The sequence below is a fragment of the Benincasa hispida genome, chromosome 10 (assembly GCF_009727055.1).
Source record: "Benincasa hispida cultivar B227 chromosome 10, ASM972705v1, whole genome shotgun sequence".
Taxonomy (NCBI): domain Eukaryota; kingdom Viridiplantae; phylum Streptophyta; class Magnoliopsida; order Cucurbitales; family Cucurbitaceae; genus Benincasa; species Benincasa hispida.
In genome coordinates this window covers 40,310,952-40,383,040 of record NC_052358.1, presented here as the reverse complement: position 1 = coordinate 40,383,040, position 72,089 = coordinate 40,310,952, and the positions used below count along the sequence as shown (strand labels likewise).

The 72,089-nt window shown below is 33.2% G+C and overlaps 2 protein-coding genes and 1 long non-coding RNA gene across 4 annotated transcripts in view; all 3 read left to right on the top strand.

Annotated features, from left to right (window-relative positions):
* Positions 1-39,377: 39,377 nt before the first annotated feature.
* LOC120087805 (probable disease resistance protein At4g27220) lies at positions 39,378-46,412 on the top strand. Its single transcript, XM_039044710.1, is given in 6 exon segments — positions 39,378-39,575; positions 39,864-40,078; positions 40,683-43,527; positions 43,827-44,324; positions 44,415-45,173; positions 45,685-46,412. Coding segments are annotated over 4 exon segments (4,152 nt in total). The 5' UTR covers positions 39,378-39,575; positions 39,864-40,078; positions 40,683-40,734; the 3' UTR covers positions 45,787-46,412.
* A 235-nt stretch (positions 46,413-46,647) lies between these two features.
* LOC120087806 lies at positions 46,648-51,453 on the top strand. Its single transcript, XR_005484698.1, has 3 exons — positions 46,648-46,715; positions 47,182-47,230; positions 51,225-51,453. It is a non-coding gene; the product is annotated as an uncharacterized LOC120087806 (long non-coding RNA).
* A 16,636-nt stretch (positions 51,454-68,089) lies between these two features.
* The window catches only part of LOC120087780 (cellulose synthase-like protein D3), a 4,769-nt gene continuing 769 nt past the window's right edge, over positions 68,090-72,089 (top strand). The window contains exons 1-4 of one of the 2 annotated variants that reach the window (XM_039044676.1): positions 68,090-68,323; positions 69,035-69,943; positions 70,051-70,861; positions 70,953-72,089. The exon at positions 70,953-72,089 is cut by the window's right edge and continues 769 nt beyond it. In XM_039044676.1, coding sequence (XP_038900604.1) covers positions 69,075-69,943; positions 70,051-70,861; positions 70,953-72,089 — 2,817 coding nt within the window. In that variant the 5' untranslated portion in view covers positions 68,090-68,323; positions 69,035-69,074. Of the gene's footprint in view, positions 68,546-69,034; positions 69,944-70,050; positions 70,862-70,952 lie in introns of both variants that reach the window. The other variant, XM_039044675.1, reaches the window with a different exon arrangement.

Sequence of the window (72,089 nt, the reverse complement as noted above, 5' to 3'; positions counted from 1 at the left end):
AAAACCATGTGTCGGTCATAAAGCTTCAAGAGGAGACGCAGTTGGACAGTGAAGTCTGGAAATAGCATCAACTTGGGACGAAAATATCTCCCAGCATACTCGTGCGTTTGGAGTGATTCCAAATCCACCTGAAAGCTACGCGAGTCTAGTTTTCAGGGTAGGTCTGCCAGAGAAGAAGTTCCAAGGAATCGGGCTGGAAAGCGAGGAAAAGACAAAAGGGTTAAGCTATCGGGTAAGCTTGGGCCAGTCTTGAGGATTTGATGATTCCGACCAAACCACGAGGAATTTTGAGCTAATATTTTAAGTAAACTTCCTAAGACATTGTAGAGCATGTTTACAAAAGAAAGTATCTCAAGATAAGGCTTAGAACTATGAGTAATCTGAGCTTTAAATTGAATTTGGATCTTAGGGTTCAAAAGGGAGCCCGAGGTAACAAAGGAATTTCTAGAGAGAAAGGTTCCTAAACGACCAAGGTGAGTGACTAGATATTTGACTAAATATTTACAATGTTTTAAAGAAAGATTATTCTCATGCTAGCCAGTTTTACAATGTGATTTCCAAGAAAACCGTGAGTTATGTTTTAAACGCATGCCATGTATGAAAGTTTATTGAAAAACTATTTATGTGTGTTTAAATACACCAAGCATGCATTAGTATCTTTAGATATGTTTTCTATGCATTATGCTTTACATTCTTTAAAGAGAAATTCATTTTATGACTAGTTTTACTGAAACTCGATACCGAAGGGCATTTGAGAAGGTATCTGACCAACTCGATACCAAAGGACATTTGAGAAGGTATTCAAGTAGCTCGATACTGAAGGACAAGTTTGAGAAGGTATCTAAGCAGAAGAACCTAAGGTATGATGGTACTTAGTATGGCCACCTGCACGTAGGTAATTAAAGTCAGAGATTGAGCAAAAGGGTTCTCTCTTGACTAGCAGTTGACGTTGGGATTTAACCATAGCAAGGTTATTTTCAACTAAGGAATAGTTTTAATGTTTTCTGATAAAAATAGCTTTATATGTTTTATGCTTGGAAAATGTTTATACTGCAATACAAGATTACTGTAGAAATTTATATTTCAGTTTAATCTCTTTATTGAGACTTTTGCATGAGAATCAGTTTTCTTTCTTAAGTCACTCACTGGGCTAGCAAGCTCACCCTGTTTTCAAATGTTTTTCTTGCCCCCAGGTAGCGGTCAAATCCTTAGGAGATAGCTCTGCATCTGCTCTGCCACAAAAGGACAATGATATTGTAACCCGTCTGTTAGGTGGTTACTGTAAATATTGTACACATGTTACAATTGTTCATATAAGGACTAAGGTTTTGGGCATCGGGACTTGTGAATCTAGTAATGTAATCACTCTAAATATGTTGTGTTTTTAAACTTAATAAATTTTGCCTAAGAGGCATCCGCTGTATATGAGTTTGCACATTGGTATCAGAGTTATTTCCGCAAGAGTTATTAGGTAGTAAGTGTCAACAAAAGGGTTGATAACTACTGCAGTCATGTCCTTTCCTAGGCTCAGAGAGTAGTCTGGGACGGGGCTTGATATGATCCACTTGTATGTCACTACATACATATTTAAGTTACATATAGATAACCAAAGATATTAAGTTTATTGGTTTGTGGTAAAATAAAAAACATCTAAATGTGCAAAGTCAAGTAGTAAAGTAAATATCATTTATATTATACATCACAAGTGTTCGTACAAAGTTATTTACAAACTACTGGATACGAGACTTTAGGACATAAACCCCAACACAATGGACACGAAAATATATCTATAGTGCGAAGAATGCAACTGTCGGTCTTTAGTGAAGTGACCAACAGTTAACGGATGGTAGGTCCTATAAACAGGCAATAATGACGTAGACAAGAACCAATGGGTCTAAGCCATGGACCTTGAAATAGAGTCTATGTACTCTAGTCCAGTATGGGAGCTTATAGATCCACTTGAAGGGGTTAAACCCATAGAGTGCAAATGGATCTATAAAAGAAAGAGAGATGTAGCTGGAAAGGTGCACACCATCAAAGCTAGACTCGTAGCAAAGAGTTATACCTAGAGGGAAGGGGTTGACTATGAAATATGATTATGGAAGACATCCTGAAACATATAATAATCCATTGACCATACTAATTATAATTGTCTTAACCCATTCCTTAATTATCCAATCAGTTTAGCAAAAATACATGTAATCATAGAACCCTAATTAAACTACTGATTTTAGTTTTTGCAACGATACTTATGAGGTTTAGAGCAACAACCACTAAAGGGTGATCAGCTACTCCACCCCTAAAGTGATACAATCTCAACCAATCACTAATACCAGAATAACTCTTATTCCTATAGTTTTTAGCTACCATTATTTCGATCGAGGATTCATTAACTAGCTTAATTTATCCTATAAGTGTTTGTTCTAAAAACAGATTTAATAACCCACCTCTAAACTGACTTTTGTTTCAAAAAATACAAAGAACGTAGATTGAAGAAATTGGCTCTGATACCAATTGAAGGTGATTGAATTCTGAACAGAGAGTGTGAACGTCGTGCATCCTACAAAGCAATTTTTACATAAACAAATTCAGTGCACTAAAACGGAATATATGTAGAATAAACATGTAAATAGCATGCTGAAGGAAAATGATAGAACCATTCTTACCTTTGTAGATTCCTAAGCTCCTAAAACGATCCTCTCAATGTTCTAACGAATGATTCCTTTAACGATCTTTGAACATAAACATTTCCTCGAACAATCTTGAACACGACCACGAGAGTAACCTTGTTATTCTCAAGGATTCCAATAGAAGGATAGGTGGTATCAAACTATTGGAAGATGGTGAGAGGAAAAAAACTTTTAGGAGAGTAGAGAGGATTTATTTTGTGGCTTAGGGAATGCACAATGAATGCTTGCAATTGCTTTTTCTTTGTTGTCCGAAAAGAGCTATCAGGAAGATTTTATATAGAGAAGAGTCAACTCTTTTCTCCAAGTCTTTTTCCAATTTTTCCTTGTACACAATTAATTAAATAACACTTATTTAATTAATTAGCACATTAATTAAATAACTATTTATAAATTAAATCCAATTTAACATATATATTTAATTATCATAAACATCATATTTCTATGTGTGAAACCTCTCTACTTATTAATTAATTCTTTGTGAATCTAATTCACTTGAATTAATTATTTGAATCTCATTTAAACGTTTATTTCCAACTTACTTTGAATTATAGATCATATTCATAATCAATTACATATTAATCATATTAACATACAATTTCTTCAAATTGATTTGAAAAATTCAAATCATTCCTCTTTAATATCTTTTAGTGAGCTAACAAGGGGGTTTGGTGGACCTGTATATCAGAATCTCCAATGATATGAGATTAATTGGCTAAACTCATTAATAGAGTTAATAAATATTCGTTAAATGTGAGTACAGTCTACTAAAGACCCACGACTGCACTCTTTTCACTACAGATATATTTCTGTGTCCATGGATGTAAACAAATAACCGCAAGTTAGTACTTCACAAGTGTTCGTAACTCCAACTGGGTTAAATTATCGTTTTACCCTTGAGTTACCTCTGACTTTTTAAGTACCAATTCTCCTCTAATGAAAAACCTATTTATGGTCCAACCAATAAATAAAAACCTTTCTCAGGCCAATGAGAGGGTAAGGTCATTTGTTTAAGTCTCGGAGACACCACTTAAAGGAACAATCATTTACTTACAATGAAGATGGGAAGGAGTGAATTCAATCTTGTATTATTATGTTCCCAGCTCCCCACTCAGTCTTGTCCCAAAAATGATAGGCATATTGAGTCGGCGAACTGGCCACCCTCACCCATAGAAATCAAAAGATAATCCCCCGTGAACAGGAGTTCATAATATGCTTAGGATTAAGACTAAGTTACCTAGGTCATCCTATTGAAATAGGAACCCCATCTAGTTAATGGTGTTACATATAGTGGTTACTATTTCGTGGTATGGTCTTATGCAAACTCATTGCATAGGATACCTCCACTCGCATATCATCTACACGAACGTGTTGGATCATTGCATTTGTATCAAATACAAAATGGGTTGTATTCATAGTATTACCAGGACAAGGTACCCAACCTTATCACTATACAGTAGACCATTTAGGTTGTATCTTGAACATTAATCCCTTTATGTCTCCATATACAGTTCAAGACTCAAAAAGCAACCTTGTTTGTTAGTTTATTGGATTTAGGGTTATTTAGACAAAATAGAAAAAACACAATCAATAACATTTATTGAATTAACATCTATAACTCTTTAGTGGTGACGATCAATTAGAAACACTTACTATCTACGAGTTTTAGGTCATAAAACCCAATAGATACATGCTGGAAGTCCATGATGTGGGCATTTTCTTACCACTTCTGGTATCTAATCTACACTCCATCGATAGATTCAGGGGGAGGTTTCCTGAATGCAATGATGTCTCCTCTCTATTTGGCATTCTTTTCAGGCAAGAAATATTTTCCTAGAAACTTATTCACGAGGTTGTCCCATTTAGTAATAAAGTTGGGAGGGAATGAATCGAGACACACTTTTACATCTCCCTGAAAAGAATAGGGAAATAGCCTTAGTCACAATGCATCTTTAGAAACACCGTTAACTTTGAAAGAACGACAGATTCTCATAAAATATTTTAAACGAGTTTAACATCTTGTACATCAAATGCTTCATCTCGAATGTGGGTGCATTTATTGGTGGATCTAAAATGTTAGTGTCTAAGGTTTGGAATGTAGGTGCTACAGAATTCTTGATGGTTCTATCTCTATCTTTTGCAACGAAGATAGGGTTCTAAGGGTCAGGTTATTATGGTGGCTGTTGGTTGCCATTTTTTTGTACCCTATTCATGGAAGGGTTTGGAACATCGTCTCGAAGAGGTGGTCCATTTGAATTTTTTTTCACGAATGTGACTTCAGCGAGACTCTCCTATGCGCTCAAATCCTTCTGCTCTCGACTCTTTTGCCTTTGTTCTTATCTTCGGCGGTGAAAAGTCCTTTCTATTTTAGGATCTCATTGAAAAAGGTAAGGTCTTATTCTCATGCACAGTCTCCTCCTTGCAAGACAAACAACACAAAGGAGTTAGATTTTTCCTGAAACAGAGTCAATACGGTCGCATTGATCATTCATAGTCAACAATAAACTAAAAATTTTGCTAGTCCTCAGCAATGTTGCCATAAACTTGATCGACCAAATGTATAAGCAATTATATGATATGGATAAGTAAGGTCTAAGTGCAAGCATGCACTGTCGAAGAAGTAATAAACTAGGAATATTCCAAGTGTTGAATCTCATAGGACTAGATTGATTTTTAAGTTAATTATAACTATGAATCAATCTGGCTGAGGTAACGAAGTAAAAGATGAGATTGAAATTGATGGAAAATTCTTAAAAATGATAAACAAAAATATTCTAACATGGGCAAACAATGTTTCAAGTTTATGGGATTTATGTGAAAAGTGATGCGGCCACATCGGACCAAGACAATAAAGTATGTATGGATAAAAATCTACACCTATTCGGTTCAATGTCTAATTCTTTTAGAAGTTCTAAGTAGCTAGTACCTAATGTTCCCATGGGTAGCTGAATCATAGATTAGTTAAGGTTCGGTTTCTTACCCCTATAGTGTCACTTATTCCTAAGGTGACATGACCTTCCTATTCCTAGGCTCTTAGTCCCATATCCCTCTGTGAGATTCGTTTACACTCTAGCCTTCTCAGCACTAAATCTCCACTAGATTGTTAAATTAAGTGGTCAAGTAAATTTACCAATACTAACTTTAACTTAAAAAAAGAGAACGCATAAATCAAGTTGGTATGAAAGCAACATTGCTTAAGGCTTAAAAGCCCTAGCGCATCCACATTGTTGAACCTCTAGAAGAATTTAGCTCATGAATAAATGAAATGGGAATGCTTGAAAAATACAACTCAATAGGGTATTTGGACAAACCCTTAACTATTTAGTCTTTTCCTAGTGTGATTCCCTTTTTTCTAATGGAACCGTGCCTCACCACACGTTTTCACAGGATGAGTAACCTAGAGCCACTATGCCTCAGAGGAACTTCCGTTCCTAAGGCTATTAACTTGAGAAGTTGAGAATATGTCCAAGAGGATTGCTGGAATTGACAGAAATGTTGGAAAAAAAGTGATGAATTTGTAGGTGGAGAGTTGTGTTTTTGAAATGAAGGTCACCTCCACTTTATATTGGCTCCAAAACAATTGGGAAGTGCCCAATTCCATGCTCAGAGGGTTTACCAGACAAAATCGGGATTGCCCAACTATTTAGAATGTGAAAATCGCAACTCACTTGACTGGGTCAAATTCTGGGAAATTAAGGCTTACTAATGCAGCTAGAGTGCTTTTGGTGATATGATCGCATGAAACCAAAAATCAGTAAACTGGCTTAAATTTCCTACAAAAATCCCCAAAAAAACTTTATTTCAGCAAATACATCATTTAAGCTCATTCAAACCCTCATAAGATCATTTTAACCAAATAAAACTAAATTTAGAGAAAAAAAAACATGCAAAAGTCAACTTTAACACATAGGAGTGCACAAATAAAAGCCAAAAAACATGCATTTTATGGCATGTATCAGCTGCCCACCTAATACCATTATGTTACAGCTTTATGAATCGATGGGTTCACGACTTTATTACAGCTCCATGAATTGATAAGTTAATGATGACGGAAAATTAGACATTAATTACTTGACAACTAAAATTCCATGGACGCTATATGCGATGCATATTCTTAAAGTATGCATTAATTATCATACGTCGGTGGTCATGCATTGGAGTGAACTATGTGTTAACTAATGTATGTGATGACCATGCATTCCTACCAAAAGTTTTCTTGCACTCACGCTAAGTATAACGCAAACGCAAGTCTCTCGGGTGATCTGAGGTCGAACTCAGGGACTTGTAGCTAGACGTATGCGGTAATGTGCATGCGGCGATTGAATAAAAGAATGACGGATGGGTTGTTAAGCTAACACTACTCCTACTCCTAACTAACAGACAACTCAATGAAAATATAAATGAAAGGTAGAGACACAACAACTATTGACTAGAAGTAAATGGATGGAAATAATAGATAAAATGTGGAGATGTTTTAATTGCAATACTGAGCTTGACTGCAAGGGCAACCTCAGCCAACACAAGCTATGTGATCATGCTACATACACTTGAGCCTAACTTAGGATGTACGCGATGTATACGCGATAGTGTCGAGAAGCCTATGCCTGCCTAAACCTCCATAACCTGCTCATGTGCTCTCGTCGCATGAGCGTGATAGCTACATATCACCACCATATCCTACTTCCTGGACGCATGCAATATCCTATCCGTAGGGTGCATACGCTATGTGATGGCAAACGAAGCTTATTCCTAAGTTTCCATTCTACTCCCGGGCAGTTAGTTGAACAATAGCTTATATTGCTTAATGCGACCAACCACTTACCCTCCCGGGCAGTTAGTTGTTGCTGACTTTACTCATAGACAAGCGTTGCGTTAGCTTCACACTAAGCAAATAAGGTTTTCTCACACACTCACGCAACGCACACCTTCTGGTGGGTTGCTACATGCTTCATATCTCTAATCCACACGACTAAGTATGTGATACTCTACAAATCTCACTAAGTGATGCAATGAATTATGGATGCTAAGTAAAGAAGATGGAGATGAAATCAGAGGAAACACAAAATGCATTGAACACATAATGTATTAATTCCTTAATCACAAAATGTAATACAATACAATATAAGAAAAGTGAAGAAAATGAAATGACCAACTGGGAACAATGACTTGCTTCCAGTGGATGTGCGTCAAGGCTGCCGGTGGTGCCATGGATGAGCGGTAGAGCTGACTCTTCCGAGATCTAGCTCCAATCGAAGGCTCCGGTCATCACTCGAAATGGATGAGGGAGATGAAGAACTCTCAAGCTTTCTTCTCACGCATTAGTCTGGATCGTAGGGATAACCTTGGATAAGTAGAAATTTTTCTAATCGGCTTCTTTATATAGAGCTTGGATCGTCGACAGCATTAATGGACTGCTCTGATTCTGACATTCGCAGCACGTCAGTCCTTTTTTGAATCTCTGCTGCTAGCGGCAAACATCATCTTTTGATTTTTCCGAGATATGCGTTGATGCGTTCATTCCACCAACCTTGCGTTGATCCGTGTAATATGCGTTATCGTGTAGCCGTAATCGTGCAGTGACCGCATTCGCTTAATACTACAACTTCTACACGATGACCGCAATCGTTTGACGAGTGACACTTCTATGCGATGGATCTATGCGGCTGATCACCGCAACACCCATGCGTTGATCGTATTCGTTCGCCTTTGCGATGGAGAGTTTCTCCACATGAAGTCGTCTATGCGATAGCCCGGCTTCCGCGTTTGTGTCCACTTCCTGCGTTAGCTATAAAAATAGACAATTCAACGCATAATAACACATAATAATGTGTTAGCCGAGATTCTCAATGTTGAACAACGAAAACTCATTTTCTCATGAATTCCTAATATAATTGCCGTATATTCTACTTAACAGCCCTCAAAATTCTAAATAAAAGGCCTAAGATGACATGCATTTCTGTATGTCATCATTTAACAACCATATTACAGCTCCATGAATCGATGAGTTCACAACCTTTATATTACACTCCTTGGACCGACGAATTCATAACCATATTACAACTGCGTTAACCGATGAGTTCACCATTATATTAAATCTCTGTGGACCGGCCAGTTCACATCCATTTTTATTCAACTCCATGTTAAGACAAGCTAAATCGTTCACTAGCCAACCACCTACGAGTGGTCAAGAAATTATGTGTACGAGTTCCACCTACATATTTGCATTTATAGGACACAAATATATAGCTTGACCGTGGTAGTGGAGTTACTTACTGAGTTTTATACTCACTCTTTCTTATGTTATGTTTTCAAGTAAGGGTATAGATGAGCTGGCGAACGACAAAAGGAATCTGTGAACCATGCCACTAAGACATACTTTCAATACTTCCACTCAATTCATATGTTTTTCTTTTATTTAAACTTACGAGCTTGATTTTGATGTTAAACAAATTATTTGATTTTTTTAATTTTTTATATATTTTTCATGAATATTTTTGGGGAACACAGATAGATTTTGGTTTGATTTAATTTCTCAATTTACAAGTAGCTTCAGAGCTGACATATTTGTTTTAAACGAATTTATGCACTATTTTCGAATTGCATGATCTTAAATTTGCATTCATGTGGTAAGAACCTAGTAGTCCTTGAAAATTCGGGTCATTACACATACTACAAGGAGATAAATCCTCCTTTCAACAAGTATTTCATAGCTCCATGTCTATGGCGTATATGCCTCGTTTTTTCATCATACACGCTCTTCTTGGCAATTCCTACTACAGCTTATGAAAAATATTGCAAAGAGACTGGTACTAATATCCCCCACTAAAAAGAAATAAAGTTTGAAATCAAACTCCTCAAATTTGTTAAACATTTTAGCTTAACTCTCACAAAATTTTTTGAATGAATCCCTCGAGACACGTTAAGCCCAACAGATCATGTGTAGAGTCACCAACATTCCCTACCAGCTCTAACTATCTTTATCCAAGGCTATCAATGCTCTTCGTCGACTGCATTGAATTCATTGGAGGCCACCACAGTCTCTGTCAATTCTAGTTAATATATCCAAGACCAATAACTTCTCTGTCGGCCCCAACTTATATTATCCAAGACTATCTATGTTAATCCACAACATGCTTTATGCTTAAAACCTCATAACCAATGTTATATTCTCAACATTAATCATAAATATGTTCAAACGTCTACACAATATACTTATATCAACAGTCATATAATAGAATTTCAGCGAATTATGCATGTTTAAATCTACATAATGAGCATCCAGGCATGCCTAACCATATTAAAACACATCATAAATTCAAAATAATATAAGTCATAGTTACACATAATATTAATTAAATCACGAATTATGCTAGCATATAAGTAAAGAAACCCAATATATAGGTACAAATGCCCCCCTCCTCCTCCTCAAAGTGGTACATCCTCCAGTAGACTTCTAAGCCACTCAACCTCTTACTCTACTAGCTTAAGAGCTAACTTAGACTTTATACTGGATCTTACTATATAACTCTGATTTATAACTGATTTACATGAAATAACTCGTCTACTAATAAGAACACATATCTACTAGTGGAGCTTACTTTAATGTTCTATTTTACCAATTCACATCACAATGCCTATCTAATACGACAGTAGAATTTTTAGAATGCAAACAATGATCTATTGTACCCTTAAGATACCTTAATAAACGACAAAGGTCAATCCAATGATCCTTATCATGATTAAGTGTATATCTACTCAATTATTATTTAGGAGCTTGTTTAAAAAGCCTTCTAGTTGTGTCCTATATATTTCTTCCTCTATGACACCGTTGATAAATGTTATCTTTGCATCCATTTGATGTGTTAGGAGACTATGAATTAGTGCAAAGGATATGAATTCTCTATGGTAGTTATGTTAGTCATACTAGAGTATGTATCAAAATAGTTTATGCTTTGTTTTGCATATACTTCACAACCACTAATCACTACAAAAAATCACACATTTTCAGACGCGTAAAATCATTGAAAAATGGTAGAAAACACATGAAAATCCACTCTTGATGACGTATCGGTCGTCAGGAATTGGGTCGAGAGTAGAATTTTCGATGGGCAAAACCTACCATCGGAAGTTGGACAGAACTCCCGACGCCTCATATTTGTCGTTGGGAGTTTGAATAAACTCCTGACACGTTCTATACAACGTCGGGAGTTTGTGCACTCCCAATGCATATATTGTAATTTTCGGGAGTTCAATTTCAGTATTTAAACTCCCGACGGCTAGTATTTTTTTAAAACATTAATTTGTAGTTTGTAATTTTTTTAAAAAATTTAATCTGAATAACCTATAAAACATTATTAAGCAACTTAATCATATTCACATAAGAAATGAAACAAAAAAACAAAGTCCATACTATTCTTTATTACCTAAAATAGAGAAAAGTTACAAGATAGTTTAAAAAGAAATATGTCTTCACAAATACATAAAAGAAAAAATAATAAAACAACGTCTGAAACACAACATCTCCAACAACATTCCAACCTCATCTCCGAACAACATCCTACAACAGAACAAAACATTCAAATGTCATAAACTTCTAGAAACAAACAAAAAACTCCAAGTTCAATTCCAAAACGAGTATAACCAATCTCAATCCACCCCCAACAACATTGAAACTTCATAAACATCCACAAACACACAAAACACTCCAACTTTCCCCCCAAAACAATTATAACCAAACGCAACCCACCCTCCACAGCATTCAAACTTCATAAACATCCACAAACACAAAAACCTTTAACTTTCCCTACGAAACAATTATAACAAAACTCAATCTCCACCCCCCCCCTCCCCACACACACACACAACATTCAAACTTCATAAACATCCACAAACACACAAAAACACCAAGTTCAACTCCAAAACGAGTGTAATCAAACTCTACCCACCTCCATAACATTCAAATTTTATAAACATCCACAAACACACAAAAACTTCAAGTTCAACTCCAAAACGAGTATAACCAAATTCTACCCACCCCCACAATATTCTCGGCGCTCAAAAAAATCCAAAAACACATAACTCCAAAACGAGTATAACCAAACTCTATTCATCCCCCACAACATTCCCGATGCTCATAAACATCCAAAAAACTCCAAGTTCAACTCCAAAACGAGTATAACCAAATTGTAACGTCCGTGATCTTCTTTCAATAGGATACATCTAACTATTACTAACCGGACCCACCACTTTTGGTTTCATATGGTAGATGATAGCAAGGTGTACCATTACATCGAAGAAGGCAGACAGGAATATTTTCTCCAACTTATAAAGTATGACTATGATGTCTGCTTGTAGTCTGTTCAAATCACTTACACGTATTGTTTTTGCACATAAGTCGTGAAAGAATGCACACAATTGAACAATAGCAGTGGACACGTTCTTCAGTAGGTATGCTCAAATATCAATAGGGTCTATGAAGTAATACATAACAGTCGTGTGTTTTCAGGCCCGATATTTTTCCATCTTTGTCATTCACACATCATGATATATTAGACACGAATCCATCAAGAAATTTCACTAATTTCGAATCCTTCCAAAATAAAATTTGTTCATTATTGGTTAATGTGTACACTACACGTGGTTTTACAAATCTGTTATCAACCTGTATCAAGTGTAGGTCCTTTCTTATCTTCAAATCTTTTAGGTCTAACCAAGCATTTGTTGTATCCTTTGTTTTTCCATCAATATTTAACAATGTGCCTACCAAGTTGTCGCATATGTTTTTTTCAATATGCATTCAATCCAATTTATGTCGTAATAATAGTCTAGACCAATATTTTTCTTAGTCCAATTTAGAATTGGTTTTCTTTTTTTATCTTGCTTCGATGGATGTTTGTTATCATAAGAAAGTTCAACATATTTATTTGTTATAAAATCTCTTCTCCATTCATTACGACTAGAAGAGGTCTATGTTCAACTTTTCTATCGTGTTGCCTACTTCGGCGCCAACTATGATTCTCTAGAAGGTAACGTCGATGTCCCATAAATGATATTTTCCCTCTTATCCCGAAGGACGAATTATCTTCTTTGCATATAGGACATGCTTGATAACCTTTTGTACTCCACCCAGAAAAGTCACCGTACGTAGGGAAGTCCTTAATAGTCTACAATAAGGTCGCATATAGTTGAAAAAACTCACTAGTAATAGAATCATACGTTCTCCCACCAATAGTCCATAATTCTTTTAAATCTTTAATCAACGGTTGCAAGTAAACATCGATTTCCTTTCCAGGAGATTTTGGACCAAGTATTAGCAAAGACATGAAGAAAATTGTTTCCTTCATGCATTTCCAAGGGAGCAAATTATAAGGGATTATCACCACATGTTACATACTATATGAAGTACTCATATTTTCAAACAGATTAAACCCATCTAAAGCTAATCCCAAATAAACATTTCAGGGATCTCAAGAGAAATGAGGAAATTCACAATCAAAATATTTACACCCCTCTGCATCAGTTGGATGTCGCAACACGTCATCCATTTCAACTCGCTTATCTTTATGCCATCTCATATCAGAAGCACCTTCTTTTTATTCAAACAATTGCTTTAATCTCGGTATCAATGAAAAATGACGCAATATCTTATGTGGAATTTTTTTACCATTGCCTTCATTAACTTTGTACCGAGACTCACCACAAACAGGGCATTGTTTCAAATCTACAAATTAATAATCTTTGCTCGCATGAATAGACTCATAACCTAGGCTTTAATCACGCAATTTTCGCTTAACTTCATAAAAGGAAGTAGGTATAGCTGTGCCGTCTGGAAGCAATACTTTTAACAATTTTAGCAACATGTCAAATGATTTATTACTCCAGCGTTGAAAACTTTGATATACATTAACTTCTCTAAAGATTTCAAAGACGAAAATTGAGAACAACCAAGGTATAGTTTATTATGTGTTTCAGTCATTGAATCTTCGAATAAGCTCATGGTATCTTTTTCTTGACCATTAGAGGACATTTCATTTTCAATCCTTTCTTCATTTGCATTTTCGTTTTCAATTAGAATTTGTAAATCGTTTATAAGATTCAACATCTCATTTTCTTCAACAACATCATCCTCTATACTATTTATTTCAACATTGTGTATTGAATGAGTTGCATGACTTTCAAAACCCCTAAATAAGTTGATTGGCTCTCCACGATATACCCGTTCATAGTATGAGGGAGATATTCCATATGTTAACAGATGTTGTCCACAACATCTAATTTTTCCTACATTTAATTCATACAATTCTTGCATGGACATCTTATTCGTCCAGAATCATTTTCATGAAACTTCGCCACATCTAAAAATCGGGATACTCCTCTATACTTCACTAATAACTTATTTCTAAGTTTGATCCATTCTTTATTCGTCCTTTAAAATAAACCTTTTCTGACCAACTTCTAATCCAAAGCAAAAACCTGTATTATTTAGATAATGAACAGTACAAAGATCAAATTGGGCTAGGGTTAATAGATGGTTGTTCATGAATAAAGAGAATGGGGAATAAAACCTCATCACATCATCTTTCCATTGAAGGTGAAATGTAGCCAAGCTTACTTTCTTTGAACAAACCTATGTCTTATAAAAAAAAATAATAAATAAATAAAAAGTTACATATATACCAATCTAAATCGAAAATGTCATTTTCATTAATAGCTAATAAATTTCAACAAGCAAACTAAACAAAACTCATTAATTAACATCGAAACAAATCTTAAAAGATGAAATAAAGGTGTTGTCCTTAGTTCTCAATAACCTAACACATAGATGTAGCTCCAATTTAAAATAATAAACTCCAAAGATTAGGAAAAAAAAAAAAACTTCAGCCCAATCAAACATCAATCCAATCTAAAACAATAAACTCCAAATTACACAAAAATATTGTCCAAAAATATTACTCAAAAACTAGATAGATCCAAAACAACAATAATAATAATAATAACACCCTAGATTTATAAATCTGTTCATCCATACATTTGAAGAAAAAAAAATAGAGCTATGGGTATTAGCCACAATATTGTATATTGAAAAAAAATAAAATAGCAAGAAAACATTACCTACAGTCGACGGTGCGAGAGCAAACCACGTGGATGAACATGCAGATGATGACCAAACAGACAATTGAAAGATGAAGGGCTATTGGACGATTTTCACGCTATTGTGCTAGGGTTTAGAAGGGAGAAAAAGAAGAAGCCGAAAGCAGATTTGGGGAAGAAGAAGAAGGGTTGGGTTTAAATGGGAACTCCCGACAGGCTTCTATAGCCCATCGAAAGTTGTGTAAGAACTCCTGACAAATTATTTAATTTGTTTGGTCCATTGGACCGTGTACACTGCCCTCCGTCCCCAACGCCCGATGAGCATGGTGAGGTGTCGGGAGTTATGTTGAACTCTCGATACCTACTTTTGAGGCGTCAGGAGTTTGGCTCCGTTGGAAGTTATTCCGCACTCCAGACGGCATTTTTACTTCGTCGGAGATGGTCTCTCTCCCGACGACCTATATTTCGACAGTTGTTTTAGGCATCGGGAGAGTCCCTTTTTCTTATAGTGAATCTAGTTTTTAATTTTTCAGTTGAACCATTTGGCGTAATTTTCTTCTTAAAGATCTATTTACACCTAATTTTCTTCTTGAAGATCAATATTTTTCCTTTTCAAGATCATAAATATGCTCAATAAAATAAAGGCGAATAACCTTATATTTTCAATCAAATGGAAGTATATGCATATGTACACCTATGTACTATCCATCAAGATCTTGAAAAAACCTTACACAATCCACACATTTGTAGATATACAATATCTTAAACTACTATTCAATTCTACAAGCTTCCTCATAAAAGTGTTGGAATTTGCATATTTCCTAATATCGTCATTGGGCCAAACAAAATAATTTTAAACATGACAATTTATAGCATGAATCATGCATTGTTCATTATAATTACTCATTAGCTCAACCTTCACTTGCTTCACAATTTGAAATTATATCACAACTAAAGACATGTTATAACTTTCATATATGGGCTTTGTCAAATATAACACGTGAAAGATTATTTTCATCCATACTAAGATGATAATTAAACTTGCTCAAATTGATGATAATAGTAACCCATGTGAAAGTTGAAAAACAATGCACAACAATATTATTATTTCCTTACTACCACACATGCCATGTAAAATTGTTAAGACTTGTTTGGTAACCATTTGATTTTTTATTTTTATTTTTTAAAATTAAACCTATTTTCTCTCTATTTCTTATAATGATTTGCATATTTGTTAAGTACAATGGTTTAATTTGTAGCCAAATTTCAAAAAAAAAAAAAAAAATTTAAAAACACAACTTTTTTAGCTTTTAAAATTTAGCTTGGTTTTTTAAACTCTTGGTAAAAAATAGATAACAAAAGAAAAATTTTGGAGATAATATTTGTGTGTATAAATTTAATTTTCAAAAACCAAATCATTACCAGATGGGACCTAAATTTTCATACCAGATTTAAAAATTGGTTGGCAATGCTGCAAAGGCCACATATTCAAAAAAAATCTCTATCACAAGCAAATATAGCAATCAACATAAATCAAACCACTAATTTACTCATCACAAAGTAAAAGCATCATAATATGCTGAGTTGTCTTTCTAAATCTATCAAATCATGTCTTTAGTTGAATGGTTTAGTCAAATAATCATTTCGAAAATAAGTCAAGAATATATTATGCCATTATTTCCTTAGGTAATTATGCTCAATATGTACTTTCAATATTTTCTTAATTTTCCTTCTCAATTTGCAATGAGAATCTTTCCTAATTTCAAACTATCCTTAGCATTCTCAAAACCAAATAATAAAAATATATTCTCTCTCAAAAAAACCACTCATTCATGTTTATCATATAGTCTCCCACAACATGACATTTTTGTTCGTACTTGCCATGACTTAACATTTAACATTTATACATATTGCAACATATAATTTGTAATAGCTGATTTTCCACAACTTGAATGTTGGTTGACAACATTAATCTTTGCACAAAATCACATATTAAATACTCACCTAAACATAACATATTATCAATTTCATGGCCACATACTATCATCCTTGTAACCACCACATATTCAATATCTATGAAGCACAGATACTTCATGTGAGGCAAAGAACCAGTATCAGACACGTATCAGATACTAATACTTCCAGACAATTTACAGATACGTATCTAACATGCGATTTGACGTATCTATTTCTACATGTACTTTTTTTTAAAGAAAAAAGACAAGCAACTCATCTAATCTTTCCTAATCTAAAACTAGGCAACCTATTTAAAAAGCTCACTACTCGAGTCCAATAAAAGGAAAAAAATCAATAACAGACCAAATTTTAGATTAGAATCATCTAATCTTCATCTTCACATTTGAGTCCCCACAAAGTCCACCAAAATATAAACCATTTGGATATCTTCAACAATTCAATGAAGAAGTTCTTCATTTATCTTCATATTTCTCCCTCTAATTTTCTTCTTCTTCTTCTTTACCATATGAGTCACTTTTCTATTGCATTTTATTAACTATTGTACTTCAACATCTTAGATGTTGCTTTTTTTTAGTATTGTAGTTCAATATTTGTATTGTATTTTGTGATATTTTTATTAACTTGTATGCTAAATTTATCTATATCTTAGATTTTTTTAAGAAAAAGAAATGTATCTTCAACATATCAGTGTCCTCGTTTTTTTAGAAATATATATATTAAAAATATATAAAAAAAAATGGTGCATCCTTAGACGTGTCTGTATTTTAGTTTTTTAGAAATTGACGAATCGTCGTATCCGATTGTATCTGTATCATGTAACCGTATCTGTGTCTTTGTTTCATAGGATTTAGTTGTACCGTCACTAGCTTATATGATCCCTTGCTTCTTCACTTTCCATTCTCTTCTCTACCTTCACATTATTTAGATCCTTGCATAATCTTTTGGCCTTCTCCTTCCATCTCCCTTACTTGGCAAATCATTTTTGGAACAATTTTTTCGAATTTGATTGACATTTAATAGAATTTTTCTTTCAAATTATTATCCGTCGTCAAGTTCGGATCTCGATCATTGTATTGGGCAAACCGAAAACAAAATTGATACAGAACGGGCTGGAGTCAATGGAAAACTACCCAGAAAACAGTGAAAAAACAAAGAAGAGACCTAAGAAGAATAGAGAATCCATTTTAGAGTTAATCTTACACTAATTAATTCTTCATTTAAAAATCAAAGAGAGAGGTGTTAAAGATTAGTTCCTTACCAAAATAATAGTGGCACACACATGTAGGGAAAGTTTCTACCTCTAGCACAAGCATAAGCACAAGCACAATTTGGAAATTCCCTTTTATGCCTTGATACTTGAACCTCTTTTCCAATTCAAAATCTTTCGATGTGGACAATGTTAATACTTTTCTCCCTCCCGTTTGCTATAAGCCAAAACCCAAAAACATTCTAAATGGTCCTTATATTAGAATTGACCGTTAGTCAACTAATGGAAAAGTGACGGGACATTGTTGAGTTGACAAAATCAAGTGACTAAAAAGTATTTATTGATTTTTATATTATATTGGGTAGCATTTTTTTTCCTTTTTTCTTTCCCTTTCCCCTCTCTTCTGAGTCAGAATTCCAAATACAAATATTCTAATCATGGAGAAACAAAAGAAATTAACCAACCAAACAAAACTTAGAAGCTGAAAAACTAGGATGCAATTTAGAGTACCAACGTAAGTAGTTTTATTAAGATATTGGTATCTATTCTTCTTTTTTTTTCAAAACTTTGGGTTAACTACCCTGTTTTTCTATGTGACAAGATTGACGATTTTAAACGTTGGTTTAAGGGGAGTGTTTTGGACCTTTTAATTAGGGTTAGAATTTGTTTGCTCGCTTTTTTGTAAAACCCTTTTCTTAGTTGAGATACCATTTCGATTGAGAGACCACCAAATTGCATGGGAAATTAAGTAGAACAACCCATCTTTCAAATTCTTCGACAAAAGATGGTTATGACGTTATCTATTAGTTGTGTGGCCTCCAAGAAGCCACGCCTCAATATTTCTCTTATAAGTTCTTTTCTTAAAAAAGGTAAAGATTCCATAAAATGTCATTTGTTGTAAATTAAATAGTAAAACGAGGCACAACCAAAACACAAATATAAATATAATATAATATAATTATTTAAATATATAAAGTAAATAACTAAAACTAGAAAATTAAAATAGGAAATTAAAAGAAGAATTGACATTAAATTATTTGGAATTTTCACCTATATGCACTCCATTACAAAACCTACCAAATGTCACTATTTATAGGCAATTTGACGAGTAGGGGTGGATTACATAGATACTAATAGTGTATAACCTTGAGACACATAGACAATACATGGAGTAATGGGCAAATGTCACTTGGTCCTTTAACAATAATAATGAGTATCTACTTTACAAATATATTATGGTATTTATTATATTCTCATTTAGATACTCATTATATATAAAATATATCTCATTGAAATCTTACTAGGAAAAAATCCAATAGAAAAAAAATCTTAGTGAAGGAAAAAGGTATGTATTTCATATAATTATATTTCCAAAAGAATACAATATATTTGCTCCTCCTCACACAAACATCACTTGGGATCTTTGAGTCGCTGTATTCTAATGTTCTACACAAATTTTTCAAATGTTGCGGTTGATAATGATTTTGTAAATACGTCTGTCAGGTTATCCTTCGAATAAATTTTTTGTATAGTGATGTCACAATTTTCTTCAAGATCATGAGTGTAGAAAAACTTGGCAAAATATGTTTTTGTTCCATCTCCTTTAATATATCCTCATTCGATTTTGGCTATACATGTTATATTGTCTTCATATAATACCATTATTACTAGAAGACAAGTCATATGTTCCATGAATGTGTTGAGTCATTGATCTTGACCATACACATTCTCAATTAATCTCGTGAATTGCAAGATTTTTAGCATGATTTGAGGCAGTGGCCATTAGGGTTTGTTTCATTGACCGCCATGATATAGCAGTTCCTCCATATGTGAATAGATAACCTATTTGAGATCTAGTTTTGTGTGGAACAGATAAATATTAAGAACTACATAACCAACTAGTTCAAAATTTGATTTATTTGAATAAAACAATCTCATATCGATCATTCCTTGAAGATAATAAAGTATATGCTTAATTTCATTCCAATGTATTTTTGTTGTAGAATAACTATATCTAGCTAATAAATTTATTGAAAATGTAATATCTGGTCTTGTATTATTAGCAAGATACATAAGTGCACCAATTGCACTAAGATACGGTACTTCAGGACTAAGTATTTCTTCATAATCATCTTGAGGTTGAAATACATCTTTCTTTACATTTAGTGAACGAACTTCCATTGAAATGTGTAATGAATGTGCTTTGTCCATATAAAACATTTTCAAAATCTTTTTGTATAAGTTGATTGATGAATAAATATCTTATCTATTAAATGCTCAATTTGCAAACCAAGGAAAAATTTTATTTTTTTTCAATATCTTTCATTCAAATTCTTTCAAAAGATATTTTATTGTCTTTGAAACCTCATCAGGAGTTCCAATTATATTTAAATCATCAACATATACAGTTATAATAGTAAATATTCTTACTGTGACTTCTTTATAAAAACACACTCACATATTAGATTATTTTGATATCTTTCTTTCAACAAATATCCACTCAGGTGATTGCACCACATTCGTCCTAATTGTTTCAATCCATATAGTGATCTCTGTAACTTTATTGAATACAATTCCCGAAAATTTGATTTATATGTTTTAGGTACCTTAAATCCTTATGAGATTCTCATATAAATATCATTATCAATAGATCCATATAAATATGTTGTGACTACATCCATAAGATGTATATCCAGACATTTATACACAGTTAGGCCAATTAAATATCTTAGTGTAATTGCATCTACCATTGGAAAATATGCTACATCATAATCAATGCCAGGTTTTTGTGAAAAAATTTGTGCAACTAGTCTTGCTTTATATCTTATGGCCTCATTGTTTTCATTTATTTTTCTCAAAAATATTCATTTATATCCCATAGGTTTGACATCTTCTGGTATTCAGACTACTGGTCCAAAAAGCTGACGTTTTGAAAGTGAGATTTATTTTGTCTCGATTGCTTCTTTCCATTGAAGCCAATCTTTTTTATGTCGACATTCTTCAACAGATTTTGGTTTAGAATCCTCACTTTCAGATATAATATCAAGAGTAGTATTATATGGAAAAATGTTGTTAATAACTATATTAGTTTGGTTCCATTTTTTCCTTGTCATGACATAGTTTATTGAAATCTCATTATTGTCCTTATATATTTCACCTTCTTGACTAATTCGACTATCAGTCATATTCAGGGTTTTTCATGGATATTTACATCCTCAACCAAGTCTTTTTTACTATTGACTATTTTTTTTCTTGATGATTTTTATCTTTAAAGCCCAGTGGTTTACAACGCTTCAAACGTGTTCCAGACTCATTGGTGATAATTTGTTGTGTTGGGATGTTAATTTTCGATGGAACATTTGCAGCTGGTATATGTGACTTAGATACTTTCTTTGTATCTATAACTGCATCTGATATTGATTTACTATATTTTTTAAAGGAATTATCGTCTAAACTTCAAGTTTACATTGATCTGTATGGGGATCCAAATGAGACAATAACGATGCATTCCATGTAATTTTTTTTTCCAACTTCTTAATTCCTCCTCCTAATGTTGAAAAATATGTCTCATTAAAATGACAGTATCAGCAAATCGTGCAGTAAATCAATCACCCGTCAAGGGTTCAAGATATTTAATAATTGATGGAAAATCATATCCAAGATATATTCCTAACCTCCTTTGAGGACCCATCTTAGTATGTTATGATGGAGAAATTGAAACATATACTACACATCCAAAAATTTCCCGATGAGAATGACTCATGGCCATAAGCTAATTGTAACGGTGAGTACTTATGGTAAGCTACTGACCTAATACGTACAAGTGACGCAACATGCAAAATAACATGACCCCATATAGAGGTAGGATGCTTAACTCTCATAAGTAATAATCTAGCAATTTATTGCAAAAATTTTATAAATGATTTTGCTAAACCATTTTTTGTATGAACATGAGCTACAAGATGTTCAACACTTATCCCAATTGACATATAATAATTATCAAAGGCTTAGAATGTAAATTCACTAGCATTATCAAGAAGAATGGTCTTAATTGTATAATTAGGAAATTGTGCTCTTAAATAGAATTATTTGAGCAAGTAATCTTGCAAATGTAAGACTTCGACTTGATAATAAACACATGTGTGACCATCTACTGGATGTGTCTATTAATACCATAAAATATTTAAATTAGGGGTTTATATGGGTTGGGTTTGGTTGGGGTAAGCGTATTTTTTGGACCAACCCAAAAATTCGAGTTGGTTTGATTGACAACCCATATGACCCAAATAAAAATAGAAAAATTCAATAGACCTAACGCAAGAACAAAACTGACCCAACCCAACCCTTACATTTTGGGTTGGGTAGTCCGGATTGTCTGGGTTGTTGGTTTATTTGAACACCCCTAATTTAACTGGTCCACTTGGTGGGTTAATAGGTTCATATATATCATCATGAATTCATTCTAAAAATGTGGTGATTTAGTCCCCACTTTAGTTGGTGTTCATCTAATTATTAATTTCCTTAAGAGCAAGCATCACGTGATAATTTATTAGATTGAAGAATCTTTTAACTCTTTAATACATGTCAATGTGAATTCTCAATGATTTTTCTAATCATTTTAGATCATGAATGACCCAATCAGTCATGCCAAATTGTAAATATGTCTGGATTGATATGTTAGGTTGATATCCTAAATCCCGTAGGGTCCTGTGGTTTGTAAACACATGTATGAACAAACGCTTGTGATGTAATAATATGAGATATTTTCTTCACTGTTGTCTATGAATATGTGATATTTTAGTTGCATTAACCAAAAACCAATAAACTAAGATCCCTGGTTATCATTGTAACTTAAGCATGTATGTGGAGACATACAAGCAGATCATGCCTTAAGTGATTACCTAAATGGTCTGTAGAATATGGATAATAAAAGGAAACCTTATCCTGGTGACGCTACGGATACGGTCCACTTTGTAGATGTTACAAGTGTTGTAAAGTGCTACAGATGGTCTGATCCTGATCAGTCATGTAGAGACATGCGAGAGACGGTGTCCTATACAAAGAGTTTGTATAAGACCAAACCACGAAATGTTTAGTCTCGTTATATAACGTCGTTCATGACAAATACTTTCATTTCACTAAAATGGCCATAGGTAACATGACCTTAATCTTAAGTGAGTTGGGAATTCCTGCCTATGAGGGCGGTTCTTTGATTTGCATGAGTGTGAGTGGCCAGATTGTCGACTCAAGCCTTACCACTTTGGGGATTTATCTGATTAGGAAGCTAGGAACTCAGCTACATAAGACGGAATTCACTCCTTCCCCGATGAAGGGGTAAGTAGACAAATTGCTCCCTTAAGGGCTGATTCTGGGACTTGAACAATGTGGCACCAAATCTTCTCTTGGCTCGAGAAGGGTTGACTCATAGTAGGACTATGATGTATTGTTCATTAGAGGAATCAATGGTACTTAAGGAGTTAGATGATTATAGGGGAAAAACTATAAATTGGCCCAGCTGTACTTACGAGCGATCTGTGAAGGGTTATCGTCCTGTTGATTAGTTATATCCAATGGACACAGAAATATATCTGTAGTGAGAAAAGTGCAATAGTTGGTCTTTAGTAGAGTGCCTGGTAGTTAATGAATGGTGGATTTCGTGATTAAAGAGTTTAGTCAGTTATTCACGTACTGTTAGAGCTTCAAGCTACAGGTTCATAAGGTCCCCTTGGTAGCTCAATGGATTCAAGATGAGAATCAGTTTTTGGGTTAGTTTAAAGTGTTCAAATTAAAAAGAGGGAATTTGATTATATATGATATAATTAAATTGGTTCAATTATATGTGATATAATTGATTTAATGTATGAGATACATTAATTGGAGGAATATGATATAAATATGATTTATATTAAATAAAGGAGAAAAAGAACTATGGTTTAAATATTTCATATGATGTGATATTAAAACTATAGGTTATAAATATAATATGATAAGTTAGTTATTATATTTATTTATAATTAAAATTATATTTATTTATAATTAAACAATTATATGATAATTGTGGGTGGTTTCTCCTTTAACCATGCATGAAAGTGGGAGGTTATGATCAGTTTTCAAAACTTAAGGATAAAATGAAAAATGTTTTCATTTTGTAAGAGATCGATTCATTTAGTAAAATTACTAATCGTTTTTCTTCAAGCGAGAGACTATACGATAGCCCTTAGCGAGAGACTAAACGACAACGAGATATTTACTAAACGATCGTGTTGCTAATGAGATTTGCTAAATGATCGTGTATAGCGAGAGACTAAACGACAACGAGATATTTACTAAACGATCGTGTTGCTAATGAGATTTACTAAACGATCGTGTTGCTAGCGAGATTTACTAAGCGAGATTTTCTAAGCGATTGGCTATACGATTCTTACGAGAGTGAGATTTGCTAAGCGATCGACTATACTATTCTCACGAGGACGAGATTTACCACGAGAGCGAGATTTGCTAAGCGATAAAGCATTCTCAGTCTATGCAATAGACAGAACTCTTTTCCCACTTGCTTGATCGTGTTGTTTGATCATTGTCTTCCTCCTTCCCTCTACTAAATTCACACAGAGCCTATACCTCATGGATTCTCACTCCGAGAATACTAAGGTTATCGAGTGTAGTGTCAAAGGATGCTTGTTCAAGGTTCAGGTTGTTTGTGTTGCCCAGACATTTGTAGCGACAGCGAGAGATCACTGTTTCATTGCTCACAAGAGCAAGAGGTTTGGCTGGACAGCAAGAGCGAGAGAATTCCAAAAGAAAAGTTCTTCAAATGTATGTTTCTCTCCTTTTGTATTTGATCTCTTAAGCATGTTGTAATTTTGTATAAGTTGATAACTGTTTCTGTATGTTTGTGAATGCCTTGAATTCTTTCACAATGGGCTTGGAAAGATCTTGCTTCCGCTCATAGGTTCTCTTACTTCAGATTCATTGTTGCATATGTTTCAATTACTCGCATATGAGTATAATATAATTTAGACAATAAAGCAGGCAACCTTTCCAATATATGTTTTTCGTGAGACGGTAGATATAATTAAATATATTTGTTGCAATAACATGTGGCTATCATGTGCTATAAGCATAATAAAAATATTCTAATATATTTACACAATTTTTACTTCTAATCGACCCAATTATAAACCAACTAGAAGGGTAGTCTCGGTGAGGACCTAGGTCGAACACGGGAATGGTATATAAAAGATAAACTAACTTAATTAGTGATTTTCTAGTTATGAACACATGGAGGAATGTCAAAAAATGGTGCAAGTGTTGTGAAATGTGTAAAATAAAGAAAGAAAATAAAATAGTGATAATGATGATGGACATGTGAAAGTGGACACAAGGCACAAAAGTATGTTGAGGAAGAAAGGAGTGAGAAAATGGAGTTGGGATGAGAAATCCTCAACCTCTGAACCCAATGACAAGCTAGTGCTCATGTTCATAACCTCTAGGTCTCAACCTTTCGATGAGTTAGCCACATAGTTAATGTCTCCATGATGTATGCCTAGGTTACTTTGGAACATAAGAATGCATTTCCATGCTTTCTTGAGTGGAGATACATCTCTTACATGATTTAACAAGAAACACAATCACTTAATCTCTCGAGTAGTTGATTGTTTCTACTTACAACGATTGGCCAAATAGATGCAAGCACTTGAATATGTGCACACTAAATCAAATGAACTCTCACTTGTCATTGAGCTCAGTAGAATAAGGATTAGCTCATCCCAACTCACTAGTGAGTTAGTGATTCATGGAAAAATACTTAAAAGCAGTAGAACAAGAGGATGAAAATGAAATCATGATATAAGTATTAAGATAGGAAAGAGTCTTTACAACGTAGATGGACAAAATATAAATAAATCAAATGCAAAATGATAAAAAGATAGAGGATGAGGGTGAATGGATGATATGATAAATGTCGGGGACACTCTCGTGCTCTCTGATAGCACAAAAAATGTGTTATTTTCCTCTCTTAATTTTAAGCCGCTACTATGTTTATTGTGTTTATTTGATGATTTTGTAGGTATTGAGCATCTTGGAGGTAGAATCAATCCTTACGAGCTATTCGGGATTAATTTGGAGCAATTAGGAGCTAATTTGAGCAATCAGACTTCAAAAATACATGAAAGGGCAAAAATGCCCCTGGACAGAGCGTTGCAATGCTCAAACGAGCATTACGCAATGCTAAGCAGCAAAAGCTACCTATTTTGTGAAAAGTAGGGCAACGTTGCAATGATACATGTAGCGCTGCAACGCTACAAACATGATGACAAACACGTGCACGAGGTAGGGCAGTGTTGCAACGCTGCAGTATAAATATTTGTCTTCATTTTAGGGCAGAGACAGACGCTCACCCTCGACCTCCAGTCGATTTTTCCCTCTCTTCTCTCTTCCACTTGTTCTTTGGGTGTTTCTTTAGTAGTTAATTGAGTAATGTCAAATTGTAGCTTCCCATTCTCCATGGTAAGTTAAGATTTTGGTTTCTTAGCCTAGGGATTTGGAGGAGCTCAATGTTATCTTGTGAGATTTCGATTTTATGATGTATACAGACTTTTTATGGTATTCAGTACGAATTTAGTGATTATGAATTGCATGATTTTAATTGTTGATTGACACCCAATGATTTTGTTTTGTTATTCTAATGCTTGGAGATAACTTTTAATATGTGACATTTAATTATAGGTTAATCCCAATGGAAGCAATTGGTTAGTTAGGCTTGCGATTCATTAGGCCTGAGATTTGTCGCCTAAAAAGAATAGTATTGCTCCTATCAACCGAGAGAAAAACCACCTAAAAGTTTAATTAGACTTTGGAAGTTAAACACGCATCTTAGTATAATACCTAGAACTTAATGTGATTTATCAATTTGTATAGAGCGGATTCCTATTCTGTACATGTTGATTAATTAGATAATTAGGACCATTGGTTGGGATTCCAATCAATTGGGCTAAGCATAAACAAGAAATTTAACTCATAATTTGGTTCAATGATCTAAATTACGTTGGGTGAACCATTCCTCTAAGTTAAGAAATCTCGATTAATTTCATTTCTATCTTTACTTTTCTTGCACTTTATTTTATGCACTTTCAATTATAAATCCGCTCCAAACCCCCCCCCCCCTCCCCATTTACCAATTTAACTGAAAATGAGTTTCTATGATATAATCTTTCGCACTTCCTTGAGGTTCAACCACAGATTTGTCACTTGTATTACCAGTTAGTATAAGTAATTCGTTCGGTGATCTATAAATATTATTTGTGTAACAAGGGCTTACGAGCGACGGTAAACTCGATCCTACCAAATTGGTGCCATTGTCGAGGAAGCCAATTAATTCTTCTTAGTTAGTTTTTAGTTAAATTTTCTGTTGTTTTGATTTGTTTTCTTTTTGTGTCAATTAAGCATGGCAGGATTTCCGAATCAACCTACAAAAGAAAAACAAGAAGGGTGGTCCATGTCAATAGCACACAAACATATGCAAAAATTCATCACGTGAATCAATACCATAGCACCTATGGACCTATGGTCACCAATGGTGGGTATTGATTCATGTGATGAATGTTTGTGTGCTAAAGTGGATATGTAACATACGATGCACAAGGGCTATTGGTCCATAGGTGACATGACCTGAATCTTGAGTGAGTTGTGAAATCCTGCCTATGAAGATGATCCTTTGATTTATATGGCTGAGAGTGGCCAAATCGTTAACTCAATAAGCCTACCATTTTAGGGATTCATCTAATTGGGGAGCTTGGAACATAGCTAAACGAGATGGAATTCACTTATTCCTTAATGTCGCGGTAAATAGATAAATTGCTCCCTTAAGGGCTGATTCTAGAGCTTGAACAATGTGGCACCACATCCTCTCTTTGCCTGAGAGGGGTTTGGTCATGGTTGGACTATGACTTATTGCTCATTAAGAGATCAATGGTACTTAAGGAGTTAGGTGTAACTATAGAGGCAAAACGTTGATTTTGGCCCAGCTGTACTTATGAGCAATTTATGATGGGTCATTGCACTATTGACTGATTATATCCAATGAACACAGAAATATATCTGTAGTGCGGAGAGGGAAGCTATCGGTCTTTAGTGGAGTGACCGAAAACTAATGGATGTTGAATAATTTAATTAAAAGAGTTTAAATAATTATTCAAGTACTATTGAAGTTTCAATCTACAAGTTCATAAGGTCCCCTCTATAGCTCACAGGGATTTATGAGAATCAAATTTGGATTAATTTGAATTGTTAAAATTAAATGAGGGAATTAATTATATGTGATGTAATCAATTTAACTTAATTATATATGATATAATTATAATGTATTTGATAAATTATAATATAACGTTTCTTTGAGAGGAAATAAATATATTAATATGATTCAAATATTAGTTATGTGAATTAAATGCATATAATTAAATTTAATATAAATGGGATTTATATTAAATACCATGCATTAATGAAAGAAATATTACAATAGGTTATATTGTATATTATACAATATAAAACTATAGGTTATGTGTTATAATATGATATAACATATAATTATATATAAATAATAAGTTTATATATATATATATATATATATATATATATATTAGTTAAAATTAATTAAATTAAATTGTAATTTTAAATTTAAAGGGAGTGAAATAACTTCTTTCCCCTTAATTTTCTCTTGTTGGATCGTAAAGAGTGGGACCATTTTGGAGATCTTGTTCATCTTCTTCACAGAAGTATCGTTACAATCTCTTTTAGTGGTGTAATACGATCTCTCTGGTAATTTCCCAAAAAAATTTCTTCTCTTCTCAATCTCTTTCCCTCTTCCAAAATCACAGAGCCCACACTCCTATGATTCTCAGCCGCTACAGGGAATACAGAAAGCTCCACTTGGTGGTGTCATCTTTGGGTATTCGTTGTATTGATTGTTCGTGATTTGGGTTATTATTGATCATTTTGGAAAGGGGTTTTCGTGAAGAGGGAATTGTTCTTCAAGTGTAAGTAATTTCTCTAATTCTCTTTTCCCTTTTCAAGCATGCTGTAAATTAGTTTGTTGATGCATTATTATTTTTGTTATGTAATTTCATTTTATGCAAAAATTAAATTGGGACGATTCCCACTTCTGTTGTGAAACTTACTGCTCCTTCATAAGTAGCAACTATTCATTGATCCCTGAGGACGATACTCGACCTTTTACACTGTTTTAATTTACTATGACTTGACCGCATTCACTTGCACGTGCCACCAGTATGAATTTGGAGTTCTTAATTTATGAACTTGCTAATGTTCTCTTCAGTTTTAGCAAGACACTCAAGCTTAGCTACAAAGCATGACCGACCATATTGCCCTGCTAACTGATGTCATATAAAGGTTGGACGGCGCACTAGAGCAGCCCATCGTCTATACCTTGGAGGCAGAGTTTCTTGCGGAGTGCTACTTCTCCAGTGATGATGAAGACATCATGCCACGTTTACCAGTTTGTGAGGCTAAGGAGGATCCCGAGCCTAAACCCAATGACATCCAGGTGATAGAGGTAGAGGTTAAAAGAACTCACCCTGTTCTAACTCTTGGTATTTCGTATATATTCGAGTTTTATTCCTATAGTTCTCACGAGTCTATTGTGTCTTTTCTTTCCTTAGACTCTTTAGAGTCACTTGAGTCTTTTCATTCTTTCTTTTTCCCTTGTTTGCCTTATTCCAAAAAACCAAAATGTGACATGTCTGGTTCACTTCAAAAGATGAAGAACCTCATAGTCTGACCGGGATATATCGACTCATCTAAGAAAGGACTAGAGAATTACAAGAATTTCTTTTTACCTTAATAGGGGACATGTCACGTCGAGTAACCAATGTTAAAAATTTGTCCTTCCTAGAGGGAGTCAAGTGAAAATTTTACTATTTTCCTTTACTGCTTTCTACTTTAACTTCTTGTTTTTCTTTTGTAGGTTTCTTTCCTTGGCCCTAAAAGAAGAAAAGATCAATTCAAGCATGAGTCCTTTTACTTCATCCGTGCACGTAAACGTCATCAGGGGAGGTTTTCTTTTCCCTTGACTCTTCTATTTTTGGGTTTAGATTAGAGATACATTAGGGACAATGTACCATTTTAAGTTAGGGTGGGGTATGTTATAATAGCTTGGGGCCTTGAGCACTATGCTCAGACAATGTTGTGTGCTTGAATTGCTTACTTGCTCTTTTGCTTGGGTTGTTATGAAGAAAAGTTTATGACTCACCCTCTTTGTGACTAGACTTGCATAAGATGATATATCAAGATCATAATCATGATTTTTAGCCTGTTTTTAAAAAAAAATCTTATCTCTCATGCATCTTTAGGTTCTTTGTCTAATGAAATAAGGTCTTGCATACTTAAACTGGTATTATTTGGCTTCTATATTTTTTTTTATCTTGAAAGGCCTAGGTGATAGGTTTAAGTAACCGAAAGCCCAACCTAGTGATGCATGACTAAGTTTTTTTGCTAAACTCTTATACTGTATTGAAAATTCCAAGTGAAGAGTAAATGAAAGAAAGTTTGTAAAAAGGCAAAGCATGTTGTAGAGTAAAAGTAAGTTTGTATGTTATTTTTTAAGGGGGATTACTCCTCTTTCTTGGGGTTATGGTTAACCTAAGGTGGCTATGACACCCGTAGTTTCCCTCTGTGTTAAAGTACCCCTGAGAAACGAGTAAGCTTTGACACCTTGTTAGAAGATGTTGCTCGTAGTTGCATGTCTTTCATGTAACCCGTGTGGGCAAGCCAAAACAAAGGTGGCATGTCTGGATAAGGTTTCGCTTTTGTATAAAGCAAGAAAAATGAGAAAAAGACAAAAATAAAATAAAAGTTTAGTTCCCTTAAGTGTGTCATTGCATGGTTGAGTCTAGGAAGCTTAGCTCTTCAGTTTTCGTGATAGAGAAGAGGGAAAAAGAATTGAGAACCGTATAAAACCATTCTTGTTTGTGCAGACTTATTTAGTAAGGCTTTAGTCCCATTCATGCATGAATAGATTTAGAATTATTTTTAGAACGTGCTTCATTGATTGACTGTGATCGAATTTCATTTTTTATTACAAATCTTGTCATAGGAGACTCTTGAGACTAGAGTAACGACCCTTATAATTGAGCAAGAATTTTTCTATGTGAATGTGTGATTCTACCTTGCTCGAGGATGATCAAAAACTAAGTTGCGGGTGCTTGATAGCACAAAAAACATGTTATCTCGTTCTGCTTATTTTAAGGTCATTACTATGTTTAATGTGTTTAATCAATATTTTTATAGGTTTCGAGTACCTTAGAGGTAGAATCGAGTGTTATGGCCGTTCAGAGTTAATTTGGAGCAATTAGGAGCTAAATTGAGCAACCAGACTTCAAAGGAGCTGAAATGATGAAAATTCCCCTGGGAAAAGCATTACTACGCTCAATCGAGCGTAGCATTACACAGGAAGGAAGTAGCTGCCATTTCACTTAGTGTTCACTACAAGAAATAATGGATACAATAGCTAACGAAAAAGGTTATAAAAGACCTTTCTTAGCCTTTTTCGAAGGTCCTGACAGCCCATGTTATTAAAGATTTGGGACTTTTTATAGCCTTTTTGTAGAGCTATAATGGATACTATAATAGAGTATGGAGATATAACATGTATACATGACTATGTAAAAATATTCAATAGCATTAGTCATTAAAGCTATCTTTAACATATAATAGCTTTCTCTCAATGCTATCTTTATTATATAATAGCCTTTTCTTAATGCTTTATTTGACATATGATAATCTTTTCTTAAGGCTATTGTATCATATATATATAGCTTTAATCTTATGTTATAACAAACAACATTAAAATTATGTCCATTTACATTACAAACACTTGTTTTAACTTAAATAGAGATATGAAATAATTCACAATTTATGCATTAAATACAATGAAATTTAGTAATCAATTTACATTAGAAACTAAAAAAATTATCCAATAATACCAAAAATACATCAAATATAATTTTCAACCATACAAGATTCAAAAAATACAAAATTCATCAAGTTTTGAGGATTATAGCATCATAGAATTGAGCTTCCATCTTTGATCTTCATCTACCTACATAAAAGTGAATTAGCATCAGATTGGTTCCCAAAACTACATTTGAATGTCAAAACTATATAAAAAGTACATAATTGTCATTTTCACTCTGAAAACAACCTAAAAATATGTGGTTCATTAATAATCGATAAAGTTACGTAAACACAATTATTAAACCTTTAATTACCTCTAAATTCATGTGCCTGACATTCATTTTAGCTATTCTCAATGTAACAAATATATATAAGCATTGATTAGGAAGGATAAGTTGACATTAAACTTCATACATCATTGAAATAATAAATGCCACTAATTAGGCAATAATAATACAAGCAATGGTCATGACCTCTAAACGTATGAAAATAGTAGTAAAATAGAAACAAAGGCACAATGAATAAATATGTTAAAAACAAATTCAGAACAATATGTAAAATATGGAGATGCTTTTCAATTCTAAAATTAGATTGAAATCAACAATCGAGTAATGTGTAACTTGTTTACCCATTAAGAAAAAAGCAAAAAATAAGGATGACAAACATGCTAAAATAATACTTTCCTACCTGCGGTTCATTGACAAAAAGATTCCAATCTTGTCTATAGTCACAAACCTACAAATAATACTCATGGTAAAAACAAAGCAATAAACAATTGAATGTGAGAAGAGAAATAGTGTAAAACAAGAGAGAAGAAAAGAAAATTATTATCAAAAGAATAAGAAAGCGATAATTCAAAATGTTCTAAAAGATGTTTTAAAATGAAATTTGAGCATTTGTATGTTATTACCCGCATTAAAAGTCTCTTTTGTTTGAATCGGGCGAGCATCGAGTGGGGGAGCATCGAGTGGCTTTTGTTTTGCGGCAGATCTAGGCGAACATTAAGTTCTTCATAGTGGGGGAGTTCTTGATCGGATTAAAAATCGGATCAAGACTTGGATCGAGTTCGATCGAGGATCGAGTTCTGAACCGGATCGAGTTCTACACAGTGGGGATCGAGGATCGAGTTTTGGACCGGATCGAGAATCGAGTTCTAGACTGGATCGAATTCTTCATAGTAGGGACAAGTTCTTCACAGTAGGGATCGAGGATCGAGTTCTAGCATAAAATTTTATGGCATGCAGAGCTCATTATCTCCATCATTGTAGTTCACTTTATGGCCCTTCCCACCCTTGAGCTTCGACCTCAATAAAAAGTTATAAAAATGAAGACATTCTACTGTAACCCTCGAAACATTCTATCACAAGAACCCAAAACTCTTGTTATGTTTTTGTTGGAACGTACCATTGTGCAGCGGAAGTGACTAGGATCCATAAGTACTCTAATTCATTAATTTTGGTAGAAATGAAAGCACGCTTCAGAAGAAATAAATAGGTTTCGTGACATACCTTTGTAGAACTTCCTCAAAGCTTGAATCCAACTGCTAATCTCCTCATAATCTTATTGTAGATCACCCGAAGATCTTCTCTGCTAACCTCTTGGTGCTCTAGATTGAGTTGTGGGATTCAAAATAAGCCTGAATTAAGGGAATAGGAGACAAACTCACAGCAGCAACCCAACAGAAGAATAGCTTCTCCACATCAATTTTTCAGAGAAATTCTTTTAGTTGCATTGCCTCAAATTCATTCCAATCTCTTCAATATATTGCAGACTATCATGCAATAAGAATGGTTGCATGAGATGCAACTCATGCTTGGAGTTAATGAAGACTAAGTTGATGGGTTTAGTGTGAGCAACTTGAAGAAATAATGGAAAAAACCTATTTTCCATTTTTGTGTTTTTCTCTCTTTTTCAATTTTTTGATAATTGATTTCATAAATCCATTTATCTTATAAAATTGAAAATATTATTAATTTTACAAAATTAATTTTCTTAATAAAATTAATAAATAATTATTCAAACAATTTAAATACTTCCAATTAATTTAATATCAAATCTTAAATTAATTTTTACACAATTCCATCTTCAAATATTTAATTCATATTTAAATATTATTTCCCCAATTTCATTTAATTCTAATTTGAACATTTCAAACTAACTTATCATGCTACTCTAGAGCTAATCCATTTACGAGTTAGTAGGGGGACCTCGCGGACCTACAGATCATTGGCTCCAACGATTCGAGATTAATCGGCTAAACTCATTAGACCAAACTAACCCCCATTCGTTAACTAACGGATGATTCCACTAATGCTCATAGCTGAATTCCCCTAACTGTAAATATATTATGTCCACTCGATATAACCATGATTAATAAGTTAACCCTTCACAGGTTGTTCGTAATTACGACTAGGTCGAATCTCTATTTTACCCCCGAAATTACCTCTTGTTTCTTAAGTCCCACTGATCCCCTAATGAACAATTTATTTGTGATCAAATCAACAAATCGAATCCCTCTCGGGCCAATGAGAGGGTGAGGCCTCTAGTTCAAGACCCAGAAATCAGCACTTAAAGGAAACAACCTCTTTACTAGAGCAACCTCTCTACTAACCCTAATCGGGTAGGAGTGAATTCCGTCTTGCACCTTATGTCCCCAGCTATTCATCCGATCTTATCCTCAACATGGGAGGCTTATTGAGCAAAGACGTTGGTCTACTCTCACCGTTTGCAGATCAAAGGATAATCTCGAACAAACAGGAGTTCATAGTTAGCTCAGGATTAAGATCAAGTTACCTAGGTCATCGCTTTAAAATAGTTAGTCTTAAACAATAAACAACGTTATAAAGTAAGAGTGACTAGTTTTGTGGTTCGATCTTGTACAGAACTCATTTGCACAGGACGTCCCCACTCCTCATGTCATAACATGCACGAATTAGGATCACTTCGTATGTAGCACTTTACAACTCTTTGTAATAACTAAAGAGTAGGTCGCATCCAGTAGTTTTACCAGGATAAGGCACCCAATCTTTTTCATATACTATAGATCATTTTGACTATTTTGCTCGAACATGATCCACTTATATGTCTCCACATAAAGTTCAAGTACTCATATAATAGAGAAAAATTAATTAGTTTTTTTACGCCAAAAGTTGATTTAAATTCAAATTGTCATATAAAACTAACCCTAATAAACAATTTAGTGAGTGATAAAGTTAATTATTTAATTAAAATTTACTTACATTAGTGATTTAAATTAATTGGTATTTTACAAAAACAAAAAAAAAGGCAACGAAATTCCCCGCGGGAATTCCCACCCCGATCCTCGTGCAAACTTTCATGGGATGGGGAATGAAATGAGGAGCGGGGACGGGGAGGGGGAATGGCATCTCTGACCCCGTCCCGCCCCGTGGACATCTCTAATGGGGACTTACTTCGCCTCTTCAATGAAAATGAAAATAAGATGAGAGATAAGATGGGACTTTTTAAGGGAAATTTGTACGGATGACCTAAAAATTGGGCCCAAAATGTCAAATGACTATTTTTTAAAAAATAATGTCAATTGACCCTCTGCTGACGTCATCGCCCTACCAAATTACTTAATTTGCCCTTACTTCGTCTTCTTACCTTTTACTGAGAAAACCCACTAAAACTAAACTATTATTCATTTCAATTTTCCAAGGCTAATGACTATATTGCTCATGAACGAAAAAAAATTATTTCTGGCTTGCAAACGATTCTACTTCCGGCTTTCAATCCAATCTTAACAGTAAATCTTTCTTTCAATATTTTCTTTTGTTTGTTTATTTGGTTTTGGATGTGTTCTGCGGTTGAAGACGAGTAGAAAGAGTTTGTGAGCGAGATAAGTGAGAGTGAAATTGGTAGAGCGACACCGGAGAGATAAGTGATTATGGTTTTTTTTTGTTTGTTTTTATGGTTTTCGATGTGTTATGTGGTTAAAGACGAGTAAAAAGAGAGAATGTGAGGGAGATAAGGGAGAACGACACCGGAGAGAGCGATATTGTGAGAGAGAGCGACAACGGAGAGAGCGAGATTGTGAGAGAGAGTGACACCAATGAGAGCATTTTTAGCGAGAGTGATGCCAGCGAGAGCCATTCTAGCGAAATTTAAACATAATGTTTTTTTACATTTTTTTAAAAGGAGTTTACTGATTTAATTTTTTAATAAATGCAGGAGTGATTTAAGATGACTATACGTCTCAGAATAACTAAAGGTGACAGATTTCTCGGTCAAGTAACCAGCTTGGCCCACATTACCAATGCAAACAAGATTGTCAAGAGAGAGCGATATTATGAGAGAGCGAGAGAGAGTGAGATTCAAGTGCATACCCTTAGACTTTCTATTTTCTATTAGAATCAATATTCAAGGTGAAGGGAGGGTGGATAATTTTCAAGTAGGAAAAGAAGAGCTTGGCATTACTCCTTCAATATTGTTCCTGTTCCATCATAAAAAATTACATGGACTGACAGTGCAACATTAAAGTTTTTAAGCATATTTTTTGTTCTTCTATGCATTCAAAGCATAAACTAAAAGCATCAAACAAGAATTTTCACGTTGTTATGAAAGCTAACTCGAAAAGAGAAAAGACAAAGAATTTGTAGTTATTTATTCATAGGGAGCCTAGATGGATATCCCTTGAATGTTTTTCATACTAACAATTCAACAAAAAGAGGAACTCGGATACAAATCTGTTAAAAAACAAACCAAAATGATGGGACAAACAACATTTCTAAACAAAGCTCACAACTTTGCATCAGGCATTACTGCTACAATTATGATGTACTTAAAAGTTCATTGTATAATTGAACTTTATCAGTATCATAACAGAGCACATCCAAAACCAATTATACAACACATCCAATTGAAGGAACATTCATTGTATAATCTTTGTTTGTTATCCATTTTGTTTCAAGTATGTGTTCTGTAAAAACATTCATTTGGTTTTGGATGTGTTCTACTACTGCTCTTATCAGTATCAGAATTTTAAGATAGAGCGAGATTATGAGAGAGAGTGAGATTGTTGAAAGAGAGCGAGATTATGAGAGAGCGAGATTGTAAGAGAGAGCGAGATGTTCAGAGATAGTGAGATTGTAAAAAAGAGCGAGGGAGAGCGAGATTCAAGTGCATACCCTTAGACTTTCTATTTTCTATTAGAATCAATATTCAAGGTGAAGGAAGGGTGGATAATTTTGAAGTAGGAAAAGAAGAGATTGGCATTGCTCCTTCAATATTGTTCCTGTTCCACCATAAAAAATTACATGGACTGACAGTGCAACATTTAAAGTTTTTAGGCATATTTTTTGTTCTTCCATGCATTCAAAGCAGAAACTAAAAGCATCAAACAAGAATTTTCACGTTGTTTGAAAGCTAACTCGAAAAGAGAAAAGACAAAGAATTTGTGGTTATTTATTCATAGGGAGCCTAGATGGATATCCCTTGAATGCTTTTCACACTAACAATTCAACAAAAAGAGGAACTCTAATACAAATATGTTAAAAAAAAACAAACCAAAATGATGGGACAAACAACATTCCTAAACAAAGCTCACAACTTTGCCTCAGGCATTACTGGCTACAATTATGATGAACTTAAAAAATTAGAAGGGTGACCTTGAAAAAAACAAGGCATAGTCTATAACTTTATGGATCTCCATCTCACTGAAGATGCATGATGATACGTATTTTGCTATACTGCTGCAATTTGATTTTACATTTCACTCAAATATAAAAAGAAGAAAAAAAATCAAAAGAAAAAATTCTAATCAAAACTCAAACCTGAACACAAAATCCCAAGTGGCTAAATACCTCTAAATCTGAACATCTCGCTCTCTCTGAACATCTCGCTCTTTCTCATAATCTCGCTCTCTCAATCTTTGAACTTTGAACCTTGAACCATATAATGTTCTAAGCTCAATTATGCATGTTCTGATAAAATTCTGATGTTGAACTTTGAACTTTGAACTTACATGTTCTGATAAAATTCTGATACTGATAAGAGTAGTAGCAGAACACATCCAAAACCAATTATACAATGAATGTTTTTACAAAACACATACTTGAAACAAAATGGATAACAAAAACCTAACTTAAACCCAACTTCTCTCTCAACATCTCGCTCTCTCAATCTGAATGCAGTTTAAAAAACCCAACTTAAATTGAAGAACTTGAAGGTAGAGCCACCTCATTATGAGTAGTCCTCCTAACCTTCTTTTAGCTTCTGCAGAGAGTCACTCTAAATTTTATGAGCTCCATTGGCTGTTGATAATGGGACTTCGAAATTGACTTTTCAAAAATAGGACAGAATCCGGATAATGAGCTCAATTGGTTGTTGATAACGTTACAGCTATCTGAAGCCTACTAACATCTTCTCGCAAAAGAAAGAACTCAAGATCATCATCATCTGTCATGTATTTGTGGAGGGGCTTCAAATTCAAGATTATATTTAACTTTTCGGATAAGATTAAAATATGAAGAACTGATTTTTGTAACCCTGTAAATGCGAGATTTAAGTTTTTCATAATTCACTATAGGGGGCACAACGATTCCTTTCAACTGTCCCCCAATATACGAACTTTCATTCTCATCCCAAGCACCTCCAAATCGAATAAATATACACTTTTCTGTCATCCTACAAAGCAAGAGAACATTTGTCATTAAGCTGTACAAGTAATGGAAGTGTACTTTCGCACTCTATCAAAATCTCTGGTGTCACTCTCTCTCACAATCTCGCTCTCAAAATTCAATCAGTAAACTCCTTAAAAAAAATGTAAAAAAACATTCTGTTTAAATCTCGCTAGAATGGCTCTAGCTGGTGTCGCTTTCTCTCACAATCTCGCTCTCTCTTACAATCTCGCTCCTTCCGGTGTCGCTCTCTCCCACAATCTCGCTCTCTCCGGTGTCGCTCTCTCTCACAATCTCGCTCTCTTCAGTGTCACTCTCCCTTATCTCCCTCACATTCTCTCTTTTTACTCATCTTCAACCACACAACACCTGTCTCTTATACACATCTAGATGTGTATAAGAGACAGAGAGCCAACAGAAAAAAAAGAAAGAAAAACAATATTGAAAGAAAGATTTACCGTTAAGATTCGATTGAAAGTTGGAAGTAAAATCGTTTGCAAGCCGAAAATAGTTTTTTTTTTTTTTTTTGTTTATGAGCAATACAACCGTTAGCCTTGGAAAATTTGTATGAATAATAGTTAGTTTTGGTGGGTTTTCTCAGTAAAAAGGTAAGAAGACGAAGTAAGGGCAAATTAAGTAATTTGGTAGGACAATGACGTCAGCAGATGGTCAAATGACATTTTTTTTTTTAAAAAAAAAAGGAGTCATTTGACATTAGGCCTAATTTTTGGGTAAGTACAAATTTCCCACTTTTTAAAATCTATTTTTAATGAGACACGAAAAATGAAAATGGTTAAAAGGATAAAAGGAGGGAAAAAAGAAAAATGAAAGAGAAGAGGAAGATGTGTGTGATGAGCTGCTTCTAAGATGACTGGGGTTTGTCGCCTAAACAGAGGGAGGGAAAAAGGAGGTCAATACGCATTTCTCTGTGCGTGCCGCTCATGGATTGACCACCGTGTCGGCCTAAACACTCGGCGGTGGTAAAGGGGACGACGATGGCCATTGAGAAAGGTTAGTTGAAGTTGGGTTGGATTTTATCTTATATTTCTTTTATGAAAGCAAAGAAGATATTTTCTGAGATTTTTTAAAGAGAAAAAGAAGATGAAATCATTTGAAGGGGAAGCCAAAGAAGGAAGCATTGAGACAAGATTTGGGAGATTTTCTCCATGATTTTCTGATACTGAAGGGGGGGAGGAAGAGAGAAACCCAATGCTGCTAGGTTTGAGAGATGGGAGATAAGAAGTTTCTATCCATTCTTTAGATTATATCATATCTGATTTTCATTTCAATTTTACACAGGTTGAGAATCCCACGTTAGAAAAACCGAGGAGACTATCACACTTTCTATAAGATAGATAGGCTATTTCTCTCAAGGATTAATTCTTAAAAGATGTAACTTGTTTTCAGCAGTGTAAGTGAGAATGGAAGGTGCTTCGCTTCACGGAACGCTTCACTCCACAATCTATGAAGTCGACATGTAACATATGGTGGTGGATCCAAATGTATTCAACATGGTACATCTCCCTTCTGGATTTAATTTTTCTTTTGTATTTTGGTGGCATTATCGATTTATAGTGAATATTTACCTAAGAAGGTTATTGATAGAAAAAATCTAAAATCTCGAAAGCGTCAATGATAAATTTAAGATTTTGGAAAGAAGCAAAATCCGCTTTGGAAAAGAGTAATATGTCATCTGCATGACTCAATAAGACAATTATCTTCTTCTTTTTTATCTATGTCTGCAATGCTTCTAGTGATGTCCTCGGCCACGTTCCGCTCCTTTTAAATGTTTTGTTGTTCCAAACCTTTATATATATCGTTTATACAATTTCGCTTTCACTTTCTATTTAAGAAAATAAGATTTCAGAAGTTTTCATTGATGAAAAAAAAGGGAAAATATGTAATAGAAAATTAAAACAAAAATATTTTGAACTGGGATTATTCCTAAAAATCAAATTTTAATATTTAATATTCGATAAATACTAAAAAAAAGAAAAAAAACAAACATTGCCATCGAGTAGATATATAGCTTTTATGTAGGTTAATCCATTATTCTGATGATAACTGTTTCATTCTTGATCTATACATTTATACAGTTTAACCATATTCATTCAACAGAAAATGAAAGGATAACCAAGAGTTTAAAGGGAGAAAAGAAGAATAACAAAAAATGGCATTTTTAATGGATGTTGCAGTAGGCATTGTAACAGAAGTGGGAAAGTGTGTCTTTAAACCTATTGGACATCAACTTGGTTACATTGTTTTCTTCAATAGAAACAAGGAAGAGCTTAAAGAGCAACTTGAAAATCTTGAGACTACTAAAAGGGATGTGCACCGAAGGGTTGAAGAGGCAAGGAGCAATTCATATGCAATCCATGCAGAAGTTTCAAAGTGGTTGGTCGATGTGGGTAATGCATTAGTCCATGATGAACTATCCAATTCCAATCCATCTTGCTTTAACTTGCACCAACGACACCAACTAAGTAGAAAAACAAAGAAGAGGACCACTCATGTCCTTGAACTCATAAACAAAAGAAACAACTTTGTGGAAGTTGGTTGTCCTGAACCTCTTCCAGATACTGAGAATACTATTATTCCTGAAGGTTATCAAGTTCTAGGATCAAAAACATCAATGGCCAAACAAATTAAGGATGCACTTGCAAAACCTGAGGTGAATAAGGTTGGAGTCTATGGTATGGGAGGGGTTGGAAAAACTTATTTGCTCAATGAAGTTAAGACATTGGTGTTGGAAGAAAATTTGTTTGATCGAGTGATTGATGTGACCATAGGTCAATCTAATGGTGTAATGGAAATGCAACAACAAATTGGAGACATCCTAAATATAGAATTGCCAAGAAGTAAGGAGGGAAAAGCATCCTTTCTACGGAATAAGTTGATGGAAATGAAAGGTAGTATCCTCGTTATGTTTGATGATTTATGGAAAGAATATGATCTTATAAAAGAGGTTGGAATTCCATTAGGTAAAGAAGGATGTAAGGTACTTATGACAAGTCGAGATCAAAACATATTAACCAATAACATGATCAATAGAACTGAATGTTTTGAGGTGACTTGTCTAAACGAAGAAGAGTCTTGGAAGTTTTTTACAACAATCATTGGTGATAAGTTTGATACAACCTATATGGAAATCATTGCAAAAGAGGTGGTAAGAGAATGCGGAGGATTACCACTTGCACTTGATACCATTGCAAAAGCATTGAAAGAGAAACGAATAAATTACTGGGAGGATGCTTTAAGTAAATTGAAAACTTCCAATGCAGTGGGTATTAAAGGTGTGACTCATAAAGTTTATGCTTCACTTAGACTGAGTTATGATTATTTGGATGGAGATGAATCCAAGATACTATTTCTTCTTTGTAGTGTATTTCCAGATGACTATATGATTTCTACCAAAGATTTGCAAGTGTATGCAATGGGTATGAGATTGTTGAGAAGGGTAAATACTTGGGGTGAAGCAAAAAATAGCATAATTAAATTGGTTGACGATCTTACATCTTCTTAGTTACTTCAAGTTCAAGTGTACAAAGATACAAGGTACGACCAATATGTTAAAATGCATGATATAGTTCGTGATGTTGCAATATACATTGCATCGACAACAACTAACATGTCTACACTCTACTATGGATCTAAACATAGTGAATGGCCAGATACGGATAATTGTGGATCTTATCGCGCAATCTTTATTGACTGTAAGAACATTTGCAACTTTCTCCCAAGCATGAAGTTTCCAAAACTTGAATTGTTAATATTAAGATTTTCTACTAAACTTTCAGAGGTATGTATTGAAACTATAGATGCCTTTTTTGAAGGAATGAAAAATCTTAAGGTTTTGGACTTGACAAAGATCCATGTTCCATCAGTATTATGGTCATCATTAAAGAAACTTCGAACATTATGTCTTTCACAATGTGAGTGTAAGGATATTGATAAAATTAGTCATTTAAAGGAATTGGAGATTTTGAGGATTATTAGTTGTGAGGGCATCACAGAGTTACCTGCAACTATGAGTGAATTGAAACAACTTAAGGTATTAGTTGTGTCAAAATGCTACAATTTGGTGGTGATTCACCCCAACATTATTTCAAGCTTGACCAAACTAGAAGAGTTGGATATACAACTATGCTTTCAAAAATGGGGAGAAAAAGTAAGGTATAAGAATACATGGATTCAAAATGCACGACTTTTAGAAGTGAATTATCTGCCGCATCTTTCTATATTGAAATTACAGATTTCGAAGGCTAACGTTGGCTTGGAAGATTTGGGGTCACAAACTTTGAAGAAGTTAAGAGAATTCTTTATTTGTGTTGGTACGGATCATTTCAAATTTGAATCATGGAAGAATAATTCTGACAAATATGAAAAAACTTTCTTGCTTAATATGGAATTGCAGATGAGTTTAGTTGATGGGATGGTATTTGACAAATTATTCGAAGGAACTGAACAGTTGAAGATTGTAAATGATTCTAAAGGTTTTGCAAATGTCATTCTCAAAGCAAATGGAAATGGTTATCCTCTATTGAAGTGTCTCATGATTGATGGCAATTCAAAAATGTCACATCTGATAGGAAATGACTTCACTTCTTTGGAGTGTTTGAGTCTTAGTGAAATGATGTTGTTGGAGAGTATAGTTCCCAAGCATGCTTCAACAAATCCTTTCAATAAGCTAATAGTTATACAAATAGGAAGTTGCAAACAATTAAGGAATCTTTTCTCATTCTCTATTTTTAAAGGCCTTTCAAATCTTCAAGAGATTAAGGTGACTTATTGTGATATGATGGATGAGATTGTATCCGTCGTAGAAATTGAAGATCAGACCACCATTTGCACTTTTCCTTTGACAACATTACACCTCGAGGGTCTGAATAAAGTTACAAGTTTCTGCACCAAACCATTCATCCAACAACGTCCACAAACTATAATTCCCTTCTTTGATCAACAGGTATGTAACATAAAATTTTACTCTTTACCTTTTATTTCCTACTTTAATAAATCATTTTTGTTTGTTTATAGTTTTCTCTTCTTTGTTTCTTTTTTTGAAACTAGCATTATACTATCTTTCAATATATGATGTATATATACACATACATATATGTACGTATGTATGTATGTATATATATATAAATAAGTTTGTTAGAAAATGGAAACGTATAAATTGTTGGTTTTTAAAAAAAAAAAAATCAAAACAATTGCTAAGATTATGATAACTGTTTTAATTGAAGGATTACAATAGTATTGCAGGTTTCATTTCCTGAAATGAAGAATTTAACTATTAAAGGAGGAAACAATTTGGAGATGTTATGGCATAATGATGGACCGACTGCAAGTTCCTTCTGCAAACTTCGATCGATAAGTATTGGAAATTGCAACAAGTTGAGATATATATTTCCTTGGAATATAGTGACATCACTTGCTCTTTTAGATACATTGTTTATCTTTTCTTGTGAGTTATTAGAAAGCATATTTGAAATTGAAAAGCCGAGCGTTGGTGATACAATAGCAATGTCGTTAAGAAAAGTAGATTTAAATGGCCTACCAAATTTAAAATACATGTGGAACAGAGATGTTTGTGATGTTATGGCATTTCCAAAACTAAAGGAAGTCCTTGTGACTGATTGTCCGGAGATGAAAAGTATTTTTCCAGCTTCCTTCCCCCAATATATTGAAGCAGTTGAAAGGTTAGAAGTGGATGAGCAAAATGAAATATTTCCGGTAGATAAAGCATTAAAGTTGGGAGAGGTAGTTGATATATCTTCAATATTGACAATTTATGTTTGCAAGAATTTTGTACGTTTCAATTGGATGTAATTAACTCAGTGTGTTCTGTAGGTTGTATTGTTTCGAAACTTGAGAAGTTTGAAAATGACTTGTAAGCTGGCAACAAAGGAGAGCTTTTGGGTGATATCAAAGTTTCTCAAACTTGAAAGTATTACATTGGTTGGTTATGAAGAAGGTGATAAAATGGTTTCTCTTCCATTAGAAATGAGTGAAGTATTATACAATATTGAAGAACTGAAAATTGAAACTTGCTTCCAGTTGGTATACATATTTGGAAATGAGACAGAAAATGACAATATCCAAAGACGATGTGCACATTTGAAGAAGTTAAAATTGAAGAATCTTCCCAAGCTTACCAATGTGTGGAAGAACGTGAATCAAATGACCACAATCACATTCTTCAACTTGGCTGATCTTGATGTCAGTAATTGCAATGGAATGATGAGTTTGTTCAGCTATTCAGTGGCAAAGAATTTGGTGAATCTTGAGAGAATTAAAATATATGATTGTAGAGGAATGACCTCTATAGTTACAGCAGAAGAAGAAAATGGTGTAATTGTCCTCAACAAACTTAATAGTCTAGAATTAAATGATTTACCTAGACTAACATGTTTTTACTCTGGAAAATGCACACTTCAATTTCCCTGCTTGAACTTATTGAGGATATACAGATGTTATGACATGAAAGCATTTTCATATGGCATAATAAACACTCCCTCTTTGGAATACATCGGGATTGGAGGAAACAGGATCTCAGTATCACCAACGCGAGGGATAAATGACATTATCCCAGAGTTTTCCCCATTGGAGGTATGCATATATGTTTATAACAAACATTATTTATTATTTATATTAGGGGTGTACATGAGTTGAGTTGGGTTGAGGATGCTTTTTTGACCAACCCGATCATATATATTCAAAACAAACATTATTTATATTAGAGGTGTATATGGGTTGGGTTGGGTTGACGATGTTTTTTGGACCAACTCGAAAATTTGGGTTGGTTGGGTTGACAACTCAAATGACTAAAATAAAGTCTCTAATCCAACCTAACTCAACCTTTAAAATTCGGGTTGGGTTGGATTGAGTTGTAAGGTTATAACTTATTTTTTTCTTTTTAATTAAAAATATGATGACTAATAATTAAAATTAACTCAATAACAAAACTAACTCAACCTAATCCTTACATTTTGGGTCGGGTAATCCGGATTATTCGAGTTGTCGGATTATTTGAACACCCTTAATTTATATATTCACCCATTTCTTTGTTTTGAATCTACTCTTAAGGATTAATGAATTTAAAAACTCCGTTTCTTTTCAGATTGATCTTATTCCAGGTATGAGCATTTTGAATTTGAGCTTGAAAACAGTGAAGAAGGGCGGTTGGCGTAAACCAGTCATTCACTCGATTCAAAACTCTTAGACTCATTGGTTTTGAGGATGACGACATAGATTGTTTGCCATTGGAAATAATTGAAGTATCGTACAATTTTGAAATTTTTGAAATACAAAATGCCTTTCAGTTGGTACACGTGTATAGAAATGAGGAATTAACTGGAAACAATCATGTTCTAAGACATGCAAAGTTGAAGAAGTTGTGTTTGTGGGATCTTCCGGAGCTTACGCACGTGTGGAAAGAAAGTAGTGAAGTCACTCCAATTAGCTTTGATAATTTGGAAATGATCGATGTAGGGAGATGTGAGAATTTGAAGTGCATATTGCCATCCTCAATCACATTCTTAAACTTGCGGTATCTTGACGTCAACGATTGCAATGGAATGATGAATTTGTTTAGCTCGTCAGTGGTAAACAATATGAGGAATCTCAAACACCTTGACGTATCTGATTGTAGAGGAATGACATCTATAGTCGCAGCAGAAGAAGAAAATTGTGAAATTGTTTTCCAACAACTGTATTTTCTGAGACTTCATAATTTACCAAGGCTAGCCTGCTTTTACTCTACAAAATGTATGCTTAAGTTTCCATCTTTGAATATGTTGCTCGTAGTTAAATGCAACGAAATGAAGACATTTTCAGTTGGAATAGTAAGCACGCCCAAATTGTATTCCATCAAGATTGGAAGAAGCTACTTCAAAATCTCATCAGCAAGGGACATAAATGTCATTATCCAAGACATTTTCGCACAATCCAACAGGCACACAATCATATATTACTTTTTTTTTCCTTTTTTGTTTCAAATATAATTTCACTACAAAGACAATATTTTTATATGTTGTTTTCACATTCTAATTTCCTTTTTGTTTTAAATTTCTCCTTATATATTCAAAAGGAAGGAAAGCGAGGAGACGGTTGAAGATTAATTCAACCTGTGAAAGACTTTTCATCATACAGGTATAAGATTCTCAAACGTTGCCTTAGTTAAATTATGATTAACGTTTTCATTATATATATATGGAATCTTAGTCTGGATAACTAAACTAGAAGATGAGGGATCGAACCTCTGAAATTTAGATAATAAGGGATCATATCTCAATTGTTATTGAACTAAGCTCATTTTTGAATTATTAATAACGGTTTTATTTGTAGTTTTATATTCCTAAAATGTTATGATTCTTTTCTCTCAAGTTCTTTATCATGATTGCCACGATCCGTAAAGAAGCACTTGAAATCTTAGATAAATTGGTTCAAAAAACACACAAGTATTTTTAGTTTTCAAACTGAAAGTTGATGGCAAAATATAAAATAAATAAAAAACCTTATATATGAAAGTAAGGTTTACAAGTTTAATTTTATAGAAACAAGTGGTTATGGAATCATAATTAACTATTCACATTTGCAGTGATTGTTATATCTTTAGGTTATCAAGAATGGAGAAGAAGAAAATGTATTGGTTCTATCATTTAAAGGTGCGTTTCTTTGAGAATGATTGTTCTATAGATTTCATTTTAGCATGATTTTTCAATAACTGTTTTCCTAGTTTCAATGTCACTCTCTCTGTTCTAGAAATAATAAAATTTGACACTATTATACTCTTAATATGAGGGAAAATATATATGGATGCATGAGAATTTTGAAATTAGAGACCTCTTTCAATAAAGGGTACAATAATGTGTCAATCAATTTAGGTTATACTAGATCAAATACATTTTGTAGCATGTTGTTGATATGTTTTCATGATTCAAAAAATGTCCCTATTATAGTTGATGCAATTGCAAAATATAATAATCATGCCAAAAGTACTAGAAGATATAGCACAATATAAAAGAATTTATAAATATAAAAAAATTAGATAATTTAGGCCTCTAAGTCTATCAGTGATACACCATATCTAGTAGAAGTCTATCAGTAATAAAGTTTATCACTAATAGGAGTCGGTCATTGATAGAGTCTATCACTCATAAGTTTTGTCATATTTGAATTTTTTTAAAAAAATATTCTTATACATTTAATTATTATCCTTATAAGTATTACCAATTATAATTTGAGATTGACAACTGCTAAATGTTAGGGTAAAATAAAAATTAAAAAATAAAAACAAGTTGGAAGGAAAGAGTTATGTTTTAGAAAGGATATTGTTAGATAAGAAAATAAATTTTAGGGAGAAAAGTTTGGAATAGATTATATATTAAACCTCTATCAGAAATTAATAATACAAGTTTTTCTTCTTTCCTTAAAAATAATAAATATGTTTGCATGTTGTTTTTAAATATAGGAGAATGAACCAAAATATTTACAAATAATAGTAAAATATTAATAATAAACACAGATAATAGTCTATTGTTGTCTATCGTGATCTATCACAGATACACTGTGATATTTTGCTATTAGTTGTAAATATTTTTAGCATTTTTATCATTTAAAATAAATTTTCTATGTTTGTTATAGATTTTTCATAATTTTTAATTGAATAAACGAAACATTTTTCAACAAAAAAGAATAAAGCATATACTAGGATGGAAATTAAGAATTCAAGAGTTTGATTATTTAATATTCTTAAGGTCATAGTTTAATTCCTTTGGGAGGAATAAATTAAAACCAAATATACTTTTTAGTGGTTTATGATCACTAATAATTGTATGCTCTCTATTTATTTTAATACCCATCAATAAAATATAGGATATTTAGATTCATTTCATAATATTTCTGTTTCTCATTTTCTGTTTTTTTGTTTTATTTCTCATTTTTCAAAAAACAGACTTATTTTAAAATCGTGCTATTTTCTTGTTCGTAAATTTTTGGAAATATTTTAAAAAAGAATATTAATGTCGAGAAATTACAAATAGTAGTTTCTAGATTTGTTTCTAGTATATCATCCGTTTCTTAAATCAGGCAAAATCCACCTTTTTTTCTGTTGGTTGATGGGCGAGCCTACATATTTTTTTTGACCAACTGGTTGTGTGATCCAATCCTAGTTAAAGTAAAAAAATTTCTTCTTTTTTTTTCTCGCTTTTTTATATTTCTTTTACTCTTATTTGTTTTATTTTGTATTTTTGATTTATTTATATACTAGTTTATTTTTTAATTTTAAAATTTTCCATATTTCGACTTATATATTGTTTTCATTTTCAAATTAAATTTTTTTTATATACATATTTAAATATTATTTAAATTTTGAATTTTAAATTCTGCAAAATGTGTGTTTATATATTATTTTAATTATATAAATTTTCTTCAATAAAACATTCGTTTATTTTCGTTTTAGTATTGTACAACCACAACATTTACACTCTAATATAATTGAGTTAGATTTGAGTGAGAAAGATATAAACAATTGTATTATTGGTATTAAACTATATTAGAATTATTTGTATGTTTTTTTTTCACAATACGTGGAATAGAGGAATCAAACCTCTAACTTTGAGGTTGAGAATACAAACAATATGTCAGTTGAGCTATATTCAATTTGGCAAGAATTGTTTGTATTAGATAATGTAAATATTTTATATATTAATTTATATTATATAACTAAATTGTACTTAAACTATGAAATCAGGGGAAACAAACTAAAATAGTAAGGAAAAAGTATATAAGAAATGAGAAATAGTTATAAACAAATTTATGTTTATGTTTTTTTTTCTTTAAGTAACGAGAAACACAAATAATTACCAATTATATTCCTATTTCTAATTCTTAAAAAAGTAAGAAATAAGGAATAAGTAAACTCTCCAATTTCGTTTAATTTCGCCAAATTAAATGTTTAATTATATCAAATACAACCCTAGTTTGAATTAGAAACTCTCCAAATTTGTTTAATTTCACCAAATTAATGTTTAATTATAACAAATACAATTATATAAACCCTAGTTTGAATTGGAACTTATTCAAATCCAAACCCTAATTTCAATTTGAACATTTTCAAATTGAAATTCGATTTGAACAATTCAAATTGATATCTTTCCAAATTCACTCATTTATTAATTCAAGGTGTTCATATTTTACGAGCCAGTAGAGGGACATTATGGACCTATAGATCATGAGTTCCAACGATTTAAGATTAATTAGCTAAAACTCTTTAGACCAAATTAATCAGTATTCGTTAACTATCAAGTCACTACTATAGCTCGATAGTTGCACTCTTCTCACTGTAGATATATTTGTGTCTATTGAATTTAATCATAATCAGTAAGTCGACCCTCCACATGTTGTTCGTAATAACGACTAGGTCAATATATTGTTTTACCCCGATATTAGGTCTTGTTTCTTAAGTTTCACTGATCCTTTAATGAACAATTGGTTTATGATCCAATCACTAAACTAGATCCCGTTTGAGTCAATGAGAGGGTGAGACCTTTTATTCAAGACCTAGATTCAATACTTAAGAGAACAACCTTTCTTCTATTCTTAAACTGAGTAGTCGTGAATTCCTTATTGCACACTATGTTCCCAGTTATCTACCCGATTTTACCCCTAAAGTAGTAGACTTATAGATCCGGTGTTGTTAAGCCAACTCTCACCTATGCAAATCTAAGGATAATCCCGAATAAATAGGAATTCGTAGTTAGCTTAAGATTAAGATCGAGTTACCTAGGTCATCTAAGCGAAATAGTCAGTGTTACACGAACGAATCAGGATCATTTTGTTAGTAGCACCTTTACAACAACTTGTAACAACTACAGAGTGGGTTGTATCCAATAGTTTCCAAAGTAACGCATCTCTCTTTAATGTTATATTTATGCATTGACTTAAAATGCTTCTAAGTATGTTATGTTATATACTTCAATGATCATGAGTATGCGCTAGTGTTGAATGTCTTAGGGCAACTAAGTCTTAGTAGAGATGAGAATGTACCTCATAATATATGAATAGCTTAGTACTGAAGAACTAAATGTGAAGGTACTGGGGCTATAGACATGAGTTCTAATGTTAGGATCTAGGAGAAAGGTGATGGACAGAGGCGACACATCTTATCCTAGGAAACCATGAGAAAGACTAGGTAAGGTGATGGACAAAAGTGACACACCTTAACCTAGGTTAATATAGGGTAAGGTAATGGACAAAGATGACACACCTTAACTTGCGTTAGTATGAGGAAAGTTAGGTGGAAGGTAGTGAACAAAGGTGACACACCTCAACCTAGAGTAGTACGGAGAGTTGGACAAAAGGGTTCCTTCTCTCAGCTAAGTAGTATGCAGTTAAATAAGGTAGAGAACAGTCAAGAGGATTCACTCCCAGATAAAAGGCTAAGTATTGGAATTGAGCAAGAGGGCCACTCTTAACTGAGGAATAGTCCAGTTATGTATAGCTATGATCTGTTATGTTGTAATGTTTATGTGAATATTGTTTATATTTCCAGTTAAAGCTTTCAGTTTTATTATCAAATTAATGTATGATACTTATGTTTAAAATGTTGGTCACTCATTGAGATTCTAACTCATGTTTTCAAAATGTTTTCCCCTTCAGGTAGTGGTCACTACCCAGAAGACATCTTCACTGTTGCTTTGCCACTCAAAGACACTGGTTGAAGGAAGTTTGATTGATGACTTTGTAATTGTTAGTACACATGTGTCTGTCATACGGGGACTAGTGTTGTATGTTGGGTTCACTAAGTTGTAATGTACATAAGTGTATGTATGAACAATGTTATGAAACCCTGTAATGTAAATGTGTTAAGTTTCTAGTAATTTATGTAGTATGTATGTGAAAATGTATGTATACAGGGTTTAAAACAAGCTAAATAGGTTTAATTAGGCAGTAAGTGCTGGCAAAAGGATTGGTAACTACTATCATCACATCTTCTTCCAGGTTAAGAGGGTAATTTGGGAGGGGGTGTGACATCTGCACTAAGTCAGACATCTGTTATGCAATGGGAATAGTTAGTAGGTACCAGTCCAATCTAAGGTTAAACTACTGGATTGCAGTTAAAAATGTCCTCAAGTATCTTAGGAGAACGAGAGACTACATGTTGATGTATGGAGCTAAGGATTTGATCCTTATGGGGTATACTGATTCTGATTTTCAAACTGACAAGGATTTTAGGAAATTCACATCAGGATCAGTGTTTACCCTGAATGGAGGAGTTGTGGTATGACGTAGTATCAAGCAAGGGTTGAGTATGTAGTTACTTGTGAAGCAGCAAAGGAAGCAGTTTGGCTCAGTAAGTTCTCATGTGATTTGGAAGTTGTTCCAAATATGGAGTTGCCCATCACCTTATATTGTGACAATATGGAGTTGCCCATCACATTAATTCTCTGTCTGATGCGTTGAATATTTGTCACCTAAAAGTTGAGTGTACTTGCTACAGTGGGTCGTTAACGGCTTGTCAACTTAATTCGGAATTGATCGTCATTAGCTTTTTGTCCCATTGTGATTTATTAAGCTTTCACCCAGATGCGCCCACCTTCTTGCGTTCGGCTCTATACGGCTATCTTCTCGAGCAGATTTTCGAACGCAAACGATCGCATAGCCTTGCGGTCGCAATCTCTTATGCATTCAGATGTTAATTTCTTCGGATCGCATTTTCGCCTTGCGTCAACTCATTTTCTGCACGAAAATACATAATTAGTTGTTTTAATGCGATGGACGTATGCGATCACAATATTGTGAATTTAATGCTTTTGGACGTAATTTTGTATATTTTTACCAACGCAATCCTACATGGTTTTATAACTTTGCGCTGTACTAATGTGTATTTCCACCCGTTATAATGTTTTATATGAGAAATATGAAACTGATGCACTGATATGGTTTTTTGAGTTTTGGCTTTTTAATTCTCTTTAATTTCTCATTTAAATTTGTAATTGGCTTTTGTTTGATAAGTCTTTATGTGTTAGCAAGAGTCTGTAATTTATTTGAAGTCATTAGAGTTGGAATTAAGATATAATTGAAGAAACTAGTGAAGGAGGCCAAGCTGTTATTCCAGTTTTTCCAACTTCTGCTCAAAATTGTTGTTGAGGTTCAGTTGCTACAAATGCTTGTGTACCTGCGAGAGCTAAACGATGCTACACGATGTGAAGAAAAGCTAGACGATCATATAGCAATAAGCGTTTGTGATGTTGAATGCAAGATGATTGTGTACCTGCGAGAGCTAAATGATGCGTTTAATTTGCTATGCGATAGCACTCAGCTGCATTTAGCTTTGGCGTGGGAACTAAACGATACGTTGAATTTACTATACGATGGTACTACACGATCGTTTAGCTACGATGCGCACTAAGCGATGCGATGAAGTGCTACGCAATAGAGCTGAGTGATCGTTTAGATGCGGAGCTAAGCGATCGTGTAAACGAAATGCTAAATGACGTGATGATCTTTTATACGAATGGAGCTAAGCGATTGTTTAGCTACGACGGATACTAAACGATGACATGAAACACTAGGCAATGGTGTTAAGCGATCGTTTAGTTCTATACAATAGAGCTAAGCGATGGAGTTAAACGATTGTGTAGTTCTATACGATAGAGTTAAGCAATCGTTTAGCTTTAGTAGACACTAAGCGATCGTGTAGTTCTATGCGATGGAGCTAAACGATCGTTTAGTTGCAGCAAACACTAAGTGATTGTGTACCCCTTCACAACAAAAAGCGATGGAGCTAGACAATTGCCTTCAGCGCTACACGATCGACTTTTGCAAGACTTTGAAGTTGGACCGAGAGTAGCCGGTTCGATCGATTTTCTCAAGATCCAATCCGGTTCAACCTAAAAGTGTTTATGGTTGGTTTGGTTCAGAATTTGATGGTCCGATTTAGACTCATCCAGTCTGGTCGATTTGGAGTGGTTCGAGCGATTCAAAGATGGTTTTGAAGCTGATTGTAATAACTAGGCTTCTATTTTTTTGTTTTTGCCAAAACTAAAACCATATCAGTCTGTGTTTAATTATTTATGCATTTGATGCATGTTATAATTAAATAAATCTTGTATGTGCATATAGTATGTCATTTAGATTTAAAATCCCACCATAAGAAGCATGTTACATGCATTGGAAATATGTTATAATTGTTATAATATATAGTATGCATGTTAGGGTTTCTTGTATTTAATATAAATCTTATATTAAATATTGAATGCCTCATGTATGTTATGGTTGTTTAGAATGTCTAAGGTTTTATAAGTTGTTATGAAATTGAGTTAGACATTTAAATCCATAAACAACAGTTGCATGCTCACGTAGGTTGACCACCTGTTTTAATTATTGAAACTTATAAAACCTAGGTTACAAACTTAACCGATATATAATCCTGTCTAAGGCTGGGGGTTCTTAAGTTGACGGTTTATGGAACACCTCCTACCTGGGAATTATGACCGAATTATTGAGCGTTGGTAACCAGGTTTATGAGCATAAGTGAGTGACGTGGGGTAATAAAATGGTTTATCACCTAGACATCATCCCTTGATTCAAGATTGCTACTGTGAGCTTTTCTTCTTCATCCCTTGTTTCAAGCTTGTTTTGAGTCCCACAACTTAATCTAGAGCATTAAGAGAATAGTGGAGAAGAGCTTGAGGTCTGTAACAAGATTTGGAGAAGATAGCAGCTGGAGAAGGAGCTTTGAAGAAGTTCTACAAGAGGTATGTCTTGAAACTTACTTGTTTTCTGCAAGAGCATACTTTATATTTTGCCAAAATTAGTGAATTAAAGTGCTTAGATGATCCTTGTGCTTCCGCCATTGCTGATACAATCCTACACATCTGACTAACGGCGTCTGAATGTCTCGGAGGTGGCAGGCGGCTGACTTAGGGTATCAATTTAATGCAAGTTGTGTCAACAAGTTGCTTGAAGTTGCCTATAAAAGGGGAAGTTAGCTGATGAAAAAGGAGTTAATGTTGGGTTTTATGTCCTAAAACTCATGGTTTGTAAACAATGGAACTTATTCTGAAAATTCGATATGGTGTTATTGAATAGACGTTTGCTTAATAGAAATTCAATAAACCTGAAAGTCCTTTGACTATTGGATGAGTATTTGAACTTTATGTAGAGACATAAAGGTGGATCAGGTTCGAGTAAATAGTCAAAATGATCTATAGTATATGAATAAGGTTGGGTACCTTATTCTGGTAACACTATAGGATGTGGCCTGCTCTGTAGTTGTTACAAAGAGTTGTAAAATACTACAAATGAAGTGGTCCTAATTCGTTCATGTTGGGACATGAGGAGTGGGGGAGTCCTTGTGCAAAAGGGTTTGTATAAGATTAGACCATAAAATTAGTCACTCTTACTTTATAATGTTGTTTACTGTTTAAGATTGACTATTTCAAAGTGATGACCTAGGTAACTTGATCTTAATCCTAAGCTAACTATGAACTCTTGTTTATTTGGAATTATTCTTAAACTTGCATAAGTGAGAGTTAGCTCAACATCGTCGACTCAAAAACCTTCCATTTCAGGGGTAAGACTGGATAGATAGTTGAGAACATAGAGTGCAAGACGGAATTCACTCTTACCCGCTTTTAGGGATAGTAGAGAGGTTGTTCCCTTAAGTGCTGATTCTGGGTCTTGAACAAGGGCCCCGCCCTCTCATTGGCCCAAGAGGGACTCGGTTTTGTTGATTGGATCACAAAACAATTGTTCATTAGGGGATCAGTGGGGACTTAAGGAATAAGAGGTAATTTCGAGGGTAAAACAGAGATTTGACCCAGCCGTTATTACAAACAATCTGTGAAGGATTAACTTACTAATCATGGTTATATCGAGTGGACATAATATATCTACAATGAGGGGAATTCAACTATGGGCTTTAGTGGAGTGACCCATTAGTTAATGAATGGGGGTTAGATCGGTCTATGAGTTTAGTCGATTAATCTCAATTCGTTGGAGCCCATAATCTGTAGGTCCACGAGGTCTCTTATTAGCTCGGAAATGGATTAGCTCTAGAATAGCGTGATAAGTTAATTTGAAACATTCAAATTAGAATCAAACAGAATTGGAGAATATATAATTAAATATATGAAGATGGATTTGTGTAAAAATTAATTTAATATTGGATATAAAATTAATTAGAATTATTTAAATTATTTAAATAATTATATATTGATTTTATTAGGAAATTAATTTATGAAATTAATTTGTAAAATTAATAAAATGTGATTTTAGAAATAAAATATGATTTTAAAATCAATTTTGGAATTTGGAAATAGAAAAACACAAAAAGGAAAAATTCGATTTTTCAACTCCATCTTCAACTAGCTCACAAAGAACCCATTATTTCAACCTTCAATTACTCCAAGTATGAGCTACATCCCATGCAGCAATTCTCTTTGCATGATAGTCTGCAATATATTAAAGAGATTGGAGTGAAGTTGAAATGATGGCAACTGAAAGAATTTTAGCTGAAAATTCATGAGAAGAAGGTGTTCTTCATTGGGTTGCTGCTGTGAGCATTCTCCAAGTTCCCTTTGATTCCAACTTAGTTTGAGTCCCACAAATCAATCTAGAGCACCTAGTAAGGAAGATTTTGTGGTGGTCTGCACAAAGATTTGGAGGAATTAGTAGCTGGAAATTGAGATTTCAACGGTTCTTCAAAGGTATGTCCTGAAACCCATTAAATTCTGTTTGAGCATGTTTTCTTTTCTACCAAAATTAATCAATTAGAGTGCTTATCGATTCTCGTCGCTTCCATTACATGCTGGTACCATCCCAACAGTTAGCTAGTCACAGAATTAAACATTTTAGATACTTAGACATTTCAGAGAGTTAGTTAGTACTTTAGTTCAATTCTGTCGCCTGCAAGAAGGAGATAGGAGGGAACCATTTTCACCGTTGATCAAGAGATGATGTTGGAGATGAAGCTCGAGAGGGAAGTCTTCATCACGTTCTTCACCAAGTTGGTTGAACAAGCATTAAAGTCGAGCCAAAGAGAACAAGAAATTAGACTATGTGGCTTGACTTCTTCTTTTTACATCTCATTTCCATTTCTCATTGCATTCTGTCAAACTAAAATTATTGTACAAACATTTGCTATCTTTAATTCAATCATTGATCATTCACCACTTATCCATCTATTTACATTTGCATATGTTCGTGTTTTCTAGTTTTCTGACTTAATGAATGTTTGAAATCCATGCTTAAATCATCATGATTAGTTGATTGAAGTTACTAAGTAGTTAAACCACTCGAGAGAGGCATTTAACTATAGAACGCATCGAATCAAAGCGCATAGTAGGTCTAGAGATAAAGTTACTTGTGTCTTTATTCTGTTTTTTGTAATCAATGCATGTACCCTAGAGATAGGAATATATGTGGCATTCACATTGAAAAATGTTGAACTAAATCTGAATCAAGAAACAGATACACCAACGCAACACAAACACTTAGTTTGCCATCTTCATCTGACTTTCACCATACTCACAAGCTTGATACTTATACTTGGGATCACGCATATCATTAGTACTTAGAACCATTCATCCATAATTTCTCATTTTTCCCTCTGAACTCCTACTTCTTCTTGTATGCATGCATTTAGGTTAGTGTACATAATCCACACTTAAGAAAATTTAGGAACCCCCGGTATTAGATTGAAAACAGAATCTGCATTAGACTACTCTAGAATCCCTCCATTCGGCCCTAGACTTATCAGGAAACCTAAGTTAGATTTATACTTGGATCTGATTTAGGAAAGCTTGTACGCGTTTCACAAAGTGTACTTACATCCACTCTGGCACATCGCCTACTTTTCTTATTTAGAGAGAAGTTAATCCATCATCCATCTCCATTCATCTTATCCACTCATTACCATTCTTCATCTTCACTCATAGCACTTTTAGACTCAAATCACGAGGCGAACAAGAGCTCTTCCAGGATTAGGATTATTGGTGACAAAAGTTCCTTAAGGAGGGTAGAGTGTAACAACCCAGATTTTCAGAAAAATTATATTTAATTGTCTTGCGTTATTATGTGAAGATTGAGATGAAATTGAGTTATTGTGTTCAAATAATTCTAATGTTAATTATATGACAAGAACTAATGGTGGTTTTAATTTAATTGAAGGGTTAGTTTTTATTTGAACATTTTTTTTGTATTGAAATTTATTTGAAGAAGATTTGGAAAAGACTTTGTTGATTATAAAATATTCTTTTTGGTTTTAATTTGAGTTTGGAATTTGAGAAGTAAGAGAGAATTATATATTTAGGAAAAGAAGGGGTTTTGAAGAAATTTAAAAAAGGGGTACATGAAGATATAATATATGTATTTGTTTAGGAAAAAGAATTAGAATTTTAAAAGATATATATATATATATATTACCTCTTGTTTCTTAAGTCCCCACTGATCCCCTAATGAACAATTGTTTTGTAAAAATTAGAGTTGCCTTAGGAAACATGCTAAAGAGAGAAAAAAAGAAGAAGAAGAATTAGATCTTCTTCTTTTAGTTTTGTTCGTCGGTTAGGAACCGTCCGCCGTCCTCATCTCCCAACTACCGCTTGTCATCGTCGCTCCTCTGGTCGATCGCGTAATCGTCATCTCTCCTCCGATCATTCACATTCGTTGTCCTCAACTCCCAGCCACCGTCAGTCATTGAAACGTTGTTGGAGTCGTCCAATCATGCTACTCCGTCGTTGTTCACCTGTTGCCGCCAGTTTTGCCTCATGTCATCCCTTAACTTGCAGTTTGGGGGCCAGTTCTTGGGTTTGAGGACAACAATTTTTGGGTTTGGTTCTTGATTACCCAAAAAAAATTTGGCTTAAAAATTCTTAACTTATCGTTTAGGGGTTCGATTGAAGTTTTGGAAGGTTTTGGGGTGTTATCCAATGAATATGGGATTGATTTCAACAAGATTTTGTTCGGTTGCTCGATTGAAGTTTTGGAGTGGTTTTGGAATAAACCACGTGTGGGGATTTGATTCAGAATGTGTGGGAACTAGAAGGGTTGGCTTGCTTGAATAAGTTTAGGCCTAAATTTAGGTAAGTGATTCATTACCGGTTCGCCCTTGAACCCCAAACTGATGTAGGATTGTGAATGCATTGTAGGCATGTTTCTGTTGTGATGGAATATTCTGCTATGGTTGATTGTTATACGATTGTTGAGATTGTTTAGGAAACTCATGAGTTATGCTACTATAATTATTATAATATGTTATGGCTTGTGATGATTTCGGACGATGTATATTGCATGTTGGATTGATGGTGACAGTTAGCACCCCTATCGGACTATATTCATCCCCTGAGTATGTTTCAGCATCCTTATGGGATCGCCACCCACGATTATGTTATTGTGTCTCTTTGGAGTCACTTCCTATAAGAGTGTGCCTTCAAATTCGTCCCTTAAGCTTATGTTTATGCCTATGTCGGGATGCATACCTTTGTCTTGATAGAGATACTAATCTATACACCTAGTGGGCCTAGTAGTAGGTCATTTACTGAGTATTTCTATACTCGTCATTTTTCTTTTTTTTTCTTTTTCTTTTCTTTCTTTAGGTAACAAAAAGGATAGGACGACGAATGACAAGAATCCATGATCGGGCCTTGGGACTTGACAATGCTTCCGCACATGTTTTTCTTACCTTTAAATTCTTTGAATATTTCACTTGATTTTTTTTGTTTCTTTTTATTTAATATTTTTTAAATTAAAGCTAGGAGTACCTCGAACAAAGATTTTATTTTATTATATTATATTATTTATTTATTTAGATAGTTTTTATCATAAATATTTGTTTTGTTCTTTGGATTTAGTCAAATTCTGTAAAAAAAAATCCATTTTAAGATTTATGCTTACATATAGTAGCGATCCAATTCCAATTTTAGAAAGTCGAATGTTACACTAGTCATCAAAAAATACTAGTCATCACATCATTATATATGAAGTTAACAAAATCTTAATAGCAAGGACTAAAGTAAATACTTTTTAAAAGTTCATGGATTAGAACAGTTATTTTTTGAAAATTTATAGACCAAAATAGAATAAGATTGAAAATTCAGACATCAAAATAAAATTTAAACCCAAATAATATTTAAAAAGAGGAATTTATTATATTAAAGAAAAAAAACCGCCAAAGATTGTGGGAACTCGTAAAGCATGTTTTCACAACCAAACAGCTCGCATTCACATTCGACGCGTTTCCCTGACTTCACAATCCCATGATTTTCGCCTCTATTTCTTTATTTTTTTTTTTTCAAAAATAAATATTTTAATTACAACCTTTTTTTAATTTGTTTATTAGTCATCATGCTTCCCATTTACTTTTCTTTTTGTCCCTCTTTTTTTTTTTTCTTTTATTTTCTTTCCCTCGACAACATCAATTTCACCACATGCAATGCAACTCTATTCTACTATTATAATAATTTATCTTACTTTTTTTTCTAGTACAAAATAATAGTTTAAAAATTTTAAAAATAATAAAAAAAAAAAGAGAACATATAGATGTGCATTTAAAATAAATGCCCTAATAAATAAGCAAATAACATATCATAGTTTATTGATATGCTTAGGGTACAGCCAAACAAGAATACAAATCATCAAACTATAAGATCCGTTTAATAAAACGTCCTTAATCTAAAATTTGTGTAGATGATTTTGCATATCGATAATATTTTAAAGGTATTTGAGTTTGTGACAGAGACTCATATCCTCCGATGTAAAAGAGATAAACAGTTATTCAAAAATACTTTTTTTTTAGCTTTCATTCAATGTAACGTGAATATATATATATATATATATACACACAAAGAATGTGTTAAAGTAAATTAGGGTTTATTCCTAATCAATATGTATTTTTTTTCTTTCGTTGAATTTCTTCGTGTCTATTTATTTGCCTTTGTGTTGTATTCTGATTAAATTTATTATTTGATAAATAGAATATATGAAAATATTTCTATGAGAAATAATATTTTCTAGTACATCTAACATGAATTTCTTTGCATATATATTCTAGGCTTGTTTGAAATTGTATTTAAGATTGCTTTTACATGTTTGGTAAAACATACTATTCTTTTTTTAAAAAAAATTAATTTTCAATTTCTTCTTATATGCAAAATCACTAGGCATCTTTCTGAAAAATACTGTCTTAATGTCTAATTAATTGTTAAAAATTTCAATCATATACTTTTATGTTTCTTTTTCCACATCCATTCATTTTATATCATATAAAATCTTAACTGATAGAAAATTTTTATGAATAATTATTTTTCCTAAATTGTTATCCAATAATATAGATTACTTTTTTAGAATTAACTTATTATAAAATAAATATTAAATGTTAAATTGTTAATACATAAATAATTAAAATAATATGTTTGATTTAGTCATTGTAACTAAGTCCCAACAAATTTAGTTTCAACTTACCAAATGTGTGGTTACCTGCTTTTTAGGTTTAAATTTAAATTTTATCAAACATTAATTTCTTCTCTTAGATAACTGATTTTTTTAAAAAATATAGTTTGTCACTAAGCATTTTAAAAGTTACAATAATCTCAAAATGAGTCATATTAATTTTTTTAGTACTATAGAAAGGGAGAGTCATATCGAAACTGCAAGTATTAAAGACGTGTATGAAAAAAAAACAAACAAACAAATCAGTTCACAAATGCTTTAACGAATGTGACGAAAAAATCAACTTTGCAACCTTCATTACAAAATATGAATATGGATAGATAACCATTTTTTTGGGAAAGAGATAAACAAATTAGAAAGCAAGTTTAAGAAGAATTAATGTGACATTGACAATAGTATTCATTAAATTATGAGTCCAATCACCTAATTTCATATTCTCCATTTTTATATATGTAAAGAAATTTTTTTTAAAAAAAAGTACAAAAACGGCCAAGTAGTAATTTTTTATTGAGTGGCTCCATCGGATGCACAGAGATGGGTGCAGTTTAGGGAGTACTCAAATATTTTCCTTAAATTATAAAAGTGAGCCAAAAGGTCAAATTGAAATTTAAATATATAACACGATTTCTATCCTCTTTTGAATTTTGTTATGTATGTTTGAGGAGTGTTAACACTCAAATCAAGTTTTGAAAACTTAAAAATAAAATAAAATGTGTTTTTGTTTTTGAAATGTGGTTAAGAACTCAAATATTTACTTAAAAAGTATTGATATGGTAAAAACAATTTATGGTAAAACTGAATAAATTTTTTTTTCAAAATCAAATAGTTCTTAGTTAACTTGTTTTGTTTTTGTTTTTTTTTTTTTTAGAATTGGACTAAAATCTCAAATATTTTATTTAGGAAAGATGAAAACTATAATAAAAATGGTAAAAAAAATAACCATTTTTTGAGGGAAAAAATTAAATAGTTATCAAACTAAACGGAAACCGTTTCAAGAAGATTCATCCAAGACTAATGTTCTCGTTAATTCTAAGGAGGAGCCTAGTATTTCATTTTCCAAATTTGGGAAGGAATACGAATGGTTTATGCTGAGAGACTGCTTGAAGGAAAAACTTGAAGTACAATAGTTTTGGGTATAGAGGCGACAAGAATGACCTAAGCCTAGTAGGAAACCGGTGTAAATGACTTTTTCCTTCTACCAATCCCAGTTCGACTAACACGAGGCAATGTATATTGTTTTAATGGCACGAGCTTCTTCTTGTGATGACACTTTGGATCAAATCATTTGAACCAGGTCATTTCATCCCTGTAGTGTAATTCCGCTTCTTGCTCGAAAAAAACAAAAAAAACGGTTTTGATTTAATAGTTTACAAATGGATGAGATAGGAAGGCACTACACCAAGTATGCATTTTCATGTGGTTAGAAGTTTCATCAAACAATATGAGTGAACAAAACATAAAAAGCGTGAGTTTTCTAAAATCATAAAATTGCTTTTAAACCCTAATTTATAATTATGAAGGCACATAATTTTGAGAGAGAAAAAAAACTGAAATAGAACGAAATAACAACTTGAAGAATAGAGCTGGTTGCACAAAAAATAATTAAAGATGTCGAATAAGGATAAACATATAAGGAATATGGCACAAAATTAGTATCAGATATTGCTAATAGCATCTATCAATGATAGCTATATAGGTAAATGACTAAAAATCCCATATGCAATCCACCATTTCGTGCTTCTTCTTCCGGTTTTCTCAAATTAAAAGTTATCACTGATAGCATCTATCAATAATCACAACTGATAGTAGCTATTAGTGATTCACTGATAGCTTCTATCAGTTGCTATCGGTGGTAACTTTCAATTTGAGAAATATTAATATAACCTTGAATTAGTAACACTTGAAATACCTTTCAATTTGCTATCAGTTATTAATGGCTATCATTAATACACTTTGATCAATTGGAAACAAACTTGAAATATTAATACTTAAGGCTACCAGTGGATATTAATTATAGATTTTTATAAGTAGTTATCAACTTTGGAAAGGAAACTATCATCTTTAAAAAATTAACATTTAAAGTTATAAGTGATAGAAGTCTATCAATGAGAGGTCTATAAGTGACTATCCATGATATTTACCTAAGTCATATCACTACTATCATTAATATTATTCATTTTATTAATATATACCTAAGTCTTAATACTAATATACGGATATCATTGATAGTTGTGGTTATCATTGATAGCTTTTATCAATGGCTATCACCGATAGCTTTTAGCAGTGGCTATCAATGATAGGTTTTCATAAAATAGAATTGACTTTTTTATTATTGATATCATCAATATATGGATATTACCTAAGTTTTATCACAGATATTACTGATATCACTTATATCGTAGTTATCGGTGATAGCTTCTACTATTGATAACATGTTATTAGAGATAACTTCTGTCATTCCTTTTTACCATCAAATAACATGCTATCATTTATAGCTTCTATCACTAATAACATGTTATTAGTGATAACTTCTAGGCATTTCACTTACACTTTAGTTCGAGATTCAACTTTATTAATTAAATTCATTAAATTGGCTATCGATGATAGACTTTTATAAGTGGTTATTGACTGTGAGAAAAAATCATCAAAGATTAAGTTATCAATAAAGAAAATATTAGTGGTTATCACTGCTAGATTTTCATTAGTGACTATCAATTTTGAAATACTAATACCCAAAGCTATCAGTGGCTATTATTGAGAAACTTTTATCATGATTATCAATAATAGACTTCTACTGTTGATAACCTAAGTTCAATATCATCAATACTTGAATATGAATGATATCTATCTACGTTCTATCACTAATATCACTAATTATTGATATTACCAATACAAATATTATGATACACAAATACATAAATATTTCAACTTGTGCCTTCATTTTGGACCATCTATGCCATTTTTCCGTATTTATTACGGATAGATTTCATACTTTTAAAGTCCTATAAAAGGAAAAAAAAATGATTCCCTTGTTTGATAACTTTCTCATTTCTCACTTTTTGAGAAATAAATTTGTTTAATAACTATCATCATTTCTTATCTAAAACTTTTAAGAAATGTTTACAAAAATGGTGCATTTTTTAGGACTAAAAAAGTGGTTTCTTTCAAATCCGTTTTCATTTGCTATTTATATTTAACGTTTTATTATAATAATTAAACTTGATGATCAGTTTGTTGGTGTTAAGTCACTTATGAATCAAGTACTTTTAAATCTTGGGTTTGAAATCCAGTCTCGTAATTTTTTTTTTCTAATATTCTAGTAGAAAATGAGAAGAGGAGGGAGAGAGGGAAATGTTGGAGAGTGAGGAGATGGAAGCGAAATCTGAAGAAAGGAAATAACATAAAAATAATAGAAATAAATAAAATAAAAGGAAGACTAGAAAAAAGAAAATGAAGAAATAGGCATGTAACAATATAAGGAAGGACAAAATTCAAAAAAATTTAAAAAATTAAAAATTAACTGGTTAACAGTTCTATATTTATAAATATTTTAAAGAGATTGCTATATTTTTAGATTGTTTTTCTTTTATTACTCTATCTATCACAAGTATCCTAAAAATGATGGGAAAGAGAGGGAAAAGGGAAAAATAAAAGTGAGTTTTGAAAAATGTGCTTTTACTTTGAAATTTGGCTAAACTTAAAAATGTAACCCACTGAAATTCTAGTAAAAAATTGGAATACACTACAATCATAGCATTGGACCTATATTTTAAAAGTGTTCAAATGCTTTTATTTTTTAGACAAATTTACTAATTTTTATTCACAAAAGTTAATTACTAAAAAGCTTTTATGTGTATGATAATTTTTTCTAAAAAAAAATGGAATTAGAACTAAAGTGTTTCTAATTTAGACAATTTGAAACTAAAGACATGGACTCATTTTATAATATTTAGAGTTCACGACTTTCTTGAATATTTTCAATGGGATACAATTGCACTTCTAATATTTTATCAAATCTCATAAATTTCATATTGACAAGATATTTGAATAATCTATAGCTTCTGCTATATTCACGAAAACACATCCATAAGGTGTACTGAAAAATCATCATGGATACAAAATCTAATGGTTTGAACTCTTTTTCATTCTAAAAATATGCTTTTTCATTATTCTCTCAAATCACTTTTAAAAAATAGAAAATTTTATTTATATCATCATACATAAAAAGTTCAGATATTTTAAACGACTTCTCAACATTTTGTAAACAATAACTTCAACTAAAATCATGAAATTACTTAAATTTTGTAAACAATTTTTCTAAAATCATACATAATTATAGATTTTGTGTATTCCATAATATCTAGTCAAATAATAATTAAAAAATTCATAAAATAAACCATTCATCGAATCATTGTGGATGACACCTTTGAATTGTTTTTTTATGTGGTAATATTATCAAATGAAGTTTTTTTTTTAATCTGTACTTAATTTAGTTATTTCATAATTAAAAAAAACTATTTCAAATTAATAGTACTGCATCGACTAGAGTGTGGAACAAATATTTAGTTATACAATTCTTCATTCAAGATTTTTTAAATAAAAAATTGTGAATATTTATTTATATTGTATATAATGAGTGAGGGCATAAATGTAATTCTACATCTAAAATTTTTATCCTAACAACAGTTTTTTATCGTTAGGGATAAAAAAAAAAAAAAAAAAAAAAAAAAGTTGAATTCAAAATGATTAAAATTTCGAAATCATAAACATTTTGGGGCTATATTTTCCATTCAAAATTCTCTTTAACCATTCTCATCTCATAATTCATTTTGCTTCTATTCCTATCTTTACTTCATTAAACAATATTTATACATACAACACCACCTATCTCTTTCCATAATTTTTTAATTTATTTCTTAATTTTTGTTTTAACTTTCCAAAATCTTATTTAACTTTTTCCCATTCTTACTCAATATTCATTAAACAATTCCTTCATTAATTTTAGTAATCATTTAGCTTCATTTGATAACGATTTAGATCTCGTTGGATAATTATTTGATTTTTAGTTTTTATTTTTGAAAATTAAACTAATTTCATCCACATTTTTTACAATAATTTGTATCATTCTTAAATACAATGGTTGAATTCTTAACCAAATTCCAAAGATAAAAATAACTTTTTGAAAGTTATTTTTTTTAGTTCTAGAAAATTGGCTTGGTTTTTTTAAACCATTGGTGAAAAATAGATAACAAAAGAAGAAATTTGGAGGTGGAAGTAGTATCCATAGGCTTAATTTTCAAAAATAAAAACAAAAAACAAAATGGTTACCAAATGGGATCTTAGTTTTTGAGTTTTTATTTTGAAAAATTAAACTTATAGATATTATTTCCACCTCCACATTTCTTCATTTGTTATCTACTTTTAATCAATAGATTAAAAAACTAAGTCAATTTTTTAGAACTAAAAAAATAGTTTTTAGAAATTTCTTTTTACTTTTAGAATTTGTCTAAAAATTTAACCATTGTACTTAAGAAGGATTCAAACCATTGTAAAAAAATTAAGCCTATTGAGAGAAAGTAGGCTTAATTTTTTTTTTTTTAAAAAAAAAAACAAAATAGTTATCATATGAGGTTTAAATTTTTTTTTTTCCTTTTGAAAAATAAATCTTTGAATACTACTTTCATTTAGGTCTCATCAGGTAACCATTTGGTTTTTTGTTTTTGTTTTTGTTTTTAAAAATTAAGTCTATTTCATCCACATTTTCTTATAATGATTTGCATCTTTCTTAATTACAATGGTAAAATTCTTAGCCAAATTCCAAAAATTGAAACCAACCTTTTGAGAGCTACTTATTTTAGTTCTCAAAATTTGGCTTGATTTTTCAAACCTGCAAAGTAGATAACAAAGGAACAAATTTGGAGGGAGAATTAATATCCTAGGCTTAATTTTCCAAAAAAAAAAAAAAAATAGTTACGAAACGAGGCATTATTTTATATTTTATTCTCTATATTTTATGACTATTTCAAAATCAGAAAAAAAAAAAAATTGAAAACGAAAAGAAGTAAGAACTATAATGTTTACATGGAAAACTATGAATAAAAAATTATAGAAAAATTGTATTGTATGTCAAATATATTTTAAGAAACCAAAACCATGACTTTTAACTTTTATGTAATTGCAGATGTAGTAATCACATAGAAATCAGATAGCAATCAAATTTTCAGGACAGAAGTTATTTGACATGTTTGTAAAAAAGGAAAACCCAAGGACAAACATTTAATTTTCATTTTTTTTAAATTAAAGTTGCAATTGCCCCCAAAATTATAAGATAATAAATACAATTTTCAAAAACTAAAAATTAAAATTAAATGGTTACCGTTTTAATTTTTTATTTTGGGAAATTTTCACAAATAGAAAAAATGTAAAACTATTTATAGAAATAACAAAAAAAAAAAAAAACTTATAGATACTTACAGACTTCTACCAACGTCTACATATCATTGATAAAGACTAGTATCTATAAAAAATAGAAACGAATAAAAATCTAAAATGATTAAATTTTGCTATTTTGAGTAAATAATTATCCTTATTTTTCTATTTATGAAAACTCTCTTTTTTTTTTCCTTATTCATTTCTTGTTTTCCTCCTGTTATTATTAATTTTTTAACTTCTCTCTCCTTCTAGTCTCTTGCCAGCACACCCCCCACCATAGTGGCTTCCAATTACATTTCCTTCCAAAATTTGGGCAACATTCCCATTTTTTAAATTTAATTAAATAGTGAAAATACCAATATGCCCTCCCATAAATTACACGTCACAAAAAGAAAATTTAACATTCAGATTTGGTAAAAAAGATATATTTTATTGAAAAAGGGAAAAGGGAAAAATGCAGTTTCCAAACATTAGGAATCTTTCCACACGGAAAATAATAATAATTATTAGTTTTATTTCCATTTTACCAAATCCAATCTACCTTCTCTCTGTTTCCTCTGTTTTCCGAGTCCGCGTAGTAAAAGTCCACTTTCGCTCTCCATTGACAGAGAAAGCTCCAAGACTTTTTCTTTTTCCTCATCCCCACCTTCGCTTCATCCTCTATTTTAATAATATAAAACCAAATCTCAAATGGGTCGAACCCCAATCAATCTCAAACCAGTCCGCCATAGCTGTTTCTTAATTGTAAAAAAAGAAAAAAAAAAAACAGAGCATCACACTCTGCCCACCTGAAGCTTCTTCTGATCTTCGGATTTCATGTTTTTGTATATAAAATTATTTGAGAATGGAATAATCCCAATGGTCAATTAATGCTGGTAATCTTTCCCACAACTCACGACTAAGTCCTGTTTTTCTTCTTTTTTTTTCCCCCCCTTCAATCATGGCCTATTAGTGCTCATAGTCCTCCTCACGATCAATCCCTATTCTCTTTTTCTCTCCTTTCTCATTTTCTTCTCCATTCTCAATGGCCCAACAACTTTCTTGTTTCAAGTTTTAGCTTGCTGCGAAGTGGGTTTCCTTTTGTTTTGGCTAAGGAGGTATGTTTATTAGAGATATTTCCTCTTCTTTCAGCTTCCAAAAAGAATGGTTTGAAGGGGGGTTTTGTATGCATGATTCTTAATGTTTTTCGCTTTCTTTTTAATTTTGATTATGTTTCTGCACTGCCCATTTGAAATTATTGTTCTTTCTTCTATTGTTTAGAGGATGCGGTATTGCTCTGTTCATTGACTCAGAACTCTGTTTTTCTTTGTAGAATGAATCCTTTGATTTTGGGAAAACTCTGTTTTTCTTATTCTGGAGAGGGCTTTGAGTGCATTGATGATCTTTAATTACTTTGCGTATCATTTAAGACTTTGACTTTTTGGTTGTAGGAAAAATGCAATAGATTGATAATTAGACTAAAAAGATATTAGAAATTTAGTAGTTTCATCCCTGAGGCTAATAAAACAATCCATCTCTGTTGATCCAAATAGTGTATTCTTATGAATCATGTCTAATAATACTGTTCTGTTTCTTTTGTTCTGCAGTTGTTGGGTATAACTTAAGAACTTTATATTGAGTTTGGTTATGGCATCGAAGTCGTTCAAACCGATCCGTTCGAATTTGTCAACAGCTTCTGATGCATCTGAAGCACAAAAGCCTCCACTTCCACCAACAGTGACGTTCGGACGAAGAACTTCGTCGGGTCGCTATATTAGCTACTCGAGAGATGATCTTGATAGTGAGCTTGGGAGTGGTGACTTCATGAACTATACAGTACACATTCCTCCAACACCTGATAATCAACCAATGGATCCTTCAATCTCACAGAAGGTTGAAGAGCAATACGTATCGAATTCCCTATTTACCGGTGGGTTCAACAGCGTGACACGAGCTCATTTGATGGACAAAGTGATTGAATCTGAAGCAACACATCCACAAATGGCTGGTACAAAAGGATCTAGATGTGCTATACCTGGTTGTGATGCAAAGGTTATGAGTGATGAACGTGGAAATGACATCCTCCCATGTGAATGTGATTTCAAGATATGTCGAGATTGCTATGTCGATGCAGTTAAAACGGGGGGTGGAATTTGCCCTGGTTGTAAAGAGCCGTATAAGAACACAGATCTAGATGAAATTGCTGTTGAACATGGAAGACCTCTTACACTTCCTCCACCAGCTACAATGTCAAAGATGGAGAGAAGATTGTCATTGATGAAGTCTACTAAATCTGCATTAATGAGAAGCCAAACTGGGGTTGGAGAATTTGATCACAATAGATGGCTGTTTGAAACTAGGGGAACTTATGGATATGGGAATGCTATTTGGCCGAAGGACGAGGGTTTTGAAAATGGGAATAGCGACGAAGTTGAGCCGATGGAATTCATGAATAAACCATGGCGACCGCTTACACGAAAACTGAAAATTCCTGCTGCTGTTTTGAGTCCATATAGGTATGTTCTCACTAACATTCTAACATTGTTATGTCACTGTTAACTTTTCATTTTGGATTTCTTCCCTTCCCAACTTATTCTAGAATAATAACATTGTTTTGAAACAGGCTTTTGATCGTGGTTCGGATGGTTGTTCTCGGGTTCTTCTTAGCTTGGAGAGTGAGTCATCCAAATACTGATGCATATTGGCTTTGGGCCATGTCAGTGGTTTGTGAAATTTGGTTTGCCTTTTCTTGGCTTCTTGATCAACTACCAAAGTTATGTCCTATAAATAGAGCTACTGATCTTAATGTGTTGAAGGAGAAATTTGAAACGCCGAGTCCGAGTAATCCTACTGGGAAATCTGATCTCCCAGGTATAGATATCTTCGTGTCCACTGCAGATCCTGAAAAAGAACCACCTCTTGTGACTGCAAACACTATCCTCTCCATTCTAGCTGCTGACTACCCAGTTGAAAAGCTTGCTTGCTATGTTTCTGATGATGGAGGTGCACTTTTAACTTTTGAAGCCATGGCTGAAGCTGCAAGCTTTGCTAATATTTGGGTTCCATTTTGCCGAAAGCATGGTATTGAACCCCGCAATCCTGAGTCGTATTTTAGTTTGAAAAGAGATCCATTCAAGAACAAAGTGAAGCCAGATTTTGTCAAGGATCGCAGACGTGTCAAGCGTGAGTACGATGAGTTCAAAGTTCGTATAAATGGACTTCCTGACTCGATTCGTCGCCGCTCGGATGCTTATCATGCAAGAGAGGAAATCAAAGCTATGAAGGTCCAAAGGCAGAACATTGGTGTTGATGAACCAATAGAGAGTGTGAAGATCACTAAAGCAACATGGATGGCTGATGGAACCCATTGGCCAGGGACTTGGTTACAACCATCGTCTGAGCACTCAAAAGGTGACCATGCTGGTATAATACAGGTATTGCTTAAAATAAACTCAGAGATATTGTTTTTTGGGATTTCAATTTCAATTTTTTTATGACATTATCTATCATATTTTGATAATGTAGGTGATGTTGAAGCCACCTAGTGACGAACCTCTTCACGGAACGGTTGAAGATGAGAAACTTATTGACCTTTCAGAGGTTGATATTCGTCTTCCTTTGCTTGTTTATGTTTCTCGAGAGAAACGACCAGGGTACGATCACAACAAGAAGGCAGGAGCAATGAATGCTCTTGTTCGAGCCTCAGCTATCATGTCCAATGGTCCCTTCATTCTCAACCTTGATTGTGACCACTATATCTATAACTCTCAGGCAATGAGAGAAGGAATGTGCTTCATGATGGATCGTGGAGGCGATCGCCTTTGCTACGTGCAGTTCCCTCAAAGATTTGAGGGGATTGATCCGTCTGATCGATATGCAAATCACAATACTGTGTTCTTTGATGTTAATATGCGAGCTCTCGATGGACTTCAAGGACCAGTTTATGTGGGAACAGGATGTCTGTTTAGGAGGGTTGCCCTTTATGGATTCGATCCACCTCGATCGAAAGAGCATCAGGCTGGTTTTTGTAGTTGTTGTTTCGGAGGGCAACGGAAGAAGCATACATCAGTTGCAAGCAGCCCTGAAGAGAGTAGAGCTTTAAGAATGGGTGATTCTGATGATGAGGAAATGAATCTATCTTTGTTCCCTAAAAGATTTGGGAACTCTACTTTCCTTATTGATTCAATCCCAGTTGCTGAGTATCAAGGGCGGCCGTTGGCAGATCATCCAGCCGTTAAAAATGGACGGCCACCGGGTGCTCTTACGATCCCTCGTGATCTCCTTGATGCTTCAACAGTAGCAGAGGCAATAAGTGTGATTTCTTGTTGGTATGAAGATAAAACGGAATGGGGTAATCGTGTCGGGTGGATTTATGGATCTGTTACGGAAGATGTGGTCACTGGATATAGGATGCATAATAGAGGATGGAAATCCGTTTACTGCGTAACGAAACGAGATGCTTTCCGCGGCACAGCTCCAATCAACCTCACTGATAGGCTTCACCAAGTGCTTCGATGGGCGACAGGATCAGTCGAGATTTTCTTCTCCCGCAACAATGCCTTCCTTGCTAGTCCAAGAATGAAAGTTTTACAAAGAATAGCATACTTAAACGTTGGAATCTACCCTTTCACTTCAATCTTCCTTATTGTCTACTGCTTTCTA